The sequence below is a fragment of the Cryptomeria japonica genome, chromosome 11 (genome assembly GCF_030272615.1).
Source record: "Cryptomeria japonica chromosome 11, Sugi_1.0, whole genome shotgun sequence".
Classification (NCBI taxonomy): Eukaryota; Viridiplantae; Streptophyta; class Pinopsida; order Cupressales; family Cupressaceae; genus Cryptomeria; species Cryptomeria japonica.
The window spans coordinates 719,309,089-719,381,177 of NC_081415.1; the positions used below are offsets into that span (position 1 = coordinate 719,309,089).

The 72,089-nt window shown below is 36.9% G+C and overlaps 1 protein-coding gene across 4 annotated transcripts; it reads left to right on the forward strand.

The window, feature by feature from the left end:
- The first annotated feature begins 15,312 nt into the window (after positions 1-15,312).
- On the forward strand, positions 15,313-39,842 carry LOC131061288 (polyadenylate-binding protein 2). 4 transcript variants are annotated; one of them, XM_057994884.2, is made up of 8 exons: positions 15,313-15,597; positions 18,654-18,756; positions 36,404-36,474; positions 36,565-36,668; positions 36,812-36,899; positions 39,070-39,188; positions 39,274-39,339; positions 39,568-39,842. In XM_057994884.2, exons 1-7 carry the CDS (start codon positions 15,487-15,489, stop codon positions 39,320-39,322), a joined length of 645 nt encoding a protein of 214 aa, XP_057850867.1. In that variant the 5' UTR covers positions 15,313-15,486; the 3' UTR covers positions 39,323-39,339; positions 39,568-39,842. The 4 variants fall into 4 exon arrangements, with proteins under 4 accessions (XP_057850867.1, XP_057850869.1, XP_057850866.1 ...); XM_057994886.2 differs by having other exon boundaries at positions 39,070-39,182; XM_057994883.2 differs by having other exon boundaries at positions 39,274-39,842.
- Positions 39,843-72,089: the final 32,247 nt, after the last annotated feature.

Sequence of the window (72,089 nt, forward strand, 5' to 3'; positions counted from 1 at the left end):
AGCTCCTTTACAAGATATTCACCATCTATTAATGAGTTTTCTTGATGAGTCGGTATTCACATTGGCAGCATCCACCAGTTGGAAATTGTGCTTTGATGGTTCCTACACAAATCATGGAACAAGTGCCGAAATTCTCTTTATCACTCCTCAGGGTCATTCAATTCCAATGTCATTCAAAATCAAATTTCCTTGCACAAATAATATAGCTGAATATGAGGCTCTCATCATAGGACTTCACATCACCACAAATGGAAGGTAATTGAGCTACAAGTTTATGGTGATTCCTTGCTAATCGTCAATCAAGTCAATGATGATTATAACACTAAAGATGACAAACTAATGCCTTATAAGTAGATGGTAGAATATTTCAAGCAACACATTAGCCACATCACTTTTGAGCAGATTCCAAGGATGCAAAACAAGGCAGTTGATGTAATGGCTACTGTAGGATCTCTCCTAAACATGTCGAGCAATGAAACTCAATTCATTTTATTAGTAGAACAATTGATGGTACCGACAAATGAGATTCTATCATTTGAGTACGTGTGCATAATTGTGGGTCCTAAATCCCCATGGTATAATGAGATATACACATACTTACATAAACAATACATGTCTCCGGACTTATCAAAAAATCAAAGGAAAACTCTCATTCGTCAGGCATCCAGACATGTCATCATTGTTGACACATTGTATAGAAAGAGCCTAGATGGGATGCTTCTTTGATGTCTAAATTTTAAAGAAGCGCAACTTACCTTAAAAGAGGTATATGACGAGATTTGTGGTGCACATTCTAGTGGTCTTGCACTAGAAAAGAAACTACTTAGAATTGGATATTACTGGCCTACTATGGAAAATGATGCCTATAAATATGTACAAAAATGCAGACAATGCCAGATTCACGGAGATCTGATTCATGCACCTACTCATGACCTTCAACCTATCACATCACCATGGTCATTCTCACAGTGGGGACTGGATATTGTTGGTAAAATTAATCCTACTTCTTCTAATGGACACAAGTTCATTCTCACTGCTACAAGGTATTTCACCAAGTGGGTTGAGGCAATCCCCTTAACATACACCACTAGTAAGCAGATAACAAAATTCATGCTTAAATATATCATCTGTAGATATGGAGTCCCAATGTATATAGTAATCGATAATGGGCGTTCGTTCAAGAATTAGGAAATGCATGAATTGTGTGATCAATTCCAAATACAACAGAGATTTTCAACTCCCTATTACCCATAGAGTAATGGTCAAGCAGAGGTAACTAACAAAACAATACTGAAAATCCTAAAGAAAGTTGTCAATGAAGCAAGATGAAAAGTGATAGAGTGCCCTGAATCAATTGCAAGGCTATCAAAACAGGCTAAGAAGAAGCTACAACAAAATAGTAAGGCTAAGAAACTTTGAGGTGGGAGATATAGTCCTCAAAGAGAATCAAAGGAACCTAGCAGAGCGAGAAAAACTAGGCAAGTTTGAACCAAACTGGTTGGGTTTTTTTTTATAATAACAAGGGTTGTTGGCAATGGTGCTTATAACTTTACTACCAAGGAGGGAGATCCACTCCTTGATCCCATGAACAACATGCACCTTAAATGCTATTACATCTAATAGAGGGGTAGTTTAGGTTGTATTTTTACTGCATTTATGCATATCTTTCTAAACATTGCATTGCATATCATTTTGCTTTTAAAGCTACATCATAGTCGCATCATAACTTGCATCTTCGTAGCCTGTAGTTTTCTTTTTGGACATAGATGCATCAATAAAACAAGACGATTGTTTAAGTTAGATTACTTGTTCGCACATATAAGAAGAAAAGGTTATTTCATTTCTTAGATACTCAGACATGAAGTTTTCAAAACCTAAGGTCAATCATCTTCAACATCACTTTGTGGTTAGGCTTTGTCTATTGTTGGGTAGAAGTTTCACTATTGTGCCTTGCTACCTAAGTCTATCAATTGCTATATCTCACACATTAATCGTTTGGTCTAAATCATTATAGATACCTAGTTGATCATATGGCTAGTGAAAAATCCAAAATTTTGCTTCAACGTTGTTGTAAGTTTCATTACTTGCAAGCCAATGCAAAGAATAAAAAATAAAAAAGAGTTATGCCTAATTAAATATCAAAATATAAAGGCAAAAGAACAAATACATATATTTAAAATATCATGCATATAAGTGCAAGAAAATCTTTGCTATGGGAACATACGAGTAACTCCATCAGGGCTATGAACGCCTGCTAGCAATGGAGCAATATTTGAGAAATTACAGTGATAACCTCATAGGGGCTATAGACATTCACTGGCAACAAGGCTCTATCCAGGATTATTTTGAAGTTAGAATAAACTACGTAGATAGTCACATAAGATGCTAAGGGTTTCCAATGACCACAAGAGCTGGAATAAATTCAATTGCACACACATAGGCAAAAGAAGACCAAAAATTTCAGGAATGGATGGGGAAATTTTTCGCGCCTCCATTTACAAATCTTAGTCACCTAGTATGTTAAAGTGGGTGGTCCAAGGGTTCTTGACAATTGAAAGAATGCCTATCTCTAAAATGCTTTATACCTTCAAAACAATTAGTATATAACACAGTGATAAACACAAACAATCATCCTTGTCCAAATAGGAAATGCATTTTCATCCTGCACATCATATTTCATAGCATGGTTTCATATAAAAAAATTTAATTGTCTCCACATGCATTGTGTTGATAATTATATCATAGCAAGCTAGTAAACTAGGGATATACCTAAAAAAATCCCTAAAAATCATTAAAAGTCTTGAAAAAATCCCTAAAAAGCATAAAAAGTCCTATAAAAATCAACCAAAAACATTCAAATACAATCTTGAAATAATTAAAAAAAACATTCAAATATGATCCTGAAAAAAGCACAAAAACATAGAACAAGCTATTGGAAAAGAACTAAAAATCGAAAACAATAAAAAAAAACTTTCAATAAAATATCTCGCAAGAATCAAACACCCTGGCAGATATCTAGCAAACTCTTTGCACAAAGTTAACAAAGGATACAACTATCCAATCAACAATCTGCAATCAAACTGATCAAGTTGTCTTATGAATCGTATCAACTATCCATATCAAGTGATCATTATCTTGTCTTAAATAGAAGAGGATACACTCAAAATCAGACAAGTCAGTCTTAAACAGGGTCCACATTTTATGAGATCAGGCATTATCAACCATCACACCAAACAATCATAGAAAATACATAGATCAGTATGGTTGCTGAATTTTGTCCTAGTTAGTCTTTATCTTTTATCATTTGGTGACATATAATGTTTCTATGCTACTCGAGGATGTCCACAAGTGACTAGAGGAGCCATGATGGGCATGATCCTTTTCTTTGTTTGTTGTTTGTGGTGCGGACCAATGAAGTTCTAGGACAATGGTGCCATGGGTGTCTGTGAATAGTACATTCATTTGACGAGTATCACATGAAGGATAACTATGCTTGTGACTACCCCACATACCTCGACCCCAAAATTATACCCAAAATGGAGGGTTTACTCCTTGTTTGCAATGTGTTTGTTCCTACAACGAGATATCTTTACACCTTGGTTCCTTATACCCTGGTGTGCAAAGCTCCATTGTTACATAATAAGGCTCAATGATGAATATATATTGCGCTATGAATAAATGTACAAAAGATCACGAAAAGCATCATCTCTCATATCAATCATCTTCAATTATTTATAATTCTCATCATCATTCTAATTCGTTGTAAGAGTCATTCTTTGAGCAATTCTCCCTCTAATCTTTTATTCATACTAACATTTATTCTTGGTTAATTGAGTCAAGTGGTACTAACAATTCTCCTATTGTTCAGTAACATCGTATCGTTAAATTGGTCTCAGTTCCAAAAATTTTCAACCAAATTTCTAAGGGGGCATATTTACACCCTAAGCGTCGTTGGGGCACATTGGGGCATAATTTTTTTCATTTTGTTTGAAACAACGTCATTTTGACATTGTCTCAAAGGGGGGCAAATGTAGACACCTAAAAATGTCTCATCACTGATACACTAATTATTCGTCTTTATTAATTAAATAATTATTTAATTAAGCTAATTAATCTTATTCTTCTAAATTAATTTAATCACCAAATTTCATGTTATTAATTATCCTATTTATATTCTATCCTCATTAATTAATCATTTAACCCTTTTTCTTAATGTTAATTAAATGTTTATTATTTAATTAATTGTGAGTTAATCCTTTAATTAAGTTACCTTTATTATTTAATTAAAATTCAATTTCTAATAGTTAAATAATTTCTTTAAATTATTTAATTAATTAATCCATTCTTCCAATTCAAAACCCAAATCCCCAAATTCTAATTTCGTCTAATTTTAATATTCTTCCGATTCAAATTCAAATTCAAAATCCAATTTCCCCAAATACTAATTTTATCTAATTTCAATATTCTTCTAATCCAAATTCAAATTCCATTTTTAGTTAATTTCATTTACATGTGTATTTCAATTTCATGATTTGAAAATCAAAATCAATAACATGCGAAATCAAAATTGAATTTAAAATATTTAATTCAATATCATGCAAAATCAAATTGAATTCCTAGATCAAGTTTAAATTGCATGCAAATGGAATTGAATTTAAAATAAATATCCTACAACACATGCTAAATTTATAATTAATTGATCATATCAATTAATTGATTAATTAAATCGTTTTCTCAATTATCCTCCAATCATTCTTTTTCTATCTTCCAATTAGTTTTTTTCTGGAAAGCATTCAATTAGTTAACTCAATCATTCCTATTTCTATCTTTCAATCAACTTTTCCTCAATTTGTCATCTCCCCAGCTAACTCAATTAACTATTCAATCTATTGAGTTCCGCCTCTCAATCATCATTTCAACTATCAATCAACATGTGGCCTCACTTGAGTTCCACCTCTCATTCAATCCTCTCCAAAATTCTATAAATTCAACATCAAATCTCGATTTTCAACAACCGCCATCTTTGAAATTATTGTGCCATCTTTATGCAGGAATCCCAATGCAATATCTGAGAGCCACATAATGTGCAATATTGGAGAAGAACAATGGAAGCTTTGTTTTGGATCAATTGAGGGAGTTTTGATTATATTCTACCATGTTCAATTGATTTGATTCCACTTCATTGTTATTTATGGATTAGTTAATTAGATTAGAGTATTGGTGGTTTACTCTCTTAAATCTGATTAAATATGACTAATTTTCTCGTAAAACAACCCCCATTGCTAGGTTTTGTAATTCTAGACGACGAAGACCTGCCTTGCCTTCCTCCCTTGTCAAACATGCAACATCCCAACTGATTAAGGGGATTCATCTGATATCTTTGGAGCCTTCACATAATTTTTTTTAATAAAACTCTCCAAGGTATTTATAGCTTTGGGAGATAATTTGAAGCATGACATCGCATAAATTGGAACTACTATTAGTACCAATTTAATTAAAAGAATCGTGCTTGCAAGTGACAACAACTTGTGTTTCCATGCTTTTGATTTTTTCCTGCATTTTTCTATTAATTCATCCCAAAGTGAGGTTCTAGATACACCAGAAAACATAGGTACTCCTAGATATTTGGAAGGCAATGTTTTGATTGGGCAACCAATAATGTTTGCTATCCTCTTTTGCATGGATTTTTTTGTTACTAAAGAATACTACCTCCAATTTTTCAATATTGATGTTTTGATTGGAGGACATACACATCGAAGGCCTTTTTACACAACTTTGCTTCTCTGATTGTAGCCTCACTAAATAATATGGTGTCATCTACAAATTGTGAGTGGGAAACAACCTCCAATCCGACATCTATAGCTATACCAGAGCATATTTATCAGCTTTCTAATTCCTTAGTATATCTACTGAGAGATTCCACCATAATTACAAATAGGAAAGGTGAGATGGGGTCGCCTTGTCTTAGCCCATTTGTACTTTCAAAGAATCAAAACATGGATCCGTTCAATGCTATTGAGTATCTAGGTGTAGTAGTACATGCCTTGATGATTTTTAATCATTGTTCATTAAATCCAAACTTTTTCATTATTGTAAATAGAAAGTTCTAGCATACCTTATCATACGCTTTGCTTATGTCCAACTTGATGATCATTTCTTTGTTTTTGTCCTTCACAATTGAGTAAAGTGTCTCAACTGTGAGTATGAGACTATTTGCTATGTCCCACCCAAGAGTAAATCTATTTTGTTCTTTCCAGATCAGTTTTACATCGCTTTTTTCTTTCTACTTTCAAAGGAGTTGGAGATGATTTTGTAGATGTTGTTGCAAAGAGAAATTGGACTAAAATCATTCATTACAGTGTACTTTGATTTTTTTGGAATCAACACCAATATCATATTATTCAAATCTTTAACAAACTTGCCACTTCTTCTAATATCTTCTACTAATTTTAAGATATTCGATCCTAGTATGTTTCAACACTTTTGATAGAATTTGGCTTGGAATCCGTCCAAACCAGGCGTTTTGTCAAGATGCAACTGGAATGTAGCATCCCTAATTTCTTCTTTTGTGAAAGGGCTCATCAATATGATATTGCCCTCACTTTTTATGATCTACGAGATTGGCTCTACCAACTTATTCCAAAGGTTGGTTTCCAAAGAATTTCTTGACCCAAGGATGGATTGGAAATATCAAACCGCTTCTGCACCAACCTCATCTCTTCCTCTACACCATGCATCATCACCTTTTTTTAATTTATTCAATATAATTTGTGGATCTTCTAGCTTTAACTGAAGCATGGAAATACTTTGTGTTCGAGTCCCGTACTTAATCGAATTCTCTCTTGATTTATCTTTCCAATATAGTTCTTCTTTCGCTAGAAAATTTGAGTGCTTTTCTTTTAGTTATTTTTCCTTCAAGTAATCTCCTCTAAAATCCCCTACCTGATAATCCTTTAATTAAGGATGGCTAGTTCTTCCTCTACCTTTATTTTTTCCTCAAAGATGTTCTTAAATATTTATTTATTCCAAGTTTGTAGCTTCCCTTTTAAAAATTACAGTCTCTTATTGAAACGCAAGCTACTAGTTCCCTTATAGATATTGCTTTCTTTCCACCTAATATTAATATTCTCTAATATTGAACTGTCTTTCCACCACATACTCTCGAATATAAAGAAGTTATTTCCCAATTTTTGGCTTATACCCAAATCGATCTTTTTAGGGAAGTGATTTGAGATTGAAATTGAGAAGATGGAAGAGGAGAAGTTGATGTTATCCAGTAACCAATCAAGTCCCATAAGAAATTTATCAAGATGTTCAACAATATTTGTAAATCCGATCCTCCTATTGGTCTATGTGGACCTCCCATTTTTGGGTATATAGTCAATGGCTTCGAATTGGTTTACAAATGATTTGAAATCTAATATAGCTGTGTTGACTCTATTCATGCCACCACTCTTCTCTGAAATATCTAAGATAGCACTAAAATCACCACCCATGATAATTTTTTTGCTACTCATTTGCTCAATGCATAATCTCACTTCGTTCCAAAGTGCAGCCTTGTCCTCGGTTCTGATTGGATTGTAGATATTAAATAGAAGAAAATTCAAATTGGTGACTTTGCATTTTACTCTACATAGCATTCAGTTTCTCTTTGATTCCAAGAGATTGATCTTTACAGAGTTTGGGTTCCAAACGATCCCTAGACCACCAGATTGTCCAACAACATCATGGAAGAAGGCATCCCATAACTTGCAATATTTTAAAAAAATTTCCCTTCTTCATTGTTGATTTTTGTTTCTTGGAGTAGAACGATATTTCCAATCTATCTTTCCAGATGGCATTTAACCATCCATCTTTTGTCACGAGGCGAGAAACCCCTAACATTCCATGAAAGATTTTTCATTGTTCCCCAAGGGAGATTTGTGCTCCCTTGGATTTATTGAGAAATTTTGTCACACTAAGAAACCCCATGTTTGAGGCTACCTCTGTCTGCTTTTTCTTATTAGATTTCCTACCTCTATTTTTCTTTATATTCCCTAGAATATTCCCAGCCAATTGGCTAATATTTATAGGTTCTACAATTCCTAATTCTTCATTCAAAATCTCCTCCTCAGATGTGCATTCTCCTTCCAACATTTCCTTTTCCTTGATCTCCTTGAATATAGGCTGGGGGCAATTATCAACTAATATAATAGACTCTAGGGCTTTATGGTATTCTATGTCTACTCGATCTTTAACATATTTATCAACCTTATTTATATTTACTTGAATATTGCCGATCAAATCAGGGTTTTACGCAAAGGGATTTAATTCTTTCTTTTCTGCTAAAAGGTTTTGTTGCCTTTTCTCCTGTTTAGGGTTGCATCCGGGAACCCATTTATTTTCTGTTTTAAGCAGAATTTTGCAATTAGCCACCATATGAGTTATTTTTCAATATCTGAGGCAATAATACTTTTCCTTTTCTATTTGTATTTTCTGTATCCAGGCTTCCCCCTCAACCATGATTCTAATTTGCTTTGGTAATTTTCTTACCGTGTCAATCTTCACATAGGTGTAAATATAAGAATCACCACTTGCAATATTTGCATCAACTTCGATTAGGGTTTCGAGCATTCTCCCAATTTTCTCCAAGGCCTCTTCAAACCAAATACTCCATAGGGAGATTATTAAGCCTTAATCATATTGGTTGTTCACAAGGCTATAACTGTAGAGGATTATAAAATTTATGCCATTTTCGCTATACAAGGGAGAGCCATCAATGGACCATAACCCACCCTATAAGATTCTTTTTCTTTCTTCTTCAGAAGCGAAAATGACTACAAAGAATCCTTTGGATAAGAATTATGTGATGTTCTCTGTTTGCAAGGATTCTTTAATCCATTTATGTATTTTCTCTTTGCACAATCTAGGGCCAATAATTCGACAAATGATCGCTAGGCCGTTTAGGAAACCATGATCAAATTCCACCTCTTTAGTCAGGTCAATGGAGATAATTCAATCTTGTTTGGGATCCTGATGCAAGAGCACCAGATTAGTTCAAACCAATATTTGGATTTGATCTCGGTGAGACATCGATCCCGGTATTAGTTCGGTATTGGTATGTTCTTACCGGTTGGTCTTGCAATATATGGAGCAAAGAAGAATTGGGTTGCGGGTGGTTCCCGTAACTTGCAGATTGTTGAGTGATGTCGTTTCCGACCTTGTCCAATGTTCCTGGAGGACCGTGTGAATTTTTATGCATTTGAAGATATTCTTGCTGATTTGGGCTGACATGTTATCATTTACATGTTTCATCGTGAACCAGTTGGTCTTTAGCTGACTTGATCAAGTTGTTATTACTTGCAGAGGGTATAAAGGGGAAGTTTAGATATTCATTTTGCAGGACATAGATCGGAGGAAAAAGAGATCAAGCAAAGATGTAGTTTTCAGAGAGATTCTAGTCTGGGGGGACTGAAGTCCGGAAGGATTGAGGTTTCGGATCAGTGCAAAATAGTGCAGACTGTTACTAGAGGCAAATTTGTCGAGCAATAGATCTGCAGATCTTAGATTTGTGTTGTATGGATTGTTTTGTAATCCTAGGTTGCGGTCCAGCATGTGTAGCCCCTGAAGGCTTATGTAATTCATTAAATGGTTATAATGATTGATTTATCTGGTTACCGTTTATATCATGTGTTACTTCTACCGGCTAGGTTGCTCTTTATTTGTTTACCGGTTAGATCTTGTGCTGTGTTACTGGTTGTCGGTATCCTGCATGGTGTTTTGTGTTGTAGGCTGCAAGACATGGATGTTCTTCATTGGATCTCCCTACCTTGATTGTGTCAAGTGGTATCAGAGCTGGTTTGTGAACCTGCTGATCGAAGAAGACCTGGTTATGTACCGGTTGGTTGGAAAGGAAGTTGAGGTAGCTTGTAGACTTGTTTAGATTGTCGAACGTGAGACAATACAAGGCTTGCAAGAAGATCATTGAACCTAGAGCTAGAGCTTGAGGCAGTTAGTGGGTGGATAATTGAACAGATCGTCAAACCGAGGCAGGCTACAGGGTGGACTGATAGATTCGTCGAGGAGAGACAACTAGAACTTATAGTCAGACCGTCGAACCCCTGAGGCAGTTAGTGGGTGGATACTTGAACAGATCGCCAAACCGAGGCAAGTTTTTGGGTGGACTGATAGATTCGTCGAGGAGAGGCAGCCAAAACTTGTAGTCAGACCACCAAACCCCTGAAGCAGTTGCAAGTACCTACTAATAGATCACCGAACCAAATCAAGTGATGAGATTCCCTTTTCAATTATCCCTGAGAGTCTAATACAGGAGCACCAGAGTAGTTCAAATTGACATTTGGATTTGATCTTGGTGAGATATCGATCTTGGTATAGTTCGGTATTGGTATGTTCTTACCGGTTGGTCTTGCAGTATATGGAGCGAAGATGAATTGGGTTGTGAGTGGTTCTCGTAACTTGCAAATCGTTGAGCGATGTTGTTTTGGGCCTTGTCTGATGTTCCCGGAGGACCGCATGAAGTTTTATGCATTTGAAGATGTTCTTGGTGATTTGGGCTGACATGTTATTGTTTACACATTTCATCATGAACCGGTTGGCCTTTGGGCGACTTGATCAAGTTGTTATTACTTATGGAGGGTATAAAGGGAAAGTTTAGAGATTCATTTTGCAAGACAAAGATCGGAGGAAGAAGAGATCGAGCAAATATGTAGTTTTCAGAGAGATTTTGGTTCGGGGGCATTGAAGTCCGGAAGAATTGAGGTTCAGATTAGTGCAAAACTGTGCAGAATGTTACTTAAGGCCTATTTGTCGAGCAAAAGATCTGTGGATCTTAGATTTGTGTTGTATGAACTATTTTGTAATCCTGGGTTGTGGTCCAACATGTGTAGCCGTTGAAGGCTTATGTAATTCATTAAATAGTTATAATAATTGATTTATTTGGTTACCGGTTATATCATGTGTTACTTCTACTAGTTAGGTTGCTCTTTATCTGTTTACCAGTTAGATCTTGTGTTGTGTTACCGGTATCCAATATCTTGCATGGTGTTTTGTGTTATAGGATACAAGGCGGGGATGTCCTTCATTGGATCTCCCTACCTTGATTGCATCAAGTGGTATCAGAGCTGGTTTGTGAACCCATTGATCGAAGAAGACCTAGTTATGTACCAGTTGGTTGGAAAGGAAGTTGAGGCATCTTGTAGACTTGTTCAGATCATCGAACGTGAGACAATACAAGGCTTGCAAGAAGACCGCCAAACCTAGAGCTTGAGCTTGAGGTAGTTAGTGGGTGGAGACTTGAACAGATCGCCGAACCGAGGTAGGTTGCAAGGTGGACCGGTAGATTCGCTGAGGAGAGGCAACCAAAACCTGTAGTCAAACCGTCGAACCCCTGAGGTAGTTGCAAGTACCTATTGACAGATCGCTAAACCAGATCAAGTGATGGGACTCACTTTTCAATTAATCTCGAGAGTCTGATGCAGGACTCCTGTAGAATAAAGAAGCATGCACCATATGAAGTAGTTGGCATGATGATGCGGTCACAGAAGTTGACTCATATTGAAGTTTAGTAGTCTTATGCATGATCAAAACTCTTTGGACAGACAAGTGATCAGTTTCCTTAGTGATTAGTGATCGGTGGTAGAAGATAAAGAGATACACCGGTGAACTAGTGATACAGGTTGAAGGATACTTTCCACTGAGAATCTCAGAGTGGTGATCGATATGATGGATGCGATGAGCGAAGGTGAGTCAATTAGAGAGAGATATCACCAATCAATTTGTTGGTCAAGTTTATAGCAGTTAATAGTCAGTTAAGGCGAGATTTGTGGTGATTTGCCGGTTCACATTAAAAGGACAGAACACGACTCTAAAGTTGCAGAAATTGCGAGTTGAGGTGGCAGATAAGGATGAGTTGTTGGCGAGAATGATGGAGAGCACATAGAGAGTGCAAGAAGATTTGGAAAGATTTGAATTTAAGATCTACCAAGTGTTAGGTGTAAACTGATTAAGGAATCAACGGGTATGTGTTGGCAAAATATGGTATAAAGATTTTTGGCAAAAACCAAAAAGATTGATCGAAAAATTTGCAAAGTGCAAATCTTGTGAGAGGCAATCCAAAGTGTAGAGTGAAGAGCAAGGAAGTGCTAAGTGATTAGCAGAGCAGAGTGTGTGTGAAGTAGATCGACAAAGTGTAGAGCCAAGGGTATGAGCATAGGACCGACGAAGTGCAGAGCTAAGGGTATGAGCAAAGAAACGGTGTAGTGCAGAGCAGACACAACCGGTGTAGACAGAGTATGAGATTGATTGTGATCTGATCAATCTATCATTAGCTATTCCAGTAGATCAACTTCTTGTTGCTTTCTAACCATTGCAACTCAAAATCTCTTAACTGAGTGGACTTTAATAGGCCTCTTTGTAAAATCCCTTAACCGGGTGACATCTTAATTGATGATCCTAAGTAATTTAACAAGGCTACCTCTAACAGGGTAAAGGCACTAACATGCCTTAAAGAAAATCCCTTAACCGAGTGGCACCTAACAATGTCTTTGTAATCTCCTAATAGGGATGGCTCCTCACTGGGCATACTCCAGAAGAGTGCAGATTTTGTGAGTTTCTACTCACACTGTGGTTTTCTCCGATTTGGGTTTCCACGAGACAAATCTTGGTGTTCTTGTGTGAATGGTCATGAGTGTGCATGTAGTTTATTATTGCTGTTTATTCTAATAAGTATTAAGTTTGAATAGAAAACTTGATTAAGGTTAAATATGATATAACCAGTAAAATGTTGATTCATCCCTCCCCTCTCAGCACTGGTTGGGACTAATAGTTTAGAGATCCATTTTGCAGGATATAGATCGAAGGAAGAAGAGATCGAGTGAAGATGTCATTTTTGGAGAGATTCTGGTATGGGGGGACTGAAGTCCGGAGGGATTGAGGTCTGGATCTGTGCAGACTGTTATCAGAGGCCTATTTGTCGAGCATAAGATTTGCGGATCTTAGATTTGTGTTGTATGGATTGTTTTGTAATCTTGGGCTGCGATCTAACATGTGTAGCCGTTGAAGGCTTATGCAATTCATTAAATGGTTATAATAATTGATTTATCTGGTTACTAGTTATATCATGTGTTACTTCTACTGATTAGGTTGCTCTTTATCTATTTATCGGTTAGATCTTGTGTTGTGTTACCAGTTTGTCGGTATCTTGCATGGTGTTTTGTGTTATAGGCTACAAGGCGGGGATGTCCTTTATTGGATCTCCCTACCTTGACTGCGTCAGATCCTATTCCTGTTTTTGTGCACTATTTTATGGGGACAAATTTGAAGGAGGGTTTTCATGCTCCCTTCTGGAACCCTTGTTGCTTCCTTCTTTTGCGAATTGCAAGCTCGTGCCATTTTTTTTCCTAAATATATCTCTTTTAAAAATAAATAATTTTTTTTTTTAATTTATTCTCCTCACACATACTCAGTCAAATAATTTGTAATTTTTTAGTGCTAATTACATGTTTATATCTACCTCTCAACTACTCACTTTGAGTTTAACTAGTTAATCAATTATGTTTATCTCCATTAGATAATTTCGTAATCATCCCAATCTAATATTATTATTTACGAGGGATCGAAATTGTTTCTGCATAAAATAATATAATAATAATAATTTAATATTAATTACAACACAATAGTATAATAATGTTTAAAATGGAATAGTGAACAAATATGATATCTTTCGTTGTACTTTACCTAATAATATAATAATAATTTAATATTAATTATAATATAATAATGCATAAATTTTTAAGTGGAATAGTAAAACAAATAAGGTATCTATCGACATATTTTATGTATATTTCTCCAAACAAAGGTATGCTAGTTTAATTAACTAGCTTGAGTTATCCACAATTAGATAAATTCTTTAATTATTATTTTTTTACTCAGTAAGTGCTTTTGACTAGAGCTTTGAACCAGTGGGGTGATAGAGAGGGCCTGCACGTCCACCAACCACCTCTTTCCTCCTCCACTAATCTCCACATCCACCAACACGCCCACCAATCTCTAGCACGTCCACCAAGGTGGGCCCAAACCGACATTAACACCATTTGGGCCAAGTTGATTAGAAGAAAATTTGAATTATATATTTTTTTAGTTTAGTTTGTCTATATGTTAGTATTTTGCATTTTTGAAGGTCTTAAGGGCATTTTTAGCCCTTGCAACCGACGAAGAGCATTATTAGCGCATGCTCTTTCAAATTCCCATCTACATCTCTTGGAGACCTTTCTAACGAGATCAACGACTTGTAATTTCGAGTCCTGTGCAGAAAGTTATGTCTAGTTGAAAGGATAAAATTTTATATAGTTTTTTGAAAATTTCGTAGTTTTTAGATTTTATTATGTAATGAATAAATATGATTGTTGGACTTCGATTCTCAAGAGGTTCTTGTGACCCTTGAAATCTCATGAACTACTATATTTTGGATTTTTGAATGGAATAGATCACTTTTTGGCTTGCTTCAATTCTATGATTTCTGGTTCTTGTAAACAGAATTTACAATACCCCAGGTTCTCACTCAGGTGTTATCATTCGAATCCATAATTCGGATCACAAGTGGAGATTTGAACCTTGGTTGCACCATTAATAGTGCAACCACATGACCACTACACCACAAGGTGATCCCCTAAATTCTTTAATTATTAATTGTCCAACTTTTTCAAAAAATAATTTCCTCTAAACTAAATAAAATCCATATTTTATTTATCAAATTAGTTATCACATCAATCAATTCATTTTATATTAGTCATGCATTCAATTATACCTCGTAATTATCTTAATCAACTTCTCTCAATAGATCTTAGCCATTCATCAATTCTGCTAACCTCTTAATCTCAACCGTTGATTTAAATTTTAAAAAAGTATAAATGCAACCTTCTTCCTCATTCATCCACAACCAACTTTTTTGCGATCACACCACACTTTGAATTTGTTTGCATTCTTCTATTGATTACGATTGAAAATCTTGTAATTGATTTTGGATTTGTGATTATTTGTTAAGATCAATAATTTTTTAAATTTAGCTATATAATTATAGATTTTTTTTGATTCAAAACTATATAATTATAAATTTAACATTTCTTGTTACCAATTTAATTATAAAATCCTCTATTTATTCTGTAACACCTTATTATTAGGTATAGATATTTTATTTAGAAACCTTTCTCCATAAAACCGCAAACTTACTGGCTCCAAACACGAACCCTTAGCTTTGCCCTGACGAAGGTAACAAAACATTAAATAGGCAATAAGCCCACCGGACGAACCCGTGCGTGACCGGCACCAGTCAGCTGCTATAAATACACAGACCCTCGCGGCCATTCGTCTATTAGCACCTGCTTTTTTCTTCTCTCTCTTGGGGCGGATTAAATCCTTTTGCCTTCGTGCTTTATATTTTTTTTATAACTGTTGTAAACTTTATTATTGGATTTGGGTTGAGAGAGAAAGATGGAGGAGGAACATGGGTCTTACGGCGCAGAGATTCCCAACATGGACGATGAAATGGTGGACTCTGAACTGCACAAGGACGAGGGTGCCTCTGAAGAGCCCGCTGCAAAGGTTCTATCTTTAAATACTCTCTTTTCACTTCATTTTGCATAAATGTGCCAAATTTGATAAGGCTTTCCTTAATAACCATTGCCTTAGGCGACTCTGTGGAGTGCTATTTGTATTTTGTCTGTCAAAATCACTCTGGACTTAAAACAACCCTCGTCTTTTATGGTACTTGAATAGGTAAATATACATAAATTTTTTAGGTAGCAGGGTTTTTTGACTTGTCCGTGAGGCTGTTTGCTTCCTCCATGGATAGGAGTTGCATGATGTGTAAATGACCTGAACCCGGCTGAAGGAAAGATTAGTGTATAATCGACCTGAAGCGAGATGAGGGAAAACCTTGGGGAACGATGTATCATTGACTTGAAGTGAATCAAGATAAAGCCCCATCCTTCCCTGGAAGATTTCTGGACAGGGTCTCCGCGCTGCCGTGATTTACCACTTAAGGCCATCTTATTTGAGCCTTTTAACTTCGTGTTCACCATTACATCTGCTCCATGATATCATCCTAAGAAACCCTAGTTTGACCTGTTTAACTGTAAAAGTGGATTATTCCATTAAACTTTTTTATTAATATTTTTTATTTTTTACACTGGATTCAAAGAGCATACCGGAGGAAAGAACCCTGGGAAGAAAACCTCCCGTCACAGCTGATAAAATAAACCTATAGTATCTAACAGATCAGTTTATACATCCCGCCCAAAACCACATACAAAATGCGGTCACAACACATATAATATCAGTTTTACGTAGAGCCCATATGGCAATTTGCAAACCCATCGGATAATTTTCAAATGTAGAGTCCACAGCTGCTATCAATGGAAGAAGACAGAATTTTCCAAAGCCCTGTGTCAAATCCCATGAGCCAAAAACCTTCCTGCCAAAAAGGAAAGTATTAAAAAACCTAATTCATGATTGCTGGATAACGCTAACGATGCACAGATAAAAGCATGCTGTTATAAATCATAAGTTACCAGGTTAACCATTGCCCTACGGTTTTCGTTTGTACCATATCAATGACAGGAATTTAATTTAGGTAGGGTAATATAAAATATACAAAAGATAATTACTTTAGAGACTTGAAGCTTTTGCAATCCTATTATTAATGAAACGGTATTATTAATTAGATCAACAATTGCTTCCTAGGCTATTCTTTTGTGCAGTACCATTGGCAGAGGTTTAGTTTATCTAGAGTAACAGAATACATGCAAAAGATATTGGAAATTCATAACTTTTAAGGCATATTAAGTAGATAAGTTGCTTAGACCCTCAAGAAATAGGTTTGGCACAAACAGACACAAAATCTTTGTCAAGTTTTCATAGTATTTGTGCATTGTTTACTGCAGAGAAAAGATTTGATCTGAAGCAACATCTTGAAGAATCAAATCCAAGCCTGCGATCAAGAAGATTCCCCCTGGCTGCTGCTTTCATGGTTTTAAGGTGGACCGCTAAAGTTGAATCATGTTCTGTATGGGGGAATATAAAGGATTCGACTTTCATGATGAAAATCTATGGTGATTGAAATTATGTATTGGAGTTCTAAAAAGGGGGAAGGGGTCCTCCCCCGTATAATACAATATTGCTTAGAGTAGAGTCTAACTAAATTTTCACACCTTCACTGAAATATGGAATCATGAAAGTAAACTCCCATCATATTACTTGATGAATCAACAGCAGTGCAGAGGGCACAGCTGGAAGATTTTTAACGTTGCCCACATAGCTAGAAGTGCTTTACTGAAACCGTAGCTTGATGGAAAAAAAGCTTCACATTGAGGCAACTCAAAGAGAACATTGAAGTTGGCTGGGTCCAAAGTTCTACATGGTGTGCCCACTTCCACTTGTTCCCATGGATACTTCCAAGTTTGTCCAAAAGAGTTTTTCCAAGTTGGCATACCTGGAAGATTTTTAACCTGTTCCAATATGGCTACAGGTGCTTAATCAAAACCATATTTTGATGGACAAAAAAATTCACATTGAGGCAACTCAAAGAGAACATTAAAGTTGGATGGGTCCAAAGTGTTCCATGGTGTAACCACTTTAACTTGGTCCTATGGCTACGTCCAATTTGTCCAAGAGTTTGTGGTATTGGTTTCTCTTTAAAGTTTTGTAACTCCCATTTGTCCAAGAGTTTGTTGTATTGGATTCTTTTATTAAGATTTATATTCCTTGCTCTGCACCAATGCATAAATCCATATGGACATACATTTAAAATTGGAAAGAGATTTTTTTCTTCTAATTATGATTTAAGATTTTTAAGTCTTTTCTTCAGTCCTATTTTTTCATTGGGGTGGTGAACCATCTTGTTTATTATTAGCATTTCTTCAACTATGCAAGCTCTCATTACTTTTACTTTCATTTTAAGATTGTTCTTTGGTCATCATTATTCTGTTAGATTGTTTGACATGATTAACTGGCTAGATTATAGATATGTTTTTATTTAATTTTAGGATATATTACTGTTAATTTGCTGGCATACATATTGAAGAGTAAGATTTTTATATAAGTGGTATGCTCTTGGCTTTTGCCACTTTATGCACCAAATGCTGCTTACAAGTTCAAATAGTGTCTTGCTTTAATGTTTAGAATCTTTATTGAACCAAATGTTGATGGTACGTTCAAGCAGGGTCTTACTTTATAATCCTTGTTGAACTCAATGCTGTTAGCAGATTCAAGCAGGCCTCACTTTAAACATTTGAAGCTTTATTGTTAAAATTCTGCTTGTGACTTCAAGCAGTATTGCAGTTTATAGGCTATGCCATTATGTAGTGTATTATAATATCTTTTGATCTATGTTTTGTGTGTATTTGCTTCTTCTAATTTTTGTTTATTGTAGATATAGAAGGAAACCATTGTCAGAGTTGAATTTTGTGATCCATTTCATATGTCTTATTTGTTATATAATTTTCATTTATTACTTTTTGCCAGTTCGTTTTGTAGTTCCTTTCTTTTTTTGATTCATGCACATAAAGTAAGAAATAGATAACCATGAGTATGTCATCATAGTTACTGTATCATCAGATAGCAAAAAGTCATCTCATAGAACTCAGAACTGTTCTCTATAGGAATTGCTAGAAATGAAAAAACGGTTAAAAGAAATAGAAGACGAGGCGGCCGCCTTAAGAGATATGCAAGCTAAAGTTGAGAAGGAGATGGGTGCTGTACAAGGTGCATTTGTAAAACTTTTTTCTCTGTTTTCCTTGGTCTGTATAATATTGCCTGTTTTGCTTAAGGGAGCTTTTATATTTTTTTGTTTAGTGATTAGTATTTTTCCTAATTCAGTTGCTCATACTTTCATTTACGTGGTTAAGCCTATTTTTCCAAATTTTCTTTCTTTTATTTCATATCACAGAAATGGGTTTACAAAATCATAACATACTATATAAGCTTGCTGGTTTTTTTTCCTGTTTTTTTTTAATAATTTAGTTACTGCCTTAAGGTAATTAGTTTTTTGATTGCATTGTTGTTTTGGTTGGATTGATGCTTCTGTGTTTTTATTGTTTATGCATTACAAGAAGTGGGTGCGTATTTGTCTATTTAATAGCTGCCCAATGTTATGAAGATGAATTCATATGATATCGACAGAGGTTTATTTATTGATAATGCACGAGACAAAGTGGTTACATATTTGCCTATGTCATATTTGCTGTCCAAAAGAAAATTAATGAAAGTGTTATGAAGTTGAATGCAGATAATAGTGACAGAAAACATATTTAGCAATTGTTCCATGTGATCTTTAAACATGTGCATTTCCTTTCTTTTTATGCACATGCACACTTGTCTATTTATTTTATATCTGTACGTTTGTATAAATCATAGCAGCAAAAGTCTTTTGGGGAAAAAATTGGCATCTTAAAAGATTAAGATTTTTCAAACAATGGGCAAAACATTAGGATTTTTAAAAAAGTAGAAAAACACCAAAAGAAGATGAAAAACCTGCTTTTTTTAAAATTTAAAGGCATTTTAATAGCATAAAGTTACAAAGAACAAATAAAAGTAAGAGTTTAATTCATGAATTGTGGAATATAATTTTTTTTCATTTATGTTCATATTACTGATTACACTGCATTGCACAATACTGCATACTAGATACTAATAGTTTCAAATATTTAATTGCAATCTACTTTTTACAAAGTTAACCTGCAAACTAGGTACAAGTTTCAAAAAATTTGATGGAGCCAGTGACTCTTGCTGCTATGAGGAGAGCTACACTAGAGGGCTGCAGTGGTAATGATGAAGCTATTAGGTTAGAGTGTTGGAATGTGTACAGTGTCTTCCCTCAGGATTTGTGACATGGTTTAATAGCCTCCTATGAGATCCTTAAGTGGGGTGGTAGTGGTTTCTTGAGCAGGTGTGTCTTTTGGGAGATCAGCTAGATTAACTTCCTTCAAGTGGGTATCAGAGTGGGGTTGTAGGTTCAAATCCGCTCAAGTAACACTAAGGGGGAGATTGTTGGAACGTGTTGGCATCTTCCCTTGGGATTCATGATATGGTTTAACAACCTCTTGTGAGATCCTTAAGGAGGATGGAAGTGGTTTCTTGAACAGGTGTCCTTTGGGAGAAATAACTAGCTCAACTCCCTTCATCGAGCCTCCTTTAAGTTGTTCAATCACATCGATATCAATTTGGACCTCCCTTAAGATATTAGAATCATTAGGATTGAGGAGGACATAATCATTTGCATTGAGGTCAATTCCTCAATGGTACACGATTTTTTCCATATGTGTTTTACTTTTTAGGATTTGTTCCTTTTCAATCTCCATCACATCTCCCTCACTTTGTGGATGCAAAAACTTAACTTCAAATCCAATCTATTATTAGCCTTTTGGGATCTTACTGAAACAATAAAGCAACTATTCAAATGATATACATGGAAACCCGAAAGGGAAAAATCACGGTGAGAATAGGTGCTTGGATCTATTGTCCAAATCCAGCTTCTCAAAGAAATATAAAACTTACAAATGTTTATGGGCACCAACCCACTAGAGACACCAATCCCCTTACAATGAATTTGCATGCACCAACCTACAAGAGACATCTATACCCTAATACAAGATCTGAGCATCAACTCAGATTATGAGGCACTAACCTCAAATACAACAAGATATGAATAATGCGAACCTTCCAAATTGCACCATTAGTCATATCTATTTTGCAACAAAACACTCTCTTAGTGTGTATAGGATCTGCAACTTGATTCACGTATCTTAATTTAACTCTGCTAAAGGTTTAAGTAGCTTGCACAACTTTTCCACCACACTTAACACACTAGGAATGAACCTAGATCAACAATATATATGCATTGCAGTGATAATTGCGTTCACAAGTCGACCTAGAGCATAATTGCAATATCTGCAAGTTGGCCACAAACAAATTCCTTAACCAAATGTGTAGTTGGTGTAGTCTTAAAGCTCACATGTTACACTAGAAGTGGGGACACACTGTGTCCCTCAACATAGACTCGAGTGGTCCCAAATAGCCTTCACACACCTCCTTTGGCTGTCGCATGTTATCTTCCTCTGGCACATTCATCTGGAACATCAACCAGCTAATGTTGTAAACACTTTGTCATTCCTGTCCTCTTGATCAAATCTGTTGAAACTCTGGAATATGCTACTTCATATGTGGTTTTACTTTACTTCCAAACTGCAAGCTATGACTCTCAATTGCAGTAGACTATGGAGCCAAATGCTATGATAGTGCAACGGAGTGCACATATTATTTCTAAGCAATAGACCTCTGAAGCCTATTGCAGATACTTCAAGACAAGAGCATATGTGCTAGGCACTCAGGAATTGCTAATACCAAAGCATAATAATAACATTAAGAGAGCTATTAAATGTACTCGACTTTGTCTTTCCAGAACTTAGATGCTTTGATATGAAATGATAGTTATTGCAATCTTTTGGATGCCTTGACATCAATCACAACATTGACAACACCTTTGACATCAACATTGATTGCACCTTTGACATCAATGATAACACGTATAACAATATCAACAAACCTAACCATACTCATGATGGGCTTGGTTAAACTCAAGAGGTAGTCCACATGATCCCATTAATCATCATCCACAACCAATTATTTGACCTTTTAGGCCCTTTGTGAATTTGATTGTTGCCACACATTGCATTAATTGCTAATGAGCATGTTGTTTAACGACTCTTGTACCTTCACAAAAACAATTGTGTGATATAAGATGAGGATTAGCAACCTAATGTAGTGTAAAGTATAAATTATTAACTAATTAAAATTAAATAAGTAAATATCATATAAATTAAATTTAAAATAAATATCAAAATTTCAAAAGTGTACCTTTTGTAATTTGAAATTGTTAAAAGTTTTGAAGATGCCTTGGAACATATGATGGTTTGTCATAGACGTTTGAACCTTCTCTCCCTCAGTAAACTATGCTAAATAATCAAAACATTGCAATTATTGCATAAGTGTCAACGATGGCAAGTGGAGTTTAGGGGTTCAGCCTCAATAAGGTTGAGGGGTATCACCCCTTGGGAGCGTCAAGGGACAAAGCTCCAAGTGGGCTTGAGGGGTAGTGCCCCTCTTGTGTTCCTTGTCGCAATACTACCTTTGATGGATAAATCTCTTTTGTGCAAAGCTAGTTCCTTCATGTAGCTTCGAGCAAATATTTTTGGCACCTTTGAAATCCTTCACCTTTAAAAAAACTAGCTAGCTTCACAAACGAAAAAATGACAAAGGGGATTGATATTGGTTGATTTTGTGATTTGTGATTGTGAAATGAATGATATTGGTCACTTTTAGGGTTTTGCAAGTATTTAAAATGCAGATTTAAAAAGTTAAAAACGCTTTTTTTTGTTGAAAAATGCAATTGGCCTTTGTGTGTGGTTGGGAGGCACTCATGCATGTCATGAGACAGCTAGGATACACCCATGTTGCTAGGGGTACCTTGTGGGTATCTCGTGGTAAGTTTTCACCCTTGTTCTATTAGGTATTGTATGGGTTTCAAGCAAATTGGCGGTGTACGTTGGCCATCCTATCCTTGCTCCCACTTTCGCTCTTTCTATTCTTCTCGTTCAATCTAACATAGCTCATAAGTTATTGATGCAACATAGGGGATGCATCTTGAGGTACATAGGATTAAATGGAAAAAAAACATTATAAATGAAGAAAAATGCTAGGACAATGTACTCACACTTGGTAACATGAAATTGAATCAAATTCAGGTGGTATATTTGTGACATGAACTTGAATCAAACTTGGGTGGTATATTTGTATTTCAAAATGAATGAACTTGAGTCATGACTGTGAATGTAAAATAATGGAAATATTTTGCTGTAGTTGATGTATCAGCTGGAAGGAACAGTTGTAGTAAAGGAATGGTTGTAGGATGTAGGTAAAATGTTAGGGCTGCTTCCAAGCATGAAATGTACCTTCCAAATGCGAAGAACAAAGTCAAATCTTGTCAAACAAATGACTAAGACATGGCTAAAACCCTAACCCCCCCCCCCCCAAAAAAAATCTTGGGTCATGTTAAAATCAACAAAAAATGTTGAAAATTGGTGAGAAACATTTGCCTTGTTTCAACTTTCAAATGATTTAAATGCAGTTTAGGATTAAGAATGGGAAAATTATTATTTTTTCCGGCAAAAATTGGGAATTGTAACGATTTTCAATTAATTGTGTTTTTTTTTTTGATTTTTGCTTCTATGGTCTACATATTTGTGTATATAATATATCTATATATATTTTGGTATGCAAACCATGAATATGAATGTGTATATAATATATCTATATATAACTTTTTAATGCGATTGACGATGTTGGCATGACACGCCCTCCAGCTCCACGTGAAACGCTTTTGACCCGGAGCTATGAACCAGTGAGGCCACAATTGGGGAACCTTCATCCCCACACTTCACTTGTTCAAACCCGCGAGCAGAACGGCCCAACGAAGACACAAGGCCTGCGAACACAATGGCCCTGTAGGGGTTTGAACCTTGGTGGCCACTTCACCAACGAAGTGTTTTAACTGCGACACTACATGTCCAAAGACATTATAATAATTTAATATTAATTACAATATAATAATATAATAAATTTTAAAGTGGAATAATGAACAAATATCTTTTTGCATACTTTACCTATATTACTCGAAAAATAGGTATGCTAGTTTTAGATTTACTACTTTTAACCACTTCTTGAAATAGTTATATTAAAATAATATAATTTAGTATCTTCCATTGGGATATGGTTGCATCACTAATAATATGGACTTTAGTATTTTTGGTTGAAGTATATGATAGAAAAGTGTGTTGTTTCATCCCTCACGTCACATGAATAAGTCGAATTAGTCTTTTTGTTTGTATTGCTTAGAAAAATCCATCTTAGCATCATCAAGTAGTTCTTTGCTATGGAGTCACTTGTTTGTTGGATTTTAACCTGTATTAACTTTTACTATTTATGCACTTTTTGACTGTTTAGAATTATATTTATTATTACTTGAGAGATTGACTTCCTTGTCAATATAGCCCCTCAAACTCTTAAACATGAAATGGACTTTACCACTTTCCACCTTTATTCCATTATTACATACTTTATTTGCATTAGATGATCTTTAATAACTAATTGCCATTTTTTAAAGGAATTTTGTGGGTCACATTGGTTGATTTCAATACCATTATAAATTAACCTTACCGGTGCCCTTGAATTAAATTAATGTTACTTTAATCATTGTTAAAGTAACCTTCTCATGGGCAATATGCTTCATTTTGCTTAATGCCTTGTCCTTTCTGCAAACTAAATCTAATTGTAATTTAGAAACATATCCACAAAGAGTAACTTTTGCATTTGAGTACAACACCTATCTTACCTAGATGTTTAATGTTACTTTAAGATTGATCATAATTGTTGAGACACCTTGCGTATAGCATGTTTAGCTATTAGTTGTTTTTTACAACTAGTTATGCTTTTTTGCTTAAGTTCACTTAGGAGTGTTTGTTTCAGTTGTGCACCTAATTTAGCTTTCGTGCATCTAGTTGAGCTTTATTTTAGCTCCTCATGCTTGCACTTTAGTTCTCCTAAACTTAGCTCTGTGATTTCTGTATAAGCACTGCATTGTACAATTGTAAATCATTCTATATTCTTTGCTTTTGATTAATATAACATTCATTTGTGGAAGGTGTTCTTGTTTGCCATTTGATCTTGCAAGTGCTTGTGTTGCAAAATTCAACATGGTATCATAGCGTGGATTCGGCGAACCCCGTTTCAAGTTTTGAGGGTTTCTTTGCTAAGAAGCGTTGTAGGATCATATTTTCTTTATGTGGAATTTGGAGGTGGGCAAATTTTTTATCAATTTTGGAGCAAGACGGGCATCACCATTATGTTTGCAATGTCGAAAAACCCTAAGATTGACTTTCGTTTCATCAAATTTCAAGCAGTTGAAATTTGGGGTCAATTTGATTGAGGGCACAAAAATCAAGGCGAGTTCTAAGGGTAGTTGAAAAATATGGCTAGTTTGGGGCAAAATAGACATCACCATCAGGATTAGGATGCTCGAGAACCCTAAAATCGCTTGTCAATTTGTCGAAATCGAAGATTGGAGAATTCTTTGCATTTTTTTTTCAGAAGTATTGATTTTCAAAAAGTTTTTTTTTGGAAATTTTCTGTTTTTGGTAAGCTCTTGTTATCGGAAAGTTTTATTTTAGGAAAAACTTTCTATTTTGGCAAGTTTTTATTATTGGAAACTTTCTATTTTTGGAATTTTGCTATTTTCAAAAACTTTATATATTTGAAAAGTTGCTATTTTCAGTAATTTTTCATGTTTGGGGTCCCTTCAAGTCTTCCATGTTAATGTTTGCGTACGCTGCAGGAGATTTTATTTTTCCTGCGATGGTTGTATAACTATTTTGTTGATATCGTGCCTTACTTTTATTAGTTCATTTCTGTTCAAAGATGTTGATCTCTACATTTATGAGTTACTTCTTAGTTGGAAGTGTTTCCAGTTTCTTGTTACTTGTTATCGACCATCGCATATTGCCTTTGGCTTCATGGGAATTTCACACTTGGTGGAAGTGTCTTATCGTATTACATCTGATAAGAAGTGCAATGGTGTCAACTATTTGCTGCTCCTATTGGTGGCGGTTTATGAAACCTAATTCAATGTAACTGCCACTTTGGATATTGGGCGTGTGAAGTGTTGGCTCTTCGTCTACCTTCACTATATTCATATTTGAGCTTGCTTTGTCATCACACGGTTGTTGCGGATTGTATTTTGGGGGATGCGTGAAGTTTAAGGGACTGACATATATAAAAAGCCTATGTTCAAGCTGTATTGTAGCAGCTATCAGTTGTCTGAGACATTATTGACTTATTCTGTTAATTGTTAAGTGATTAAGCTTGTGAAGCTTTGTATCAGATTTGTGCCTTTAATAAAGGTTAATTTTTGGTGTGGCTAGGTTTTTTTACCCTTAGGTGGAGGGTTTTCCCAAGATAAAATTTTTGGGGGTATTAACGAGTTTCGTGCACTTCAACTTGAGACAGATTTAACATCATTGACACCTAATTCATTTCCTTCCATTGAGGACTTTCTAGTGAAGTTCAAATCCATTAGATCATAGTTACAGGGTTGTGGCAAGTAGAAGACTGATAAGGAGCGCATCTTCTTTATTCTGTCCAAGCTTTGAGGCCAATTCCAGTTCTTTGCTTCATCATTCTATTCCACCATGGATGCTTTGGGTACCGCATTCATTATGCCTTCAGTTGAGGTGTTTTGTGAGTGCTTGACACGAGAGTAGGCTAAGCTATCACAACTTGATTCAGTTTTTGATTCCAAATTTAAGCCTTGGTTGCTTAGACTCCTACATCTACAGGGAAACATAAGAAGAAGCAGAAGAATAGAGGTGCAAAGTCTACTCAGCTGCCTCTAGCTTTAGAGTCTCCGACATGATTCAGATTCTTCCACCTCTTCCAAGAGGTCTTCATCTAGGAAGGACAAGCCTAAGTGTGCTTATTTCACCAATCTAGGACATGATGAGCATCAGTGTTATGCAAAGCAAATTGATGAGTTGAAAGAACTTCTTTGGAAGAATAATATTCAACCGCCTTCATCTAGTGCATCCTCTTCTACCTCTTCAGGACTTTGACATTTTGTGTCTTCATCTATGACATGTGGCGAAGACAAGATGAAAGGCCATTCTCTCTTTGCATTGACACATTTTGGGTCCTCCAGGTGGCTTCTAGATTCAGGAGCTTCACATCATATGGCATCAACAAAGTGTATGTGCTCTTCTTTTGAGCATCATGCAGTTCCATAGATTTTCATAGGTAATAACCACTTACATGAGTGTTAATGGGAGTGGATCTATTGAGATTGATGGTGGCACATTCAATAATGTTTTTTGTGTCCCTAGATTATCTTCCAATCTCCTTTTCATTTACCTGATTACTCACAGTGGGATATGCAAGGCAATTGAGTTCACCTTTGATTCAATGAGATTTGCATTGTAGAGAGCTTGTTGCAGTTGGCAATGTTGATCATACAACACGATTGTATGAGTTCTCACATTTTGCTCCCATTGAGCATGCATCTGGTCCTATCTCTCATGCATTGAGAATACATAAAAAATTCGAGGAGATCTTTGGACACTTGAACCTATGTGTGCTTTAGTCATCCATAGTGGTTCCTGAGACATGTTGATCCTCCACCTCCTGCTTCTTTAGAGATTAGTTCAGTTCAGTAGGTTGATTATTCCCTTCCAGTTTTAGCACAATAGGACGAGTACTTGCCAGATATTGTAGGGTTAGTTGATACATCACACACTCCAAACATTGGGAACATTACTGATGATATTCCATTCCTCCTTGATAGTAGTTTGAGCATTCCTGCCATCCCTTCTTCAGTTTCTTCAAAGGTTGTTCAGCAGATATCTTCATATTAGTTTGGATTTGCTTCAGTTGATTTGGCATCTTTTGATTCAAACAGTTGGATAGTTAGTAGTCTTCCATGGCACACATCATGAGACTTTTCCTTCCATTTTCTTCCGTGTAGTTGTTTTAGCTATGGCGACTTGATTTGTTTCTTATTAAGGGTAGGAACCTGGTTTGCTACTTTTGGATCTTCATCAGCATTTGTCTTCGAGACTTCATCTTTGGTATTGGAGTTTTTTTCATTATGGGGGGATTCATTGTCTCTTCTTTTCTCTCCTATGGGGGGAATTATGTGACCGATTTAGTACATGGGGGGCCACTTGGAGTCTTTCATCTTAGTCACACGTAATACCTTTTTCATTTCATTGCATCTCTCGCTTTTGGAGAGGGGTTTTTTTCATTTCATTTCACTTGAGAGACTTCATTGGTTTGTACATGGGCACCTAATCAGGCCTTTTGTTGCCGGGACTCATTTTTGCATTCATGCATTTAGAGTTTTTCTACTCACCCTAAGTTTCACTTAAGGGGGGGTGTTAGCATATTTAGCTATTAGTTGCTTATTTACAACTAATTTTGTTTTTTGGCTTAAGTTCACTTAGGAGTGCTTATTTTAGTTGTGCAGCTAATTTAGCTTTTGTGCATCTAGTTGAGCTTTATTTAGCTTCTCATGCTTGCACTTTAGTTCTCCTAAATTTAGCTCAGTTCTTTCATTATAAGCATCTCATTGTACAATTGTAATTCATTCTGTATCCTTGCTTTTGAGTAATATAGCATTCATTTGTTCAGCTCTCGTTTTTGGAAAGTGTTCTTGTTTGTTGTTTGATTTTGCAATTGCTTGTGCTACAAAATTCAACACCCTACAGCTTGATTTCTCAGTGGTCCCTAAAAGCAGCAAATATCATCAAATCGTTAACCTGCCCTTTTCACCACTTCAACCCACTTGCCATCCAGATGCAAGGAGAGAGTGAAAGGGTTGCCGCAGCCTGGATAAATAAAAAATTGCATTGAAATCCTCGCCCTTTCCAGCACAAACTTCTTTAAACTTTCCACTGCTCTGGGTAATGCCTGAAAATTTGCTTTCAGCTTCTGAAAATAGGCCATGGAAACCAACCCATGAAATATAGAGACTGCCACAGGTAAAGGCAAGCATGGAAACTTTCCAGTACTTCTGAAGCAGACTCAAGCCATCCCTCTGAAGACCTCGCTTACAATTTCAGAGTTTACCTTGCTGCGGATTGGTGAGTGCTGGGGGATGGCAGATGGGAATAAATTCATATAAAGCAATATGATAGCCTAATCTATTTATGGGAATTGCATAGTACTTTCGATGATGTTAGAATGCTGCGATGCTTACCTTCAATAGCATTGAATATACCCTGCGATTTACTTACTAAATGCAGGTCTCAGCACAATGAAAAATGCAATTTCCTCCCAAGGAAGGATAAAATAATATATTAAAAAGAAACTATGATTGAAGTCTATCAACGAACATTCGAAAGGTTATGACTCTTGGGAGGAAAAAGGTATTTAAGAAAGCTTAAGCAAGGAGAAGGAAGATCAACTGAAAGACATTTTATTATTTGATTTCTACTCTGTGGAGCATGGAACTATGGTTTAACTCAAGAATGAAACACCTTTAGGTCTAGAATTGGAGGACAAGAACCCACAATTTCTTGAATGATTTCACGTGGAAACTAACATTGTGTGGAATTGGGTTTATTACACTTTGAATCTAAATATTCCCCTAACTAGCATAGTAGGTCATGAGTCTACATCAAACAGATTTGGAGGTGTTTACAAGGCATAAATGGGTTATTATAATGATATTAGATCTTGATCTTGCCAACATGTGATAATTTTTTCCTATGCTATCAAGTGACAGAGCAACACGTTTCCTTTGTTGAAGGGTTTGTTTACTAGAATAGAGTTACAAACAGAAATTTTCAATGGATTTAATGTCATAATGGTTGGCAAATTTATTATTTTATGTACCAAGATAGTTTAACAATTGGAGGTTGCTCTTTGTAAACACTAGATGGAAGATGACTTTTATGTGATGGTCAGAGGAGAAACCAATGTGGTTTTAGGAGTGCAATAATGGCTACACTAATGGGGAGAAATTACTCAAAATTATCAAACTATGGAGTAAGGTTTAAATCAAAAGGCAAAGTAGTAGTGTTACAAGGCATGACTAATGGAGCTCCTCCAGTTGTATCAGCAAATAGAAAAGAGAGGTGTTTTAAGAGTGGACAAGTAGAGTGGGCAGCACAATGTTTAGTAACCTCTACAACTTAAGTATGAGAGCTTATCATGTGGGCATACAGATTCTCTTGGACAAGTATAGCATGGTTTTCATTGACATTCCTCTAGGATTGCCACATAACAAAGGATTGCAACATATAATCAAATTAGAAAACAAAGCAAAATTAGTAATTACTATTCTTTATAGATATTCAAGGAGATTTAAGGAGACAATTGAAAAAACAATTAAGGAACTTTTGGAGATGGGACATGTTAGACCAGGTTCTAACCCTTTTGCATCTTAAGTCATCGTAGTGAAAAAGAAAGATAGAACTATGCAAATAGCATAGGTTTCAGAGCTTTAAAGAAGAAAACCATAAAAAACAGGTATTCAATTTCTAGAATTGATGACTTGGATGTCATTTTGGCATTTTGAGTTTTTAGTTATTCCCTTTGGTTTGACTAACACTCTCGCTACCTTCCAATCATTTATGAACCACATGTTTAGAAATTAACTGAGGAAGTTTGTCTTAGTATTTTTTGATAATATTTTGATCTACAATAAAACATGGAAGGAATAGCTACAATATTTGGTTGAAGTTTTGGGAATTTGCAACAATCCTTTTTTTCAAAGGAATTAAAATGCGAGTTTGGATTGTTAGAGATTCTATTTTTTGGACATGTTACTAGTTCTCAATTAGTATAAGTTGATTGACAAAAGATACAAGCTATGTTAGATTGGCCTTCATCGACCAATATAATGTAGTTGAGAGGGTTCTTCAGGCTATGTAGCTACTGTAGAAGATTTGTAAAAGGATTATCTCAATTAGCTGTTATCATGATATATTTGACCAAGAAGGGAGCATTCGTTTGGACAGAAACAACTCAAGAAGCTTTTGATAAACTAAAAGAAATAGTAAGCTCATGCCTCGTTCTAGCTATTCTAGAGTTTGTTCTAGAATGTAATGGCTTAGGTGACAAAAGCAGAATAATGTTAATGCAAAAAGGACATCCAATAGCTTTTGAAAGTGGAAATCTAAAAGACATTGAAAAGAGCTATTCCATCTAAGATAAGAGATGCTAGCCATAATGTACACTTTTCACAAATTTAGGCAGTCTCTGATTTGTGGTTAGAATAGATTGCAATAGTTGAAGTTTTTTCATAGCCAGACAGATTTGAGTAATAGGCAACAAAAGTGGGTAAGTAAAATTCAAGCCTACGACTTTGACATTAAATATGTCAAAGGAAAGAATAATATAGTAGATGGTGCTCTAACAAGGAAGCCTTACTTTAATTATTAGAGATTTCTCTTGATTGGGAGGCTAATGTAATAGTAGAATAGGGGAAGGATGTATTTGTTATTGATATTTCTTAAGGAACGATTTAAGATGATAGGTATAATGGAGTATATGATCTTATTCTACAAAGATAATTTATCTTCCTCCAAGATTGACTGTAAAGGATAATGTTTTGAAGGCTGCACATGACACACTGCATGCAAGGCATCAAGGTTACTTCAAGGCCTACAGACAAATTAGGGTGACCTTTTCATGGAAGGGTCTCAAGGAAGATGTTCATAGGTGCATTTAAGAATGCCTTGTCAACAAAACAAAACAGAAAATGTTTTTCCTGTAGGGTTACTACAGTCCATATGAATTCTTAATAAAAAATGGGAAATTATCTCAATCGATTTTATTAGAGGACCCCTTAGGGCACACGGTAAATATTGTATATGTGTTGTGGTTTATAGACTTACTAAATATGATCATTTCTTTGCCATCCCTATGGAGTTTAAGGCACCTTACATGGCTGATTTATTTTTTAGAGAGCTTTTTTGACGAATTGCCAAAAAATGTTGCAAGTGATAGAGATAGTAGGTTCCTTAGTTTATTTTGGCAAAAACTCTTTAATGTTACTAGTAGGATAAATTGTTTTATTTAGTGAAATGCTGTCACAACAGTACATGTCATCTGATCATTAGGATAACACCTTTCAAGGCCTTGTATGGTTATAATCAATGGAACGGGACTCAGACTTGCCTTAGACTTGACAAGCATTGTTTTGGCTCGGACTGGCTAAAAAAAATGACAAAAACTTGGCAAAGTGAAAAACCCAATAAATTCAGAGATTTTTAAGGATTTAAAACTTGTTTCATGCACCATTTATAAAATGAACTTTAAAGACACAATAATATCATCAAATTGAAGCTAATTTGATCACATACACAAGTATACATCGATCACATAAGTATAAACACAGATTGTAGCTGAAGGAAATAGATCACTTAGATATATGGACATTGTCAAATGTATACAAAACTCATGGAATATGAAATCCATGACATTTAAAAGTTCCAAACAAATATCAAAATAATAACTAGAAGTCTATGACTTAGAGGAGCTTGCATCCTTCCAACAAAGGCATCTCAGGTAGGTACCGAGTGATGTAACAGCCATAATATATTTTTGACTGTGAAAATGCAGAAATTTGTAACAAGGGATATGCATATGTATATTTTATGATCATGTTTCATTATTGGTCTATTACTTGCTTAAACTTATAGTTTGATGGTGGTTTGGGGGCAACATGAAAACGAGGTTGAGTGTAGCACTTGACGGGGGTCTGAGGGTGAGAGAGAGAATTAGAGAGGAGTGATAGGGAGAGAGATAGGTCTAGAGTTCAGGGGAGATAAAGAGAGTGAGAGAGTGTTTATAGGAGCCTATTGATTACTGAAAATTTATTAGATCTTTTAGAATCTAGAATTTGCATTATAACTCCTAGACATCTAAAACCACTCTATACATGAAAATGTGACTTGTACTTAAATGTTATATATCATGCATATGTTCTGATGAAGAGAATGAGAGTCACTTGAAGACAAAGATGGGGAGTTAAATGTTATGTTTCATTTGTATTCTTGGGGCATGTCATAAACAAAAAAAGGATTGAAATTGTGTTTAAAAAAATAAAAAAAATGGCCGAGTCTTAGGCCCAGACTTGTTGACTCCAGGCGAGTCTCTAGACTTCACAAGTCGAGCAAAAAATTGGCAGAGTTCGAATCCGAGCCCAGGAAACTTACCAGCCTTGCCTAATGACTCACCCCGCCTTGTGACTTACTGAGTACTCACAAGTCTTGTTTATAATGCTTTATCCTTTGTGGATTTGGTCATCTTAAAATATCTAGTAATTACTAGGGGCAAAAGATCTAGTCAAGCAAAGTCAAGAAATTCTGGAATCCCTCAAGGAAAACCTAAAGTTTATTAAGGGACATTTGAAGGGTTATGACTTCTGCAGGAAAAAAATATTTAAGAAAGACCAAGCAATGGGGAGGATCATTGAGAAGACATTTTACTATTTCATTTCTACGCCTTGTGGATTAATTTGAGGTCAAAACTCCTCTAGGTCTGGAATTGGAGGAGTAACCCACAATTCCTGAGTGATTTCACATGGAAATCACCATTATGCAAGATTGGGTATGTTACAGTTTGAATTAAAATATTCCCTCAATTAGTAGCAGGTTGTGGGATTTTAAGGTGGATATTAAGCACATTTGGAGGTGTTCAAAGGTATTTCCTTTAGAAGCAGATTGCTGCAGGGTTAGAGATATAATCAGTAGTCACTACAGAAGATAAATTCAGTCTTTTTTGAGCCACATCCTAAATATTATAGCTGAATTAGATAATAGACTATTAAAATGCAATTTCTGGGTTGATTTCATATTGATATTTAATTGTGCAAACTATTATTGCGAGCTAGGTTTTATTATATATTTAAAAGAAAATTAAATGCGATATTACATAGTAAGAGTCAATTACCTCCTTTATAGCCTTTCAACTGAGGCAGATTGCACTATAAAGATAATTCTCAGCATTTGGTTGGAGACAAGGTCTATAAAAGACATTTTTCCTTTTTCTTAATTGAATACAAATGGATTTTTGGCTCTATTAGCAAAGAAGAGAAAAGTATACAGTTGAAAGAAGGGCATCATACACTCATTTGTTTACACTATGTTGGGGTCTCCATTCTTAGACACTCACTAGTTATTTTGTATTGGGATCTGTTGTCACATAAGAAACTTGATTACAATGAGGGGATGATGAGGAATCAACTATTAAGTGTGTTGACTTGGACATTATTGTTGCACAACTTGCCAAAAATCTTTTTAGACAAGGCAGCTTCTACATATGACATGGCTAGTGGAAGTGACATTGTAACTCACTGTGGTTCAAATGAAATTGAACCACATGTTGACTTTGATGCTTTTGATGAAGATCAATATGAAGATTATCAAATATTGATGGTAATTTTCATTATGTATTGACGTTTGACAAATCACTGAATTATGAATTTATGAGTGTGTTTATATTTGCAAATCGCTATTGCTTTTGCTGTACCCAATGATTTTTTTTGGCTGTACCGTCATACACAGTACTGGTACTGGTACCCATCCCTGTACGAGTACTGGCAACTTAGGAACAAATTATCAACAACCAGTTCTTCTCATGAGTATTGTTAGCCAATAAGTCTACAATCCTATTTGCCTCTAAATAGCAAAGACCAAAGAAGTATTTTACTATTTTACTATTAAAAAGGATTCAAAGCCCTATCAGATCTATCTTTCTATTTTCTGATTAGGGGAACCATGATTTCAAATTGCATTGAAAATTACTATTGAAACCCCTTTCATTTGCAATTTTGAGGTACCACACTGAGCTGTAACTTGACGGCCCAAAATCAATGAGCCTTCTCTTCATTATTTGTCCCTTCTACCAATCTCTTACAAGCTGCTTTAATGTAATGCCCCTTAGGGTTATTATTGTACTTCCAATCAGATCAGACTTTATAAACTAAGAAAGACTTGGAACTGAAATCGCTATTGTTAGCATCCAATCATTTATTCAGAAGCAAAAATGATAACCCAGTTCTACACACTTACTGCAAATAGTTAAATTTGAAGAGACTCAAATGCATTAAAAGACTGAACAGAGGGTGCAGGATTTATTGCAGATGGTTGATCTGAGAGGACTAACAATGACCCTTAACCTGACTTGGGGATCCGCTCCCCTCTAAATTTTGGACTGATGGCATTGGGATTCCTAGCTGTACAATTAACTCCAACTGCCCTAGAGACAGTGAACTCGCCTTCCAATGAGGAGTGAGGCGTGCAACCCTCAATCCAGCCTCTGATTCTCAGGTCTTGTGCAGGCTCATGGTTTGAACTCAGTCTGGGTATGAAATGTGACCTCCTGTGGGTTGCTGGTGGGTGACTATATCAGGTGTTAGCCTTCTTAATATTTGAGATTAAAGTTCCACCATATCTGGACACCTAGGATGAGGGTCAGCTACCTAGGATCTTCTGCTCCAGTCTGATTATCTTGTTCCCACTGTTGGTGGTTTGTGATCTGCCTTCAAATTCTGCTCTGCTCCCCTGGACATTCCCATGGATAGTGTGATTAGCTTCAATTAGTGATAATGGCTCTGTCATGCCTCCAAATAATGTTCAGATCTGCTGTTGTACCCTGCACTGTATAGCTAGATGCCCAGTTAGCACGAAGTATGGTTGTCTGTATTGAAATTTATCTTCTTGCAAAAGGCCACATCTGGACTTAGCTCACACTTTACAGGGAAGTCGCCTTGAAATTGTCTTTGCCTCTCTACAGCTTCTGCCTTGATGAAATCTGCTCACAAACCCTGTGCAGCAACAAAGAGCAATTGTCTGGCAAATTGCAGAGGTGAATGTTTGAAGGGCACAGATCAGTGGTTTCGTCCCAACCTGCTTTACAACATCAGGGCTTTCATCCTGAATGCTGTCATGGAAAGATTCTCAAAACTCTTTCTATGATCATTTGAGTTTCCCAATCTTTTATTTATACCTGATCGCCAAGAGGAAACAAAGCAGGTCAGTCTCCAAAGAGTTGGCGCCAAAAGATTAAAAAATTAGGTTGGCCATAAAAATGGATTTATTATCATGATAACAGTGTTTGGAAACACTTTTGTGAACTTATTCTAGGACTGAATGAGCTTAAGTGGACATTTGATAAAAGTTCCTGAACAGTCTCGACTCTCTATAACACAGCTGGCACCAGAAGCTCCTGGATTAGGCTCCCCTTCAATTTGAAGAAAACTCAAACTATGAGGGAAGAGTCATCCATTTGGGTTGATAAGCTTCAGGTTGAACCACCAGCACCCCCATTAAATGGAGGAGGATGAGCAGATCATTTTGACCAGATTAATATGTGGATTTTCATTCTTATCTCATACAGCAGCCTTAATGCAATTCCTGGATTAGCAAGGTTTTTTGGCAAACAGTAAGAACCTGAATCCTGTAGTAGATTTTGAATTGAATCCATTCATTGATTGAGCTTTGAAGTTGTATCTACAGCGATGGTAGAGTGGCTAGGTCATATACCAGGAAAATGAAAAGGAGCGAGCCTTGACCATTTGACATTATGTGTTTGACTTTTGGATACCACTAGCTGCTGTTTAAAAATATATCTACTAGTTGAATATACAGGTGATGCTATGATAGTGAAATCTTTCTGGGCAATTGAGGACATATAAGAATGAATTGAATGTATCAAGGTGGATGTTTGTAATATTGATTCCCACTTGGCTTTTCATTTTCAAACCATTCTGATGGAATTTCTGCTTATCTTTTGTATATAGATCCTGCTGCGTCAGCAGCTTCTCAAGCAAACAAGGAGGAGGCTGATGCGCGATCAATTTACGTGGGCAATGTGAGATTTTATATCTATTTCAGCTTTAATGTTACAGCTCATCTCAAACTTATGCAGATATTAATATCTTTTGAATTCTTCATTGGCCAGGTTGATTATGCTTGCACACCAGAAGAGGTCCAGCAGCATTTTCAATCATGTGGAACTGTCAATCGAGTTACAATTTTAACAGACAAGTTTGGTCAACCAAAGGGGTGAGTTGTGAAAATTAGGAGTTCTGTTCTTTTCCTTATTCAATGTGTGGAAGTCTATTGTACTTGGTTTGTATCCTATACAGACATTGTACGCTGTATTTTGACATGGAACGTAAAGTTGATATTGAGTTCTCTTCATGCAGATATGCATATGTAGAATTTTTGGAGTTAGAAGCTGTCCAGAATGCAGTTTTGTTGAATGAATCTGAGTTGCATGGTCGCGCACTAAAGGTGAGAATGTTGGATATTCATATAGCTTACGTGGAAATGATTATCAACAAATATTTAATTGGATATAATTTGTTCTGCCTTTCCCATATAAGTAGTTTCTTTAAAGTTGACCAGAATAATCAAAATTTCATGATATAAATTTTCTTTTTGATAATGATTCTGGTTTCTGTTATTTTCTCAAGGTTTTTTCATACAATGCTTTCAACTTTTAAAGTAATGTTGATTCTTATAATAAAGCTGTTCAAAAGCAGTGTTGAGTCTTATAATTGAGTTTATCCTATAAATGTTTCTTTCCTTGGTAGATGCTGTCGGACATTTCAGTATAGCTTCTAGCATATTCATATCCGATTCAATTACATCCTATCTGTAGTTGTATATGTAGCCTCCAACTGACCAACTAATGTCATCTGTATCATTAAATTTCTATAAGGTGGACTAAAAGCTTTGTAAATCCAGAAGCAGACTTGGGTGTGGGTTTGAGTCCTTGGGTTAATGAAGCAAACCCCCAACAGGTTTGAGGTGCAGCACTCCTCATGGGGGTTTGGAGGCAGAGCTGCCAACGGGGTCAAGAGGCAGTGTTTCTTGCAGTGGTTTGGGGCTGTGCGACCAATAGGGTTGGCCATTTCCACAACTTAAACTATATTTTGCAACGCCACGCCCTTATTATTTCTGAAATTCGGGAGTGATTTGGAATGAGGCTAAGATGCTCTTATAAGTGCTTAGGTTGTGGGTGGGGCCCATAGACCATTAGGTTAGGGTTTGTGGCATGCAAATTGAAAATATTTTTTTATTCTTTTTAAAAATATTGACTTTTTCATTTTTCTAGCATAAGGGACACCTAGAATTCTCGTGGACTGTTGAGAGACTTTTGGGAGCCCCCTGGACATTCGGGGATGTCTTAAGAGACTCCATGCCATTTCCAGACCATGGGTATCTCCTGGAGATGGTCTTCTCCTAGAAACAGGGGTTTTGGGCTGGGGATGCAATCCTGTGGAACACTGAATATAACCGATACTTGCATTTTGCATAATTTGTTGTTTGCATGTAGCTTGTCCCTATTCATCAAGATCTAGGTTTGTCGTTCGGGTTCTCATTGAATCTTACAAACATCATGAAAATTTATAAACTTGTATTGGCATTCGCTCGTGTGAAATGGCATGAATAAAATTGCAATTTGGAGTTCACTTGGCAATATCAGGGCTGTCTCACTATGGCTACACTAAATTAAACATCTTTGAACTATCATGACAACCTTGCAAGTGCAGCTAAAATATCACACTTCCCTTCCTGTAACCATGATTGTTTTTAAGCTAAAGTATTTGACCTTTTCTCATACCTGCATATATATAAATAAAAAAATACAGCAAACATGACTGGTAATCTTCCAGAGTAGGGTAACGGGAGAACTAGTACAACTACCCAACTGCATCTTTATACAGGCATCCCATGATGATCTAAAAGTTCTCCAAGTCATTTGGATTTCACAGTGGCTGGCTAAATCAGATTTCCAACTAGCTCATCGCACTACTATTCTCAAATTGCAATTAAGGAGCAAAGGTTGACTAGGGAAGCAAAGGGAAGTTTTAGAACTTGTAGGTCCTCTATGAGGGGTCTTATACCTTCCAACTCTTTTTCATAAACAGTCTATTTAATGTGTAGGCCTTTCCACAATGGATGCTATTACTTGTGGGGCCTTCTCTGCATTATTTTGCTAATTGTCTTTGATTCCCGGACCCTTGTACTGGAACTTTTGGGTTATTCCTTACGGCTCTTTGTAAGCAGTCTATTTAATCTGTAGACCCTTCCACGGTGAAGGCTATTACGTGTTGGGCCTTATCTGCATTAGTTATCCTAATTGTCTGTGATTCCCCAGCCCTTATATGGGCAGATATGATTGTTTTGTTTGTATGAGCAGATATGATTGTTTTATTTTTGGGAAATGTTTGTATGCAAAAAGTAATTTTGGGGGATTTGTTACGAGTTTTGATATTCTTATTCAATATGGTAGTGCACAGTAAATCTGATATGTTTGTGGAGCATTTTTGTTTACCAGGTTACTCGGGCAACTTTTTCAATTTGGCGGGGTCAACCAGCTTTTTGAAATTTCGTTGTTTGTAGTTGAAACTTGACAATTGTATCAGTTTTTACCTAATCAGAGTGTTTACTGCAGGTGACTGCTAAACGAACAAATGTCCCAGGAATGAAACAATTTCGAGGTCGTCGATTCAACCCTTACATGGGATATCGACCATGGAGGCCTCCATATCCATATTCTCCTTATGGGTACGGGTGGGTATAGTTCTATTCAAATTAACTGGCTAGAATTTTCTGACTGGAAATGCTCTACTAAACTGTCTTACATTTTTTGTTTCAGAAAGGCTCCAAGGTTTCGAAGAGCCATGAGATACCGGCCCTACGGCTAAGTTTCTGCTGCCTTCAGGTTGTCTGTGTGTTTCTCATGGTTTAGTGCAGATCACATGGACAAAAGATCCAATTATTGTTTCATTATCTTCATCTGACATTTCTAGAAAGCATCCATTATGGTTTGCTCTCTAATTAAAATTAAAGTTTGACTTGCAAAATGAGCTAATTGTGAGGAACTGGCAGATCTTGAAAACCTTTCCATTAGTCGGCTTGCCGTCTTATTTTTGTACATTTGATTGGTCAGATTCATTTGATTGGTGGTTGTTCTGAAGATAAAACTGCATTTCATGACTGAACCAGGAAGGCGTCAGATTGTTGGTGTTCTATTTTGAACCCAGCTATTTAATTTGGTGATGGAGCTTTTCAAATGCATCAATACTTGTAAATTTTAAATGGTATTTTTTATGAGGTTTTATTGCCAACTTGGAAAGCTAGACAATCAGCATCAGAGATATTGCTTTTTGTATAACTGAGGGAATAATGGAGGAAGTCAAATACAATTTGCAATTTTGGCAAGCATTTGGAATCTGAAGCAAAATGTCTAACTAATTTATATCTGTAATGAATGAAAAAAATGAGAACTAATAATGAGGGTGTAGCATTGAAGGGAATTTGTTATCAGAATATTAGCAGAATCTTGATGTTTTATTAAACTCATGCAAAAAAGCATGGGGAACTAGATATTTTAGATGAACATGAACAAAGTCTTTTAGCTCAAAATTTTATTCACCCATGTGTACAGCATAAACTGGACGAATTATCTGATTAAATAAATCCTTGGATGTCTGTAAAGTAACCTTTGACAAATGAAATACAATCGATCAGGAGTAAGAATGAAATTTGCTGTCTAGTAATTTGGAGAATTGAATGTCTGCACTTCAATTATGATAGAACTTTGTAAAAAGTGAGTTTTGGTATTTGTTTATGCAGTTGGACCAGTTTGTAAGAAAAACCATGTGTCCTTATTGTCCTATGTCCTTAGTGAAAGATAAACGCAAGTACCAGAAAAAATTTCAAGAGCAAACCTTGATTAGCTGGATCGGCCTTTTGATAAGACAGTACTTGTACTGTAAGAATTTATTTTTTCTAACACTGGTTCAGCACGTCATCCCTAGTTAATGAGTTGTTACGGTAAAATTTTATCCTATTTTCGCATGTCCTTTTGCTATGTCAAAATTTCATTCTATATTGTAGCAAGGACTGCTGTGCCATGTGATAACTAGCAGACAACATCTGCGTGTGACTCTGTTTATGTTATGTATTCAATTGGACAACCTTAGGGAACAAGAATTTTTTTTTGTATTTTCGGATTCTTTTTGAAAAGAAATAATGCCAAATAAGTACACAATCTGATCACAAATATTGAACCCTTATTTTTAGATGTCAGCAAATCAATAAACCTTGGATGATAAAAATATTCAGTTTCAGTAACATGAAATTCTCTCAAAGATATTTAATTTAGTTGTAATTGCTTCAAATTACAATGTTGATTCAGGTGATGGAAACTAATTTTCACAATTTTCTTAAACAATTTATTGTCGCTCACAAGGCCTTACAGCTGTACGGTTGATGCAGTGTATGGCAGCTAGAAAAATGTTTGCGGCGGTCACATGGCTGGGACAATGGTGTTTGGCTGATCTATCACGTACAGCAGTGTTGAAAACACAAATAAATGTTAATTTCAATGGACCCAATCGATCAAGATGCCTCGCGAAACCAAAAGATGCCTCTCAGAAGAGACCACGAAGAGAAAAATAATGCCCGATTATGGGTTACAATGGATTAGGTTGAATTTGATACTACTTCGCAAAATGTACAATGTATAGGCAAAGTTGATAGGTAGCATTAAACGAGGAGTAAACAGCAAAAGATAAAGATCTAAGACATTCTAGAAAGATTCTGTAGGATCTAAGTAAACATGTTAATAGGATATGTTAGTTAAATAACTAGGTAAAATATTTTTTTCACACCGACGCCCTTTAACTGCATCTTCGGAAGTTGAAGATTATTATGCATGTGATGTAAAAGATAATGATTATTATGGGTTACAATGCAATCTTTCACAAATAAAGGAGAAAACTTAGTGGGAGAAAGCTTCTCTAGAAAAGAGAAAATATACAAATATAATTAAGTGATAAATGAGTGATGAATGGAGGATTCAAATGATAACCTCTAGGAGTACATCCATCTCAAAATATACTATCAATTGCCCCTCCATATGAAGGGAAGAGAGACTATGGAGCCTCCCAAGTCCTAGGTAGATGGTGGTGCCACAACTAAATCAGGTATATGCCTAATTGAAAAAAAAGGTGATGAACCAACACCAAGTGCTAATTGGTGTTGAACAAAATCCAAAAACAAATATCATATGACAATAGTTGTACCATGACTATCATCAAAGAGGAGAGACAAGTCTTCATAGTGGTCCTTCAAATCTGAAATATGAGATTTGATAATCAAGTTTGAAATGCATGCTAAGTAATCATTCCAAAAGGTCGTATCTAAAAGCCAATAAATTATTTGAATCACTTGAAGCTATTGGTGAAGCATCTTCGAAGTTTGATGTAGTGACAAACAATGGATTTTGATCTCAATGCTTAAGTATTGTATCATGTTCAAGCTCCTTTAAGGTATTATCATTAAAGATAAGACTATCACCATCATCAAATGGAATGAGACAATTTAATACAAGATCATTTGGGAATGAAGGATTATGTCGATCTTCATAGATCTCCCAAATCTTTTCCAAATTGTGTGGGCACATGATTCTAGAGATATGATAGTATGTCTCCCTAAAGATGCTTGAACTAATTGTTGTACCAATCAATCCTATTATGTAATCATTTTTATTACTTCAAATTGATTTCTTCTATTTTGTAGACTTAAGGATGAGTACATAAAGACAAGAAAAAAGATTGATCAAAGACAAAACCAATGGAATCTTGAATTGTTGAATTGTTATCTTGTCAGGAGGCGGGTTTGGGCCTTCCCCTTTGCATCTTGCCGTCATCCCTTGGAGTCCGTTGGTCCCTTCCCCTTCCCTTTTTGGGGAGAGGTATTCCGTCTCTTTGGACCCCCAAATCCTTCAACACTAGAATTTCAAACCTCCTTTCCTGCCTTTTGAACCCTAGAACCCCAAAATTTCGGATCTCCTTCCCTTCGAACCTTGGAATCTCGGAACCTCCGAATTTTGGACCTCAGAACCTTGGAATTCCGAACCTCGTTTCCTCTCATTCCTTCAAATTTCGAGTTTCTCGAGTCTCATCCCCTTACATTTTCCTGAGGGCCCAATGTCTGACTTTCAACGACTTGCAACACTTCCAGATGACATGATCAACACTCAAGGCTCTTAATGCTCCACCAACCCCTGCGACTTGTCTACTTCCATTCATGGAGCTATAGGGGTAAATTTAATGTTTTTTGCAGGATTGCCATCAAGTGGAGTCCAAGGCTATGCTTATTTATGGTTACTTAATGGTCTTCATGTCAGGTCAACATGCTCTGACTTTGGAATGTTTGGCAATCTACCTTCTAGAAGTGCTTTCCTTCTTAAGATTGCCTTGTCAGGGTATGGGTGGTGTCTTGCATGCCTCCATGCCGGATCTATGCACTTCCCTACCTTCCCAGTCTGACATCCTCCTATGCACACCAAGGTCAAGGTTTCCCCTCTTTGACCATTGGTCTCTTTTGAACAAGACAATGAGGAAATTGAATTTGACAAATAAAACAATTTTCAGATCTTAAGATAACCACAAGCAAATTTTACAAATCACAAGCTCAATTTTAATTGTAAAACCTAAGGTTTCTAATGATTTAACCACTAAGTTTGCAGAAAATTTAAACTTGCAAATGAAAAATATGCAATTTTGTTCAAAAGAAAGCATGCAAGAAGTCGGGTTCACCAAAATGTAATGGCACCAAAATGTAATGGTGGGTGAAAAATGTGTGAATGAGAGATCAAGAGGAAAACTACCCTTTCCCTCCAAGGAGAGATGAGAGTTTCACTACGGATTTCCCTTCAAACACTTTTCACGCATGGCGAATTTGAGGAAAAGTTGTCCGGACCATGGCGGGAATGTACATGATCCTTTGAAAAATTCGCGAAACGAAAAGGGTTTTTCCATCTCTACAAATGAAGTCCAAATCCAAAAGTACAATTGCGCACCTGCAACCTACACATAAAAGAGAGGAAAATGGGTTGGGATAATGGGCTGCCTTCGGGTCAAACCCCAATTTTGGAATTAACCAAGTAATGGAAGAAACTACTTGCAAGTAAATGTAAATGAAAGTTTGAAATGTTAATCGCCTTAAGGGAGGTTGTGATAGAAATGTTTGTATGAAGTTGAATGTTGGAATGAATCTCCTCTTAAATGGTTGAATCCTTGACTTGAATGCAATACCTAGTCTTGATGGGAGACTTGAGAATGCTCAATGCTGGAAAAGAATGCTTGAATGCTCTTGAATGATTTAATGCGTGATCTAATGTATCTGTCTTATGCCAAAATGGAAGGGGAAAAGTGACTTTTATACTTGTCAATTAGGGTTAGTGAAACTGATTTTCGTCATAGGCCGACATCGGGGAAGTTTTCCCGCTCACTGCAAACTCAGGAAAGGTCCTGCCCCAAATAGGACAGGGACATGGGTGCCACACCCCTATCCTGCCCTTTTCTCCAGGGCAGAGCGCAGCTAGGGTGGTGCAGAGGGCAAGGGAGAAGCAATTTTCGGGGATTGAGTAGTTTCTGATCTCCAATCAGGTTAGGGGATTTGATTTCGCATGCGTGAGGACCCTAATGCGGTAAAAAATTGCTAGGGTCATAATTTTATGACACTACAAGATCATTATCCCCTTCCCTTGATGGAACAAATTCTACAAAGGATCAATTGTTCAGAAATATTTTCATTTTGGACGAGTATTCAGGCTACAATCAAATTTTGGTCCAAGAGTCAAACCAATACAAGATTGCATTTAGTACTTTATGGGGTACCTATGCTTATTGTAAGATGCCTTTTGGTCTAACCAATGTACGTGTCGTGTTTCAAAGAGAAATGGAAATGACTTTCAAGGGTGTATTAGTAAAGTTTGTGCTTATAATCCTTAATGATATAACTATTTATTTGAAGCATGCATGTGATCATTTTTATCATCTTGAGTAGGTGTTCATGAAATGTAGGGAATATGGTCTATCCTTGAACCCAAGAAAATGAGTATTTGCCACTGATCATGGAATATTTTTGGGACACATTGTATCCAAGGAAGGCTTAGCCATTTATCCAAAGCAAGTGGAAGCCATTCTTTCTCTTCCACTTCCCAGACACAAGAAAGTATTATAGAGTTCCCTTAGAAGGATTGACTTTGTGAGGAGGTTCATTCCCAACCTTGCCACCATGGTAAAACCCCTCACTTACATGCTAAAGAAAAAAATGATTTTCAATTGGACCAAGGAAGGAAAGACCGGATTTGAAGAAATTAAGCAAATAATTGCCTAGGTCCTTGTTCTTCTATGAAAACGATTTTATCCTCTATATCTTCATAAGAGAATCCAACATCTCGGTTATCCCAACACAATTGAACAATGATAATTTGGAGCAACCCATTTCCTTCTTGAGTGAGGGATTAAAGAATTATGAGCTTAGGTGTAGCTATGTAGAGAAGTAGGTCCTCACCATTGTAAGAGAATTAAAAAAGTTTAAACACATGTTGTTGAACAACAAGACCCAACTTTTAGTTCCACATGCAAGTGTCAAGGATTTCCTTCTAAACAAAGGGCATCAATGAGAAGAGGGTTGGGTCGATAACCAAGGTCATGGAATATGACATCAACATCAGGATCACCATGTTGGATGTTTGAGGAGATTGTTAGAGTATTATGCAAATATGTGCTTTAGAGATATTTGATAGATGTGTTGTCATTGATGTCAACATATTTTTCTATCTATGACAGTGTTGCAGTGGAGGTCAGTAAGTGAGTTTTTTCAACACGTTGATTATCAGACTTTGCGGATTAGAGGGTTTGTAGAGGATTGTGTTTAGATGATTCATTGCAATTTTCAATGGTTTGCATGTAGATTTGAGTGAGTTGTGATTATTTGTGTTGTGGTCGGTTTCTTAGTTGTTCAGTGGTGACAAAGTTTCGGTAATTTGATTTGCATTGCTCCACATTGTAATGTCTTGATTTACGGATTTGAAGGAATGTTTGGGATGTTGATGTGTTTCTTCAATTCACGTGGTTCGTAGTTTGGAGCTTCGCAAGTGATTTTTCTAGGTTGATAGTCGTTGCAGTTAATGTTCTTGAAGTTTAATATAATGATGATGTGATTTTAGTAATTTGAGTTGTTGCGGATGTTGGTGTGGTAATTCATGATGCTTGTGGATGTTTCTAGATCGTGTGCCTTTTGTTGGTGGTTCACATTGGTCGTTGTCCGCGTAATTGATGATTTTCTCTAGTGTGCTAGTCTTCTTCATATTTTGGGGTCGATTAGATGCTTGTAACATGTTGTGGATGTTCGATGCATAATTCTTGGAGGTGTTTCACATTCGAGGTGTGTGATATGTCTTAGCCGACATTGCTTGGTCCAAATGTAATATTGTAGCATGCGTAATTATATTTTGTAAAATAGGTGATGAGTGTTGAGCCAACCTTGTTGATATTTTTCAAGGTTGATGTCATGTATGAATAAATGTAAAATTATTTTGTAATTTACTATGGTGAGGTGATGTGTATGGATGAGAATCAAATGTATGAGCGAATAATGTATTAATCTTTCGAAGGCAGAGAAGAGTGAAGAGGAAGTTGTGCTTAACTGGAACTGGAACTAGGCATTAGGAGATGCCATTCTATTGGTTAGTGATCTTTCGGATGTGATCCGAATCTGTTTGTAAGATAGTGATTCTTCCCTGGGTTGTAGCCCTTTCTTGTTTTTGAGCAGTGAGCTCTAGGCAGTGTGCCTAGATGCATGTGTATTCCCCATTGTAATATTTCATATACTTTTAATAGAGTATCATCATATTGTGGGTAGGTTCTCGATGTGGTTTTTCCCTTGACTGAGTTTTCCACGTCAAAAATCTTGGTGTTATGTGTGTTCATGTTGTGTTGATGATCTATGCTTTCATGTTTCATTATCAAATCTGAGATTAAATTTGAGTTGTGTTAATTTTTGTGACAACTGATTCACCCCCCCCCCCCCCCCCTCTCAATTGTTTGTCCAGAATCAGAGATTTCATCACACCAATCTTGTAAGAGGCAAGGGCCTATTTGAACAACTTGTCTCATCTTTTGAGACTCCTCAAGAGGTCATCCTTGTGTTATAAGAAGATCAACTAGTTGACAACGACATTCAGGTCAGTTGGGTGAGTGACATGACCACCTTCTTAATGGAAGGTAGATATCCCCAGGGTCTAGATAGGACCAAAAGAAGACATTTTAGGTTGCACTTCATCCCGTACATCTTAGTGGATGACACCCTTTTTCGAAGAGACTCTAATGGAGTCCTACTAAGGTGAATTGAGCAAAATCAGGTCAACAAACTATTAGAAGAATTTCATGATGGTCCTTTAGGGGGGCACTTCTTTGTGAGGACAACAACTATCAACATAATGAGGGCTAGTTGATACTAGCAAACCTTATTCAATGGCTCACATAGATGGGTGAAGAATTGCAAGAAATATGCTTTCTTTTCTAGAAGGAAAAGGCTAGTTGCCTTTCCTCTCCACCTTATTCAAGCAAATAGACCATTCACACAATGGGGTTTAGACTTCATTGGTATGATAAATCCACCTTCTAGTGCTACTCACAAGTGGATCTTGGCCGCAACAAACTATTTCTCCAAGTGGACAAAGGCAGTTGCATTGAAAGACACCACATAGGCCTCAATGTTGGAATTTCTTGATGGAATTGGGATAAGATTCGATGTCCCTTCCAATATCATATTAGATAATGCCAAGACATTTGTTGGAACCCCAATTAACGCTTGGGCAACTAAGCATGGTATATACTTAAAGACATCATCAAATTACCACCCTTAGGGTAATGTCTTAGCCGAGTCTTCCAACAATAACCTCATTAGGATAATCAAAAGACCCATTGAAGATAATCAAAGGTCTTTGTATACTAAGTTGAGAACAAACTTATGGGATAATATAATCAAACCCAATAGGGAAATTAGTAAACCCCCTTTCATGTTGGTATATTGGAAGGAAGCAAGATTCCCATCATCCCTAGAGCTACCCTCTATTGAACTAGCACATCAGTTGGAATTGATAGAGAATGTCATGATAGTAATGCTAGCTGAGCTAATGGAGCTAGAAGAGGTTAGAAGTCAGGATATGCATATGCTTGAGGCTCATCAAGAGCAGGCCAAAAGAAGTTTTGACAAAAAGATTACTAATAGGGTCTTCAAAGGGGGACATCTAGTTCTGAAGTGGGATGTAGACAGAGCCAAAGCTGAACGATGCTGTAAATTCAATGCAATATGGAGCGGTTCGTATGTCATCACCAGTTGCAAGGAGGCCAATGCATTTGATCTCTCTAGGCTTGATGGTGAAGTTATTCCAATCCTAGTGAATGGGATTCATCTCAATCCTTGCTTCTAAAGAGGCTCTTGATGACAACATAAATATTAGATTAGAGGTTGATTTGCTTTCATAAGTGCTTTTGCACTTGCTACATTCTCCTTAAGAGAATGAATGCTCTAGTTTCTAGCTTCCCTTCAAGTGTTGGCACACACATTTTTTGGTTCCTTCCAGTGACTCAATGCCCAATGGATGCTCAAGGCTTCTGGATTTCATTCTTAGCAAGAAAGCATCCCTTATAGGTCGCCAAAATATTGTCATTTTATGACACCCTTGGTCCATCAACGAGAACTAATTAGAGATATGTTCCATGGACTAGCGTTGCCCTAGTTGATGAAGGACAAAACCAATGGAATCATGAAATTTTGAAGTGTTATCTTGTTAGGAGGTAGCTTTAGGCCTTCCCCTCATCTTCCCCTCATATTAATCACTCCTAATAATCTAAGAAATCTTAATAATATATGTGTAGGAAAAATAAATACCCTCTAACATGAGGAAAATAAAAACCTACACTAACACCCCCTCTTAAGCATATTTTAGGTGGGTGAAAAGATGGGTCTCGACAAATGAGGCCATGTTAGGTACCCATGTACATAGATATCTCCCCCAAAAGAAGAAGCCTCCCCATAAGAGGAATAGCCCCACCTTAAATAGAGAGAAATAATGAAGGACTAAGAAGCCCCTCCTAAAGTAGACACTTGTCGCATCCTAAGCAAAGACCGCAAATGAAGGAACTTGTTTTCGGTGAAGGGTTTGGTAAAGATGTCCACAGTCTGCTTCGATGTAGAACAATACTTAAGATCAATGATTCCTTCCTAAATCAACTCCCTTATATAGTGCATATGTAACTTAATGTGTTTCATCCTTTGGTGATGAACTATATTTCTTGATATCTATATAACACTTGGATTATCACAAAACATAATGGTAGGTTTTCTGACTGGAATACTAAACTCAGTGAGAATATATTGAAGCAAAATAGCCTCAGTGGTGACATTGACTGCCCCTCGATACTCAGCCTCTGTCGATGAAAGAGCAATTGCAAACTACTTCTTGCTCGACTGACAAATTGGACCATTTTCAAGTGAGAAGCAATACCCTAAAGTAGACTTGTGATCATGAGAATCACTTGCCTAATCTAAATCTGTATATCCCACTAAGTCAATATCCATGCCTACTACATATACTAAATTCTATAATTGTGTGTGCCCTAAATGTAGTGGAGGATTCATTTAGCTACTTTCCAATGCAACTCATGTGGCTCTTGCATGAATCTAGAGATGATTCCCACAACATATGAAATATCAAGTCTCGTATGAGTCAAGTAGATGAGGCTCCCAACAAGCTGTTGGTATAAAGTGCCATCAACTAAGGGTCTAGAGCACTTAACCTCAAGTTTGACCCCTAACAAAAATAGAGTCGTTGTAGGCTTAGAATCAACCACGCAAAATCTATAGAGGATATCAAGTGCATACTTGGGTTGTCTAAGGAAGATGCCTGAAGATGATTGAGGGATCTCAATCTCCATAAAGTAATACAGAAGACCCAAGTCTAACATCAAAAATCTATCATGTAGAGCAATTGTAACTTCCTTGATGTTGGATGAGTGACTCCATGTGATCAACAAGTCATCAACATAGAGAACCAAAAATGTGGGAGTATCATCCTACTACGAAATGTATATGTTCGGATCAGAATGACATCGAATGAAACTAGCTATTAGAAGGAATGAGTCCATCTTGGAATACCAATCTCGAGGATCCTGTTTGAGGCCATAAAGACTTTTGAAGTCGACACACAAGTGAAAGATCCCAAACAAACCCCTATGGGTGCTCCATGTAGATTTCCTCCTGAAGGTCACCATGAAGAAATGCACTCTTCACTTCCATTTGATGAACTTCCCAATGATAGGCTGCAACTATAGCAAGGACAAGTCGAATGGAATTCATTTTAGCAACTGGAGAAAAATTCTCAGAGTAGTCAATCCTAGGAACTTGGGAGAATCCTTTTTCTACCAAGCGAGTCTTATACTTATCAACTGACCCATCTGCTATAAATTTTGTTTGATAGATCCACTTGCATCAAACAAGTTTCATTCCCATAGGAAGAGGAACTAAATCCCATGTGTGATTCCTTTCCAAGGAATTGAACTTTTCTTGCATTGCAACATCCCACTTGGGAACACCTGAATCTTCTCAAAAAGACTGTGGATCAGAAGCTAAAGCAATGAAGAGATGTGGAGTTTGCTGAAATTGTGAACTTGTTCTTCTAGTATTTGATGGATCACCAAGCCAATCTCTTGCTGACTTGAATGTTTGTCGAGCCCAAAGAGGCATCGAGGCTAGAGAGTTTGGGGGAGAATAATTAACCTCTAAATGATGACTATGAGAGGAATGTGAATCCTCATCCACTATCACCATTTGAAGTGGAGGAAGAAGACTCCTCATCAAGATTAGGAGGATTAAGATCCTCTAAATAATTGTCATCATGATGCAATGTCTCTAATGTGATAGTGGATGGATAAGTAGTATGAGAAGAACTAGAAGAACTCTCCTTAAAATGAACACTCCTCTCAATGAAAAACTCATGAGTAGTGGGATGGAGAAGTCTATACCCTTGACATTATCTAGATACCCAACAAATATGCAAGGCTTTCCCTGCGAATCCATACCCTTGCATTTCTTTGCTTGAATGTGGGCCCATACAAGAGAACCAAACACTCTAAAGTGCTTAACTGTAGGTTTCTAACCAGTCCTAGCTTGAAAAGGAGTTACCCCCTTCACAACTTTGTGAGGAACTTGGTTCTGGATGTAACACGCATAGTTGATGGCCTCTGCCCAATACTAAGGTGCCAAAGACTTGGAGTAAATCATACAATTGGCCATCTCCTTCAAAGACCCATTCTTGCATTTTGCGACACCATTTTGCTAAGGACTGTATGGAATTGTGTGTTGCGTGTTGATACCTTCTGAAGCACAAAACTATTCAAACTGATTATTAACATATTCACCCCTATTATCTAGTATGCAAAATCTTGATGAACTTCCCAGATTGTTTCTCCGCAAAAGCTTTGAAATCTAGAAAATTCTCAAAGACTACAAACTTTTGTTTCAGAAAGTAAACCCATGTATACCTAGAAAAGTCATCAATAAATGTCAAGTCATATCTAGCCTTGTTGAAAGATGGTTGTGGAAATGGTCTTGCCAAGTCACCGTGTACCAACTCTAATAGATGTGTAGCTCTCCATGCTTTTCCTCTATCATACTTCTCCTCAGGATGCCTATCACGGATGCATCCCTGGCAAACTCCATCAAAAAATTGAATAGAAGGCAACCTTGAAACCATGTCTTGTTGATTGATTTGTTGCAAGTAACAACAGTTCAAGTGGCCAAACTGTTGATACCACAAACAACTCACCTCATCTGCATGAGTAACTAACACTGTCGAAGGAGAGTCAGGAACAAAGTAAGAGAATTTTTATAATTTGGAATGATGATCTTCTCTTCCCACAACAACAGTAGACCCATTATGCATTTCATTGATTACTAGTGTATCTGGTGTGAACTCAACTCACTTGCGAGAACTAGTGTGAGTGATCTGATAATCAAATAGGAGATTAGTTGATAAAGATGTAACACAAAGGACATCCTCAAATGTTCCTTTTCCCACATCAACAAGCCCTCTCCCATGCATTTCAACAAGAGTGTCATCACCCATTAGTATGGTAGGCATAGAACATGGATCTACAGATTTGAAATCATCTTTTGAAGAAGACATGTTGTGCGAAGCACCCAAGTAAATTATCCAAGAATTGGGTTGTGAAGAAACAACAACTATGGCTTTAGCCTTTCCTTTCCCCTTACTCTTATCTATGTCCTTTGTAGATCCTTCTGATGAACTATGTTTGACTGAATCATGCACCTTGATATTATTATTTTCAAGAAGATGTGAAAGGTGATCAATTTGTTTGTTTAAACACTTATGTTCATCATGAACATGCCTCTTACAATAAGAACACTTGACTTTCTCCTTCTTAGGTTGTCCACCTTTTGATGAAGAGGTTTGAATATCCACTTTTGAAGTAGAAGATTTTTTTATCTTTCTTCTTCTCTCCTTGGTTCTTTTGTTTCTTATCTTGCTTACTAGACCCTTTTTGTTCTTTTGTGCCTTGGTTTACAACTAAGGCATGTGACTTAGAGGGTATTATTGTACCCATTTGAACCAATTTGTCCTTCTCCCTAGTGAGTTTTGTAGCAAAATCATCTAGAGAAGGCATTTTGAATGTGGTACCTAGGGCACATTTTGTAGCATAGAATGTAGAAACAAACATTGAATAGTTAGGACCAAGCTTAGAAATAACAATCAAGATCAGTTTCTTATCATCTTTCTTAGTTCCACACCGTCCAACTGCAATCTTATAGACTTAAGTTTTGTGAAGAAGTCTTGTATAGTGTCTAATAGTCTCAAATCTCTTAAATAAATTAGAAAATCAATGAGCTATACTAGACAACACAAATTTGATACCATGTTAGATTCTACGAGAAGTGAGAATCGAGCTAGGATATGACGTCGATTGTATATCACATGCAACTCTAAGCAACAAATGATCAAATATCAAAATAGCTAAAGATCAATCTAATATGAGAGAAAAAATAGAGACAAAAGATAATTTGGACAAGACTCTCACCGAGCTATCACTAAACTAGTGAAGGTGAGTGTATAGAGCTTATTATATAGAAAAATAATAGCATATACATCCAAGGGGTGCATTAACTCCTATTCCCAATAAAAAGTGGGAGGTTTTACCTTCTTGGTAAATGCCAAAACATGTGGCATAACCTCCTTACATGAATACAAGAAAGGGGTTGAGAAAGTTAGCACATAAGGTCAAAAGAGGGTAAGAAACCCAACTACCCCATAACCTACTTAGGAAATGATAAAATAATGGTTATGAGAGGTGGCACAACAAGCCAAAAGAGGGTGTGTAACTCAACTACCCATGTGAGGCAGAGAGTTATACATGTAGCTAAAGTATTTCGCCATGTGTCCTCATATTAACCACTCGTAATAACCTAAGCAAGCTTAATAATATGTGTAGGAAAAAAAATACCCCATAACATAAGGAAAATAAAAAACCTACACTAACACATGTATCATTAAAAAAACATTATTAAAAACGACTATGTTGATGTGTAGGAGACTGGGGCTGCAACCTAGAGAGTTCAGAGACTTCAGGCAGAATGACCGACAAAGATACTATGCAAATCCAAGCTTCTGATCATGGATGAAACCTAAGTGCGCCTAGGAGGATCAAAACAAAGTGTCAGGGTTTGCTACAGAAGACAAGACAAATGGTAAATGGAGAAAGGATTTTCATAGGCCCAGAAACGTTCACCAAGACAGTTTCAATAATCACAATATCGGTCATGTAGGAGCAAAAACAGATTGGGAGAAGGTTTGTGAAAAGGAATGGAGGCCGAAGAAGATCCCCAGATCGGAGCCATTGGAAAAGGTATAACCTAAATCGACGGAATCCCAAAAGTTGTCTTTTTTTTTGGATTGTAAAAGCTGGAATGACTCGGTTGCATTCTTTAGAGGGTTTTTTTTTCTAAAATGCTTTGGGGACTGGCCAACTGTGTGCCGTGTCAAGAAATGGTGTGAGGAGAAGTGGCCTTTTAAAGTGGAGATTAAGACAATGCCAAATGGTTCTTTCCTAATCATCACGGAAAATAGTAAAGACAAGAACTGGGTACTAAATAATGGGCCTTTCTTCTTGGGAGGAAGAGGTTTGTATATTAGAGATTGGGAACCAAATTTCAATCCTATTAAGGCCCATTTGAAAGAATTTCCCATCTGGTTGCGTCTCTATAGTCTACTGAGGGAGTACTCGAACAAGGAGACTTTCCCAACGATTGGGTATAAACTAGGGTTTTACCTCAAATTGGATGAAGCTATTGAGAAGGAATATTTTAGTTCGTATGCAAGAATTTGTATTGGGTGGAAACCTCAGTGCCCATTACGTGCATGGTTAGAAATAAACACAAATACGAGTTGTTGGCTACAAGTGATCGAGGTTGAAAATCAACTGGAAAGATGCTCGGTGTGTAATAAGGATGGACATTCGGAGGAGGTTTGTTTCATTGGTCCCAAGGGCAAGTCTATAGAGTCCTCACTTGAAACTAGAGTAGCACATTTTGCGGGAGAGAACAAGGGGTTTGGTTAGTCAAAGACACTGGATAATGGTGCTTCATCTTCCATGGAGGTGCACGAGAATGGGGAACATGGAACAAATGCAGGGAATGAACAAATGGTTGATAAGGTAGGTGGGGACAAGTTCACAAGCCAGTTGGATGCTACACATCTAGTGGAAGAAGCCCTCAATAAGGTTGAAGCTGCTATGAATGTATTGCACACAAAAGGTTAGACATGTAGAAAGAGACCCGCTTCAAGAATAGGTTCATTGTGCTGGCATGGATAATGACATAAGGATTGAGTGTGTAGAAGGGGGATAAGATGCCATGTGGGAGGAATATGAGGAGGATTGGGGTGCTTTCGATGAAGAGGACATTATTGAGAGTCCGACCATCAACCAGTCTGATTCCCAACTTGATAAAGCTGCTATAGGGGAAAATAAGTCCAAAGGAAGGAAACCTAACAGAATCAGGATTGCTATGGCTGGAAATGCTAAAGGACAATCCAAACTTACTGTAGGGAATGGAGGACCCCTTCTTGAAGGAAAATGAAACTCATAAGTTGGAATGTCAAGGGCTGCAACGCCCTTGACAAGTGTGGGCTTGAACAGATGAAACCGTATTTGGTATGTTTTCAAGAAACTAAGATGAGTTTGGAGGAGGCTGAAGGGTGGATGAAAGCCTGAAGATCGTGGGTTGGGGTGTTTTTGAGTGTCGTGGGATCCTCAGGTAGGCTTGGTATAATTTGGAATCTTGTTCTCATTCAGGTGGAGGAACTCATTAGCTCTCATTCGTGGCAACTATCAAAATCCACTCTTTTAGTATTAATTGTGATTTCTTTCTGATTAATGTGTTAAGTTATAGTGATCAGATTAGATAAATTATAATTCACACAATTGCACAGTTATTATCCTGGGAAAACTTTCCACTTGAAGGTAGAAAAACCCAACAACAAAGTATCTCAATTACTTTCAAAATATGACATCTATCTTTACAATGAATTACTTTACACTTTGAAGCAATATGACTAAAATGAATTCACCATAGACTGCAATAAGCAATACAATCTGTTGTAGAATTATGAACTGTAGTAACTATTGCACATATAACTATCTGTTGGTGTAAATAATTATTCATCATGGATATTATTACTCTATACTTAAGTTAACTTAGGATAATGCATCTCATCGTAGTTTGGATATGAGACACTTAGGGAAGTGTGCACATAGGGATATAGCTTGTAGGAGAAATTCCACCTTTTGTGGTCTTATCTTACTGTTACACTCCAAATTCGGTGGGTCATCCACCTCTTGTGGAATATTATATTATTTCTCCTACCTATCCCTACTTTTTCTTACCTACCCTTGTTTCTCATTGAGCCACATGTCATGATTGTGTGCTCACATATCCATATGGCCTTGCCTATATAAGTAGGCCCATATTCATTGTATTGGTTAATCCAGTTGATCATTTGCATATTAATGAGAATACAATTTTTTTCTTGTCATTCTATTGTCTCTCTTTTGTGTTTTTCATTGTGCCCTTGATCTTGACAAAATATCACATGGTATCTCAATTGTACCTGTCCAATCCTTGATTTTGCAACTTCAAAGGCTTCGTTTAGGCTCATATGACCTCCTTTTCAGGTGCCATTTTTTTTTAAAGTGCATATTTTTTTGTCTACTTTCATAATCTATGATCAGTTTTCAGAGATTTTGAGTGGATATTGTACTTTCAGATATTGGTCTTTTTTGACCTACTTGGTACTTGTAATTTGCTTGGATCTTAGTTTAGATCTCTTACATTATTAGTTTGAGTCTCCTTTGGCCTCATTGAGGTAGTTGTAAATTTGAAATCAGAAGTCCACTTTGCCATTTTTTGCAAGTGGCCCATTGTACATGCACTAAGTATAAAGTGTCAAATCATCATTTTGGGGGGGTTTCTTTGATTGAGTGAATTTGGGGGAGTGTCTTGTGTGATTGTGCCTCTCTTTCCTTGTGCTCTTTCATTTTTGTTGTTATGAGTCATAAATTTCCACCTTTAACTCCACATAATTATGCATCTTGGAAAATTAAAACATGCAACAAATTAATGGAAAAAGGATTCACGCATTACATAGATGGAACAATAGCAACACCACTTGATCCTAAGGCTGATCCTAATGCTTAGTTAGAATGACTCACTGAGAATTGCATGGCTCTTGGAAATTTGTGTATGTATTAAATGACCTCATTTTTCACATTGAGAAGTGTTCTACAATCAAAGAGGCTTGGGAAATGTTTCAAAAATTGTATGGTCAAGTTGATGAAATTAGAGGTTACAAGATTGACAATGAGCTCACCAACTTGTATCCCAAGAGTTTTGATACAATCCAAGATTATGTGACCAAAGCAAATAAGCTAAGAGCTAAGCTTAAGGATTGTGGAATTGATAAAAAGGATGCTCAGTTGATATTCAACTCGTTGGACAAGCTTGCACCTGAATATGCAACATTTGTTTCTAGCTTCTAAACTCATCGTTTGACAATGGGGAGTTCCTACACTATGCCTTGATTTGATGCTTTCACATAAATGTTGATATTGGAACAATCTAAGTTGTTGAACATGGGGCTTCTGAAGTCTTCAAAGTCCAAGGCTTTGGTGGCTAATCAAGGGAGTCAAGGGAGCCAAGGCAAATATTCCAACAAGAAGAAGAAGCATTCTAAGTCAAAGTCACAACAGGAAAAAGAACAATCATCCTCTCCATCACAAGGCGATTTTTCTTCCTCTTCCAAGAAGGGGACTCCACCTAAGAAGGATAAACCAACTTGTGCTTATTGCAAGAAGTATGGTCATGATGAGCATCAATGCCACACCAAGCAAGTTGATGAGTTGACAAATCTTCTTAAGAAAACTAACATCAACTTACCATCCACCTACAATAAGAAGGATTCATCTCCTTCCTCTTCCTCACAGTCTAAGGGAAAAGGGCAAGCATTTGTGGCTACAACAGGTTCTTCGTAGCAGTGGATAATTGACTCGGGTGCCTCTTATCACATGGGTTCTACAAAGGAGCAGTTTTCTTCATTGGAGCCATCAAAGGTACCTCACATTTACATAGGCGACGATACACAAGTTGAGATTGAAGGGAAAGGTTCAGTTGACATGGATGAAGGAACATTTGAGAATGTTCTTTATATTCCTAACTTGTCTACCAATCTTCTCTGTATCTACCAAATCACTCACGATGGGAATGGGAAAAAGGTTGAGTTTACACCTGATTCAGTTGTGGTAAAGGAACTTGATAATGATTCCTTGGTAGGAGTGGGACAAGTCAATGACAACTCAAGACTTTATTCATTCTCCCACTTTGTGCCAAGTTCTCCTTCTAGGGCCTTGATTACTCATTCAAATTCAGAAAGTAAGCTATGGCATGAGCGGTTTGGTCACCTCAACTACCGCTATCTTCAACAACTCAACACTAAAGACATGGTCACATGTCTACCTCGAATCAGTTTTTCAGAGGGTGTATGTTTAGGATGTTCCATGGGCAAGCATTCCGAGCTGAATTTTGATAAAGGGAAAGCTTGGAGAGCTTTGGAAGTTCTTCAACTTGTTCACAGTGATGTAGCAGGTCCATTTCCATCACCTTCATTTAGTAAGGCCTGCTATGTCCTCACCTTCATTGATGACTACTCCCGCTTCACTTGGGTCTACTTTCTTATTCATAAGAGTGAAGTGTTTGACAGATTTCTAGACTTCAAGGCTCATGTGGAGAAGCAATCAGGGAAAGTGGTCAAGAATCTTCGCACAGATAATGGAATGGAATATGTGAACAAAAGACTTGAGGATTTTTGTACATTTGAGGGGATTGATCTTCAACATTTGGTTGCTTACACTCCACAACAGAATGGAGTTGCAGAGCGCAATAATAGGACTCTCAAAGAAATTGCTAGCTGTATGATACATGCACATTCTCTTGATCCCGCCTTTTGGGAAAAGGCTATCAGTTGTGCCACACACATCCAAAATTGGGTTCCTCACAAAGATTTGACAGGTATTACTCCTTTTGAGGCTTGGGCTGGTAGGAAACCGATTGTGAGACATTTCAAAGTCTTTGGGTGTCCAACATGGGCTCGCATTCCTTTGCAGAAATGCAAGGCATTGGAACCTCAGAGTAGGCCTTGTCTTTTTGTTGGATATCTTGAGGGTGTTAAGGCTTATCGATTGATGGATCCTGAGACACATGAGGTGTTCACTGAGAGGAGTGTTCATTTTGCTGAAAGCTCTCCTAGCTTAGCCTCTCTATCTCCTCCACCTTCCTCCTTTGTGGATAGTGATGCCAGTGATTCAGATGATGAGACTCCTTCAACTCTGACTCGCAGGGTTACACCTCCACAGGGTCCACTTGCAGTTGAGGAGCCTCGTTCTCCACCTCCACCTAGACCTCGTTGGGCTCGACAGACACTTGAGTTAGCGGGTTCTCTTGTTGGGGATCCTTCAGATACATAGAGGACTCGATCACAACATCAGGACCTTCCACATGCATACATTGCTACCACTTCCGATCCACAGGCGTTTTGGGAAGCTTAAGGGGTTCCTGAGTGGGACCAAGCTACGGAGGAAGAGTATAGTTCCTTGATGAGGAACAACACATGGTTGTGAGTCCCTCTCCCTAAGGGGAGAAAGATGGTTCGATGTGAGTGGATCTATCGGATCAAGTTTGCAGCGGATAGTAGTGTGGATAAGTATAAGGCTCGACTTGTTGTGAAAGGTTTCTCTTAGGTTCGAGGTGTTGACCATACTGAAACCTTTGCGCCTGTAGCCAAGATGAACTTCATTCACTTGACACTTGCTATTACCGCAACTCATGGTTGAGTTGTACATCAGATGGATGTGAAGAGTGCTTTTCTTCATGGGGATCTTGATGAGGAGATTTATATGGAGCGACCACAGGGTTTCATCGAGGATTCTTCCTTGGTTTTCAGACTAAGGAAATTTCTCTATGGCCTGAAGCAAGCCCCCAGGGCTTGGTACGCCAAGATGGATTCCTTTCTTCTCTCAGCAGGGTTCATGATGCAAAGGCTTATAAGATGCACACAAACTTGGGAAAAAATATCCATGTCAATCAAACATATCTTACAACAATGGCTTAACACTCTTCACTTGACTCTTCTCAATCTTACAAACACCCTTACAAGACAAGATCTTTAATATAAACCAAACACCAACTCATACTCTTTAACTTCTCACATGAACAACCATGATTAACAAGCATTTGTGATGTACCTTTCTTTTGTAATGTACCTTGCTCATCTTGGACAATAGGTTCAGATTCTACCTTTGCCCCATGTGTTGCTATCTCTGTTTGCCTTTTCCTCTTGTGGATGATCTTCTTTATGGGCCACTTTATCTTGGCCTTGATTGGTAAGAGCCATAGCTGCCTAATCCATTCTGTCGAGTCGTCCCAGCCTTGTTCCAACTCTTGTAACTTCTCTCTCTTCTTGTGTCAACTTCATCCTTGCCTCACCTAGGTCTTTCTCCTCTTTTCCACTACCTAGTTTCTTGGCAACCACTCACCAGGTTATTCCCTCAACCTGAATCAACAACCACTACAAACTCTCTCTACCCAGACCTTCTGGGCTCTGATACCAAAATGATGCAGAGGCTCTTAGGATGCACACAAACTTGGGAAAAAATATCCATGTCAATCAGACATATCTCACAACAATGGCTTAACACTCTTCACTTGACTCTTCTCAATCTTAAAAACACCCTTACAAGATAGGATCTTCAATAGAAACCAAACACCAACTCATACTCTTTAACTTCTCACATTAACAACCATGATTAACCATATGACTAAGTTTAGGACTGAAACTAAAATTATGACAGCCAATCCCCCTTTTATGACAGTCATATGACTTCACTGCGAAACCATAGTAAGATAATTAAAATCCCTTCCTTTCACCTGCCAATGTTATGAGAGGGTTCTAAAAATATGCTAAGGTCAATACAAATACTTTTTTAATATCATGAATTCATATCTTAATGGATTAACCAAACTATGACTGTCCAAACCATTACCTTGTCTGATTTTTGGTTATGAAATGTGATGAACAGTCGTGAATAACTTTTTCCATATTTCTCTAAAGTCAATCGTTCCATTAGGATTGTAGATGGGTTTGATACAGAACATTTCCCCAATTTTCATAAAGATCCAACGGTTAAAACAAAAGATACAATTGTTTTACCAAAACGGGTTAACCCTAGGCAGGGTTTTGATAGTTTTCAAAGAAATAATTCAATCTTTCAGCATAGAACATGGAAGGACCTCAAATCAAATTTAAATGAAATAAAACCCATCATATTTCAACCTAAAATATATTTCATAATAGGATTAATCCATAATAATGAATAAATAATTTCAGATCAACAAAAATGTCAGAATGTAGCATTACAAAACAACATTTTATTGATCTTCATTCTTCCAAAACACACCAACCAACCCTTGATTAGACCTCCACACTCACATATATAATATTTAAATTCAAAAAAAGCCCCAAACCGAATCTGACTGATTCTAACTACCCCTTGTACATAACTTTGGTTGTTTTACACATGATTACTCACTTGGTTTGCATAACAACTTTTGATCTCCCTTGTGCTATGAAACTAATTAGAATTTCTATTACATGGATATGGTCTTTTAATACCTTATGAACACAAAACATTAAACAAAACTCCTACTTTACCCTTGAACCCCATTACATGCTCAATTTGTCCAATTTTGCCCATTTTGACAACTTTTACAACTCATTACAAAATAACTCATTTTATGAGTTTCATGACTTTCAATTGTCTTATTAACCATGATTACATATTTAAATGGTCAATATTTAACTTACAACATCAAAATATTTATAATATTCATTGACCTTAAATGTGGCCTTATGATGGTCATGTTTGTCTTGGGTGCTCCTGCACCATACTCCTGGGGTTCAAAAATTTTCAAGTCCCTTGGAAAGACCTGCAAAATAAAACATTCGCAAAAACAAAAATCTTCATCTTTACTTTTGGCTTAAACATATTCTCCTGCTGCAACCATGCTCTTGCTTGACACTTGCTTGCTTGAATGTGCCATAACACTTCCATCTTCACTTTTGGTTTACCCTCTCTTAGCAATGTGAACACTACATATTGTTGCTCACTATCCGCCATCACCCATGGCATCAGAACTTGCTTCTTTACTGCTGCACTCACCTGCAACTTCATCAAATGTGTCACCCAAAGACACTCCACCATCTTGCCAACATCAACATACTTGCCTATTGAACCACCAACAACAATCACATCCACTTCTTGAGCACAAACAATAGTCTCAACATGAGATCCATCAACAATTATACAATCTTCTTTTTTTCCATCAATAATAACCTCATCACGAATATCAACATCAACATACCTTTTCTTTGATTCATCAACAAGCAAATCAATTTGTTCATCTTCAAAAAGATTATCAAGCATTTGTAATGTACCTTTCTTTTGTAATGTACCTTGCCCATCTTGGACAATAGGTTCAGATTCTACCTTTGCCCCATGTGTTGCTATCTCTGTTTACCTTTTCCTCTTGTGGATGATCTTCTTTACGGGCCACTTTATCTTGGCCTTGATTGTTAAGAGCCAGAGCTGCCTAATCCATCCTGTCCAGTCGTTCTCTCTCTTCTTCCTCTATCCTCTTGCTCCTTTCTTCTTTCCTCTTCCTCTTTTCTCTTCCTCTCTTCCTCTCGTTTCTTTTCTGCATCTAAATAAGCCTTCCATGCATTTCACAACTCTCTCTCTTCTTGTGTCAACTTCATCCTTGCCTCACCTAGGTCTTTCTCCTCTTTTCCACTACCTAGTCTCTTGGCAACCACTCACCAGGTTAATCCCTCAACTTGAATCAACAACCACTACAAACTCTCTCTACCCAGACCTTCTGGGATCTGATACCAAAATGATGCAGAGGCTTATAGGAAACACACAAACTTGGGAAATAATATCCATGTCAATCAGACATATCTCACAACAATGGCTTAACGCTCTTCAATTGACTCTTCTCAATATTAAAAACACCCTTACAAGACAAGATCTTCAATAGAAACCAAACACCAACTCATACTCTTTAACTTCTCACAATAACAACCATGATTAACCATATGACTAAGTATAGGACTGAAACTAAAATTATGACAGCTAATCCCCCTTTTATGATAGTCATATGACTTCACTCTGAAACCATAGTAAGATAATTAAAATCCCTTCCTTGAACCTGCCAATGTTATGAGAGGGTTCTAAAAATATGCTAAGGTCAATACAAAGACTTTTTAATATCATGAATTCATATCTTAATGGATTAACCAAACTATGATTGCCCAAACCATTACCTTGTCTGATTTTTGGTTATGAAATGTGATGAACAATCCTGAATAAATTTTTCCATATTGTCTCTGAAGTCAATCTCTCTACTAGGATTGTAGATGGGTTTGATATAGAACATTTCCCCAATTTTCATAAAGATCCAACAGTTAAAACAAAAGATACGATCATTTTACCAAAACGGGTTAACCCTAGGCAGGGTTTTGACAGTTTTCAAAGAAATAATTCAATCTTTCAGCACAGACCATGGAAGGACCTCAAATCAACTTTAAATGAAATAAAAACCATCATATTTCAACCTACAATATATTTCATAATAGGATCAATCCATAACAATGAATAAATAATTTCAGATCAACAAAAATGTCAGAATGTAGCATTACAAAACAACATTTTATTGATCTTCATTCTTCCAAAACACACCAACCAACCCTGGATTCGACCTCCACACTCACATATATAATATGTAAATCCAAAACAAACCCCAAACTGAATCTAACTGATTCTAACTACCCCTTGTACCTAACTTTGGTTGTTTTACACATGATTACTCACTTGGTTTACATAACAACTTTTGATCTCCCTTGTTCTATGAAACTAATCAACATTTATATTACATGGATATGGTCTTTTAATACCTTATGAACACAAAACATTAAAAAAAACTCCTACTTTACCCTTGAACCCCATTACATGCTCAATTTGCCCAATTTTGCCCATTTTGACAACTTTTACAACTCATTACAAAATAACTCATTTTATGAGTTTCATGACTTTCAATGGTCTTATTAACCATGATTACATATTTAAATGGTCAATATTTACCTTACAACATCAAAATATTTATAATATTCATTGTCCTTAAATGTGGCCTTATGATGGTCATGTTTGCCTTGGTTGCTCCTGCACGAGTTCACCAAGTGTCATTCTGATCCGAATATCTACATTTTGTGACAAGATGACTCACACTTTATACTTGTGCTCTATGTTGATGATTTGATTATTATAGGGAGCACCACATCCATCATTAGCAGGGTCAAATCTTCTTTGCATGACAAATTTTCCATGACTGACTTGGGTCTTTTGCACAACTTTCTCGGGATAGAGATTTCATAGTCACCTTCTGGGATTACACTATCGCAGCCCAAGTATGCTCTTGATCTACTTGCATGATTTCATATGGCTGATTGTAAGCCTGCAATGATTCCCTTTCTTTCATGAGTCAAGCTTGAGGCTAAGTGCTCTTCTCCACCAGTTGATGCCACATTGTATCATCAACTTGTGGGTAGTCTCATCTACTTGACTCACACATGCCCTGATATTTCATTTATGGTTGGCATGGTTTCCCACTTGATGCAGGAACCACATGAGCTTCATTGTAAATCCGCCAAACGCATTCTTCAATATATCTAGGGTACACATCACTATGGAGCAGGCACAGGACTTCGCTTGGACGGTTACACAGACTTCGATTGGGCTGGCGATCTTGATGATCATAAGTCTACTTTAGGATACAAATTCCACCTTGGTTGGGGCCCCATTTTTTGGTAGAGCAAGAAGTGGCATGCTATTGCTCTCTCTTCGACTGAGGCTGAGTATCGAGGAGCTGTTAACATAGCGAATGAGACCATTTGGCTTCAACATATTCTCATAGAGTTTGGGTTCACCACTCCACAGCCGAAAGTCCTACATTGTGACAATCAGAGTGCTATTGCAATCTCAAAGAACCCAGTCCAACATCAGTGGACCAAACACATCGATATTCATATGCACTACATCCGAGAGCTGATTCAGGAGTAGGTCATTGATTTGCAGTATTGTCCTAAAGCAGAGCAAGTTGCAGACATATTCACCAAACCTTTCATTGAGAGTAAGTTCCAGTAGTTGCGAGCTCTCTTGGGGGTGCACGATGTCTCATTAGGTGGGGGTCAACTGACTTCTCCTTCCTCTCTTATGGGGGGGACTTTTTCCTCTTTGAGGTTTTGTCCTTCTTCTTTGAGAGTTTTTTGTACATTCATCTCTCTTTTGGGGGGGAGTTTTTTCCCATTGGGTTTTCTCCCTTTCTTCGTTTGTGAGAGATTTCATTGCATAGGTTTCCTTGCATTTGCATATTGTACATGGGTACCTATCATGGCCTCGTAGCTGGGACCCATCTTGCATTGTTGACTTGATTCTTCATTCCCCTAAGTTGCACTTAAGGGGGGGTGTTGGTGTAAATAATTATTAATCATAGATATTATTACACTTTACTTAAGTTAACTTAGGATAATGCATCTCATCGTAGTTTGGATATGAGACATTTAGGGAAGTGTGCACATAGGGATATAGCTTGGAGGAGAAATTCAACCTTTTGTGGTCTTATCTTGCTGCTACACTCCATATTTGGTGGGTCATCCACCTCTTGTAGAATATTATATTGTTTCTCCTACCTACCCCTACTTTTTCTTACCTACCCTTGTTTCTCATTGAGCCACATGTCATGATTGTGTGCTCACATATCCATATGGCCTTTCCCTATATAAGTAGGCCCATATTCATTGTATTGGTTAATCCAGTTGATCATTTGCATATTCATGAGAATATAGTTTTGTTCTTGTCATTCTATTGTCTCTCTTTTGTGATTTTCATTGTGCCCTTGATCTTGGCAAAATATCACACTATCGATCTGCAATGGAGGATATATGATCTGTTGGAGGAATGAATCAGACTACTATAGAAGTCAACTTGATCTGCTATAGAATATATCAAACCTGTTGTGATCTGACATGATTTTCTTCTTCACGTTTTACCTTGGATATGAGAAATGATCAAAACTTTATATCGAACTGGGTGTGCATCCAAGCAATGCGATTTTCCAATAGTCAGCCTCTTTGCAAATCATCACGTCTCTTGTTTCATATCGAACATGATATAAAGAACACATCTTTTGAAGGTGGCAAATTATTTAAGCAAATCATTTCATTAAGTATGAAACTCGAAAATATATATAAAAGTCGGATATTAAATGTGTAAGGCCAAGGCCCTTCACACATTTGATGGCAAATTCGATTATTGAGGATTCAACCGAAGCTATTCATCAACCCTCCCTCTTAGCTAGGGAGGAATCCTTTTCGACATCTGAGTGACATAGTCATGGCTACTCCCAGAGAGTGAGTGTACACAAATGGCAAGTCGTGAAGTCTCTCACATGACATTCACCATACCTACTCGTAGAGGGTGAATCCACCATACCTACTCGCAAAGGATGGAACAAGGGCTGGAACCTCAAACTTCTCTCACAGAGAAGAATGCACAAGAAGGGCTGACACCTCAAACTTCTCTCACATAGAAGAATGCACTACAAGGGCTGATACCTCAAACTTCTCTCACAAAGAAGAATGCATAACAAGGGTTGATACCTCAGACTTCTTTCACAGAGAAGAATACATAACAAGGGCTGATATCTCAAATTTCTCTCATAGAGAAGAATGCATAACAATACATATCAAGTAATTACTGATGTTGAGACTCCCTCTCAGAAAGAGCTTCATTTTCCACAATTCCAAGCTTGTCTCGAAAATGCACAAATTTCACTTTCGCAAGAGGCTTGGTGAAAATGTCAGTCGTCTGTTCCTTAGTACGAATGTATCTCAACTGAACAACATTCCTTTGTACCATATCTCTGATATAGTGGTATTGAATCTCTACATGCTTCATTTTGTCATCAAATACTGGATTGACTGAAAGCTTTACACAGCTTTGGTTATCACAATGTATGATGGTAGGCTCCAATGATTGACCAAACAATCCTGCAAGAAGCTTACAAAGCCACACTGCTTCGCGAGTTGCTACACATGCTGCAATGTATTCTGCTTCTGCAGTTCTTAGAGCTACTGAAGAATGCTTCCTGCTACACCAGGAAATCATAGCAGATCCCAAGTTGAAGCAACAACCAGAAGTGCTCTTTCGATCAGTAACACTCCCTTCCCAATCAGAATCAGAGTATCCTTCAAGAATTAGGTCCATACTGGAAGAGTATTTCAAGCCATATCCAATTGTGCCACGCAAGTATCTCAAGATATGCTTGACTGCAATTAGATGTATCTATCTAGGTTCACTCATGAATTAGCTGAGTGCACTTACTGCATAACAAATATCTAGTCTAGTGTTAACTAGATACATCAAGGACCCAATCAATTGCCTGTACATAGTAGAGTCCACAAGATCTAAACTAGCTGTAGCTTCCCTTATATTCTTCAAGTTAGTTTCCATTGGTGTGGACATAGGTTTGCAATCTGTCATTCCAAATCTCTTCAAGATACCAATGATGTATTTTCCTTGACTTAGGATATCCCATTGGGCCTTTGCCACACCTCCAACCCTAGAAAGAAGTGCATAAGTCCTATGTCCTTCATCTCAAATTCGGAAGTCAACTCCTTATTACATCTATCAATGAGAGGATCTTCTCTAGTAACAAATAGGTCATCAACATATAGTACCAAGATCAACATATCACCATTGAATACCTTGAAGTTAAGGTTTGGATAAACATCATTCTTGTAGAACCCCAAGCCCACTAAGTATCTATCAATTCTTTCATACCAAGCCCGAGGAGCCCGTTTAATACCATATAGGGCTTTCTTCAATTTACACACGTGAGACTCTTTTCTGTGAATCATGAATCCCTCAGATTTCTTGATTTAGACTTCTTCTTCAATCATGCCATTGAGAAAGGCAGTCTTCACATCCATCTGATACAACTTCCATCCCTTAGTTGTTGCAATAGTAATTATGGTTCTAATGGAAGTATAGTGAGCAACAGGAGAAAATGTTTCTTCGTAGTTTATTCCCTCTTGTTGAGAGAAGCCACGAGCCACAAATCTAGCCTTGTATTTTTCAATGCTGCCATTAGCTGCATGTTTTATCTTGTACAACCACTTGGAAGATACAACAAACTTTCCTTTTGGTCTAGGCACAATATCCCACACATTGTTCTTGAGAATGGATTGATACTCCTCATCCATTGCATCATTCCAAACTTATTGTTTTGCAGCTTCCTCTACACTAGAAGGTTCAGACTCAATAAGATTACACATTAATGCAACATAACCATAAAATCTTTGTGGTATTTTGCTTTCTCTGAATGTTCCTCTAGGAGAAACAAACTGTTTTGCTTCCTGCATAGTGTTTCGTTCCCAAAGAGGTCTCTTTCGAGACACAACAATATCTCTAGGCCAATTAGTGGGATCCAAAGGTTCAATTGGGTCATTACACATATTAGGTTTTGTAGTCTCCCTCTGAATCTTAGGAGCATGATCAATATCCATGTCTTGAGGAGTCTCATCATCTATCTCCATGCATGAGCCCTTTGATTTGCTGAATGCAACCTCTTCCTCAAATGTGATGTCCCTGCTAACTTCTATTTGCTTCTGACTAGGAATGTAAATGCGATAGGCTTTGGAGGTTTCAATGTAGCCCACAAATATTCCTCTCTTGCCAGAAGGCTCCAACTTGGTTCTCTTGTCCTTGGGAATATGAACATACACAGGACAAACAAATATTCTCAGGTGGCTGATATCAGGTTTGATACCTAAGAAGGCTTCTTTAGGAGTCATATTTTGTAATATCCGACGAGGACATCTATTATGAACATACACTGTTGTTCTAGAGGCTTCTGCCCATATAAAAATCTAAAGGTCTTGATCATGAATTATAGCTTTTGCAGCTTCAACTATAGATATGTTCTTGCTTTCAACAACCCCATTTTATTGAGGGTTGTAAGGAACACAAAACTCCCTCTTGATTCCTACCTCAATACAGAAATCACAGAAGCTACCCGAGGTGTATTCACCTCCATTATCAGACCTTAAAGTTTTAATTTTCTTTCCAGATATATTTTCTACAAGAGCTTTAAACCTACCTAGGACTTCATCAGACTCTTTAGACCTTAAGAAATAAATCCAAGTCTTCCTAGAGTAGTCATCTATAAAAGTTACATAATACATGCATTCACTTAGGGATGGAATTGATATTGGACCACATAAATTTGAATGTACAAGATCTAGTATTTCTTTAGACCTACTTTCACTACTATGAAAAGCACTTTTAACATTTTTACCCATAGCACAACCATCACAAGTACCATCATTTACATAAATAAGTTTAGGAATACCTTTTACCATCTTTTTCAAGGATAGAAGTGCCCTGAAGTGAAGATGTCCAAGTCTTCTATGCCAGAGTTCGCTGGAACTGGAGGAATCATGCATAAGAGCTTGAAATGGGAGAATGGAGAGTTTGTATAAACTCTCATGACGATTTCTGATCGCACAAGCTGTTTTGATGTTGGAGTTCTTAGGCCAAGCAAGAACTCTTCCTTTAGAAAATGCAATTTGATAGCCCTTATCCTCCAAGGTTGAAATAGACACAAGGTTCCTTTTGATCCTTGGTACGAACAATACATCACTTAGGTGTAGAGAAACTCCAGATTCAAGTTTTAGAGATGTAGCACCAACTCCTCTTACAACATAGCAAGAATCATCCCCAATAATGACTTGGAGATGTGAATCTTTCTCCACTAGATCAGAAAGTTGCTCCCAATGACCGGTGATATGTCGAGAGGCTCCACTATCAATTAACCATGTATCACTGTCCATAGGAACATTGCTTGATAATGCTCATATTAAAAGAAAACCATTGGAGTTATCTTCAACCACCTTCTAAGATGAGACTTCATTGATGTTTTCTCCTTGATGATTAGGTCTTGTCAAAGAATCCTTTGCAAAATGATGAAACTTGTCACATCTAAAACACTAGATGCAAGAGAGATCTTTCTTCCTCTTCCTAGAATCAGGTGCAGAATTTGATTTGAAATCTCTATTCTTTTTGAAGTTGCCCTTCTTCCAATACTTTCGTTTCTTGGTAGATTGAGTGGCAAGAACATGTGTATCTTAATTTTGAGAACTCTTGACAATTCCTCTAGCAGTCAATCTTGATTCTTCTTGAATACAATCTGCATAGAGCCGATCAAACTTAGGTAATTTGGACCTCCCACTTATGCTTTGGATAAATGGCTCCCATGAATGAGGCAGACCATTCAAGGCTAGCATAACAAGGTCTTTATCTATCTCTTGATCCCTAATTGCGGATAGTTGATCTCTCAATTATGAAATTTTAATGAAGTAGGTGATGACTGAATCTCCTTTTTCCATCTTCACTTGGTGAAGTTGTTGTCTCAATGAAAGAGCCCTACCTAAATTGTTAATCTCATATAAACCTTCCAAGGTCTTTAACATATCTCTTGCAGTTGTCATCTTGGAGATGAGAGATACCAAGTGATCTCTCATGGAGTCAATTAATATCTTCTTTGCTTTGATGACATTTTTCTTGAATTGCAGTTTCTCCTCGTGATCTTCAGGTTCAGATAAATCCTTTTCCTCTATGAAATGAAGAAGATAACTCTCTTCAAGTGCAATGCGCACTCTAAACTTCCATGAGGTGAAGTTAGATGCACCTTCAAGTCTATCTTCGACTTTAAGACCGTTCACCATTTTCAAGACTTAGAGATACTGCACAGTGGGGAGAGAGAGGAGAGAATACTTAGAAGTTGTTTATAGTCTGATCATGATCTTCTTTCACTGTGGCTCTGATACCATGTTAAGTTATAGTGATCATATTAGATAAATTATAATTCACACAATTGCATAGTTGTTATCCTGGGAAAACCTTCCACTTGAAGGTAGAAAAACCCAGCAACAAAGTATCTCAATTACTTTCAATAATATGACATCTATCTTTACAATGAATTGCTTTACAATTTGAAGCAATATGACTAAAATGGATTCACCATTGACTGCAATAAGCAATACAATATGTTGTAGAATTATGAACTGCAGTAACTATCACACAGATAACTATCAATCTACAATGAAGGATATATGATCTACTATAAGTCGATCTGTTGGAGGAATGAATCAGATTTCTATAGAAGTCAACTTGATTTGCTATAGAATATATCGAACCTGCTGTGATCTGACGTGATTTTCTTCTTCACCGTATCACCTTAGACATGAGAAATGATACAAACTTTATATCGAGCTGGACGTGCATCCAAGCAATGCGATTTTATAATAGTTAGCCTCTTTGCAAATCATCACGTCTCTTGGTTCATATCGGACATGATATAAAGAACACATCTTTTGAAGGTGGCGAATTATTTAAGCAAACTGTTTCATTAAGTATGAAACTCAAAAACATATATAAAAGTCAGATATTAAATGTGTAAGGCAAAGGCCCTTCACACATTTGATAGCAAATTAGGTTATTGAGGATTTGACCGAAGCTATTCATCAACATAATGTTTATGGTCCAGTGAGAGCTAACTTGCAATTCAGAACATGGAAACAAATGTATGTGATTGTAATTAACTTGTCTCATGAATTGGTGGTGCTTGGGGGAGATTTCAATGCCATTTTGGACTTGACAGATAAGAAAGGTGAAAATGTGGGAGTTATTGCCTCACAAGTGGGTTTCCAAAACTTTGTATCTCAAAAGGGTTTGTGTAATGCCCCGCCAGGAACCCCAAAGGAAAAGAAACAACTAAGGGTGAAAAAATATTTTTTAGAAGTATAAATCATATTAAGTGCATTAATTACCACATTGCACAATAATAACACAACACCAGAATTCCTAAAGGGTTACCAACGAAGAATAAAACTAAAAGTTAAATTCCATAATTATGATTAATCCAATTAACCATCAATTACTCAAAGAACATAATAAGCCATATAAGATAACCGATTACACCATTGAAAGATTGAAAGGATACAATATAATTTCCTCTTCAATAAAGAATTTACACAAATCATATAGATAGTTGATAAATAACATCCAAAACTTAAGATTACATTGATCATAAAATACATGGCTTCCAATAATACATATAAAGTCTACATCTTTACCAAATACAAGGCTACATAAATTCATTGATGCAAATGACCACATAGGTCTCCAAAGAACAATAATCTCCAACATGAGATAGAGCATGAGTCACGAACCACATGAGCACTTGTGAAGCCAATCCTCGCATGAAGGTACAAACAAGAACATCTGATGGGAAGTGGTACTACCACCTGACCATGTAATCTTGAAACGGAATCACCACATTGTGCTAGGAGATAGTTGAGGACCCTAATGCAACCATAACAAGACAAGGATGACAGTACAATATGACTCCACAATACTCCATGTGAATCGACCTCACAATACACTAGTGACCCTAAAGAGAGAGTGTCATCGCATAGCTTATGATGGTTACCCTAGGTAGGCCTCCATAGGTCCCGGCTCCCATCCTGGGTTATCCTGGTAACCTTTCCTGAACCTCCATCTCCATATAAGTCTCATGCAGACCCTACCAACCCTTTGTGAAGACAAGGTGGTTGGTTTGCCATTCTAGGCCTTCCCATTACATCTTGATCTTGTCTGAGCACTCAACCATGCACGGGGTATAATATCTTATATAATGTTATAAACTACCCACCCCCTAATCAATTATTAGATTATCACTTATTATCTGACTTTCAAGGGTTTATCCTGCCATCCACTTTGGGCACGACCCCCACTTGAAAGCCACTCT

What these genes read in the sequence shown, in the direction of transcription:
- LOC131061288 (XM_057994883.2), top strand. Translation starts at nt 15,487, where the DNA reads ATGGAGGAGGAACATGGGTCTTACGGCGCAGAGATTCCCAACATGGAC. An exon ending in CTGAAGAGCCCGCTGCAAAG is followed by an intron (nt 15,598 to 18,653) that starts GTTCTATCTTTA and finishes TGTTCTCTATAG; the next exon opens with GAATTGCTAGAAATGAAAAA. An exon ending in AAGTTTGGTCAACCAAAGGG is followed by an intron (nt 36,669 to 36,811) that starts GTGAGTTGTGAA and finishes CTCTTCATGCAG; the next exon opens with ATATGCATATGTAGAATTTT.